General features: G+C 41.6%; 3 protein-coding genes and 1 pseudogene across 6 annotated transcripts; 3 read left to right on the top strand and 1 right to left on the bottom strand.

The window, feature by feature from the left end:
• Nucleotides 1–15,143: 15,143 nt before the first annotated feature.
• LOC104590682 (uncharacterized) lies at nt 15,144–19,807 on the top strand. The gene is made up of 9 exons (XM_010249409.2): nt 15,144–15,662; nt 16,338–16,524; nt 16,643–16,776; nt 16,869–16,981; nt 17,063–17,309; nt 17,842–17,997; nt 18,172–18,251; nt 18,347–18,396; nt 19,545–19,807. Exons 1-9 carry the CDS (start codon nt 15,246–15,248, stop codon nt 19,676–19,678), a joined length of 1,518 nt encoding a protein of 505 aa, XP_010247711.1. The 5' UTR covers nt 15,144–15,245; the 3' UTR covers nt 19,679–19,807.
• Nucleotides 19,808–21,843: 2,036 nt separating this feature from the next.
• LOC148802251 (adenylate isopentenyltransferase 5, chloroplastic pseudogene) lies at nt 21,844–23,222 on the top strand (annotated as a pseudogene).
• Nucleotides 23,223–29,982: 6,760 nt separating this feature from the next.
• LOC104590692 (uncharacterized) lies at nt 29,983–32,490 on the top strand. The gene is made up of 9 exons (XM_010249422.2): nt 29,983–30,409; nt 30,565–30,751; nt 30,843–30,976; nt 31,062–31,174; nt 31,291–31,537; nt 31,649–31,807; nt 31,908–31,987; nt 32,096–32,145; nt 32,247–32,490. Exons 1-9 carry the CDS (start codon nt 29,993–29,995, stop codon nt 32,378–32,380), a joined length of 1,521 nt encoding a protein of 506 aa, XP_010247724.2. The 5' UTR covers nt 29,983–29,992; the 3' UTR covers nt 32,381–32,490.
• A 5,935-nt stretch (nt 32,491–38,425) lies between these two features.
• Nucleotides 38,426–41,759, bottom strand: LOC104590683 (pentatricopeptide repeat-containing protein At5g66520-like). Of its 4 annotated transcripts, XR_016082792.1 has the most exons (3): nt 39,278–41,759; nt 38,796–39,112; nt 38,426–38,709 (listed from the first exon to the last, which is right to left on the bottom strand). XR_016082792.1 is itself a non-coding variant. In XM_088898804.1 (2 exons), the coding sequence occupies exons 1-2, from the start codon at nt 41,356–41,358 to the stop codon at nt 38,631–38,633; spliced, it is 2,160 nt and encodes a 719-aa protein (XP_088754930.1). In that variant the 5' UTR covers nt 41,359–41,759; the 3' UTR covers nt 38,426–38,630. The 4 variants fall into 4 exon arrangements, 3 of the variants coding, with proteins under 3 accessions (XP_088754930.1, XP_088754931.1, XP_088754932.1); XM_088898804.1 differs by lacking the exon at nt 38,796–39,112; XM_088898805.1 differs by having other exon boundaries at nt 38,426–39,112.
• Between the last annotated feature and the right edge of the window lie 29,885 nt (nt 41,760–71,644).

The following is a 71,644-nucleotide window of genomic DNA, read 5'->3' on the forward strand; positions in this document are numbered from 1 at the left end:
AACATGGCGTACATGATGCTCCCCACAGCTGAGGCATAGGGAACGTCTCTCATGCTCTCAATTTCCTCAGAAGTGTTGGGAGACATCTTCTTGGAGAGAGTGACTCCGTGCCTGAAAGGAACGTTTCCTTTCTTGGAGTTTTCCATGCTGTATCTTTTGACAATTTTGTCAATGTAAGCAGCCTGGGATAATCCAATTATCCGCTTCGATCTATCTCTATAGAGTCGAAGACCCAGTATGTATGAAGCTTCTCCAAGATCTTTCATGGAGAACTGCTGTGATAGCCATACCTTGACCGAAGTCAACATTCCTACATCATTCCCAATGAGTAGGATATCGTCCACATACAAGACTAAAAAGGTGATCTTATCCCCACTGGATTTCCTGTAAACACAGGGCTCATTCGGATTCTGCTCAAAGTCAAACGTTTTGACTGCAGAATCAAAACGGATGTTCCAACTCCTAGAAGCCTGCTTAAGTCCATATATGGATCTATTAAGTTTACATACCATGTGTTCCTGACCAGCAGCAATGAAGCCTTGCGGCTGCTGCATGTAGATATCTTCACTAAGATCTCCATTCAGGAACGCTGTTTTGACATCTATTTGCCAAATCTCGTAATCATGGTACGCTGCTACAGCTAGCAGGATCCTAATGGATTTAAGCATGGCCACCGGTGAAAAGGTTTCCTCATAGTCGATGCCTTCTTTCTGAGTATACCCTTTCGCCACCAAACGAGCTTTAAAGGTCTCAATCCTACCATCGGGGCCCTTCTTCCTCTTGTAGATCCATTTGCAACCAATTGCTTTTACCCCGGAGGGCGGATCCACTAGAGTCCAGACTCCATTGGTCTCCATTGAGTCCATCTCGGCTCTCATGGCCTCCACCCACTTCTGGGAGTCTATGTCTAATATAGCTTCCGCGTAAGTCACGGGATCCTCTTCACTAGTCAAGGCTTCCACCAGGTAACTATCCTGGTCATAACCATATCGGACTGGTGGTCTGGATACCCGGGTGGACCTTCTAGGTTGGTCATTACCTGGAACTTGTGGGACATCTCCCACTGCTCCTGAGCTCTCCTCATCAAGAACTATTTCCTGACGATGGGTGTCCAGGATGTAATCGGATTCTAAGAATCGGGCGTTTCGACTGCAGAACACTTTCTGCTCACTTGGGTCATAGAATAGATAACCCACCGAATCCTTTGGGTAGCCTATAAACAGGCAACGACTGGTTTTAGATTCCAACTTGTCCGCACTTGTTCTTTTAACGTGTGCAGGACAACCCCAAATCTTCAAGTGTCTCACACTTGGCTTCCTTCCGGTCCAAAGCTCATATGGAGTTTTCGGAACTGATTTGGTTGGAACCCTATTCAACACGTAGATAGCAGTCTCTAATGCGTATCCCCAAAAGGATGTGGGTAATTCTGAGCGTACGAGAAGTGACCGGACCATGTCCAACAAGGTCCTATTTCTCCTCTCTGAAACACCGTTGAGTTGAGGTGTAGCAGGAGGAGCTAGTTGTGACACTATCCCATTGGCCTTTAAGTAGTCCCTGAATTCGTCAGAGAGATACTCGCCACCTCGATCTGATCGAAGGGCCTTAATTTCTCTCCCTAACTGTTTCTCGACTTCCTGTCTGAACTCTTTGAACTTTTCAAATGATTCAGACTTATGTCTCATTAGGTACACGTAACCATATCGTGAAAAATCATCTGTAAAGGTGATGAAGTACACGTGTTGATTCCGTGTCCTAACACTCAGGGGACCACATACATCAGTATGTATTAGGTCAAGTGTGCCTGCACATCTTTCAGGCTTACCGTCAAATGGCCGCTTAGTCATCTTACCTTGGAGGCAAGGTTCACAAGTGGGAAGATTTTCTACGGTTAGAAAATCCAAAGGACCATCCTTTACCAGTCTTGTGATTCGGTCGACACCGATGTGGCCAAGTCGGTAATGCCAGAGGCACGTGGGATTTACTGTATCACGAGTCCTTTTCTTGGGATTTTCGACCGACGTAGTTTCGGTTAAGTTAGTTTCCAAAGAAGGATGCAGAACATAGAGACCGTTCTCTAGTTCCCCGCATGCGATGAATTTATTATTCCGTTTAACAGTAATCATATTACTAAAGTAAACAGTATATCCATCAGCACACAATTTTGAAACAGAAATTAAATTCCTTCTCAAGTTCTGTACATAAAGACAATCTTTAAGTACAAGGACTCCTTCTTTAAAAACTAATTCTACGGTTCCTATTGCCGCAGCTGCAACACTTGCAGTTGTTCCCAAGAACAGTGTCACTTCACCTTCACTCAGCCTTCTGCTAACTTTGAACCCCTGCAGTGAGTTACACGCATGAGTTGAAGCCCCGGAGTCAACACACCAGGACACAGAAGTAACTAACATATTAGTTTCCATGACACAAGTTTCGACATTACCTTTCTTAGATTCCAGGTAGGTAGGACAGTTCCTCTTCCAGTGGCCGGTCTGCTTGCAGAAGTGACAGACATCAGATGCCTTGTTCTTCTTCTGCTTCTTGGGTTTGGTAGTCTTCTTCTGGGGCTTCTTTGCCTTTCTCTTTCTCTTGCCCGATTTGTTAGCTTCAGCAAGCATAACCACAGGCTCATCCTTCTTGAGTAAATCCTCGGCCCTCTGCAACATATTGCTGAGTTCCTGGACGCTGACATTCAGCTTATTCATATTGTAGTTCATAGTGAACGCATTGAAGGAAGAGGGCAAAGAATTTAGGATGGCATCCACTTGCGTGCCAAGATCTAGCCCGGATCCAAGAGCTTCAAGTTCGTTGATGTATCCCATCATCCGAAGACAATGGTCATGAACTTTCTGCCCTTTGGTCATCTGCGCGGTCATGAACAATTTCAGGACCTTCTGTCGAGTAGAACGGTTCTGCTCCTCATACATTGTCCTTAGACTGTCCAATATGTCCTTGGCAAGTTCGATCTGATCGAACTGCCTCTGTATTGAGTTGTCTAATGAGGCAATGACAAAGCAGCGGGCTAGGGAGTTCTTATCCTCCCAATCTTGGTAGTCCCTCCTACGGGCCTCAGAAGCCCTATCACCCGGACGTTCCGGGGCAGGATTTTTCACTACCTTGTCTAACTTTTCAGAAGTTAGGACCAGCATAAGATTTCTGTACCAGTCGGCATAGTTTGGGCCCTTAAGCTTGTTATCGTCTAGAAGCTTTGCAAATTGACCGTTTGCCATTTTCTGATAAAACAGCAAAATCATTAGTCCACAACCTTAGTTTGATTCATGTTTACCTACATAGATATGGCTTTTAATCTATGTTCCATTCCCATTTGTTCATCTCTGAGATTTCCCTCCTCTCTCAGTGACGGAGACGACGAAATGTCTCTGGAAATGTGGGAAATCACATGGGGTGCGTGAAGCCAACTGTTTCAGCTGCATAACCCCACCACCTTTCTGTGACGGATCATATCCACTCATCAAATGAGTTTCCCTTTGGCCTCTGTCAGACAAGGTTCAGAGCCGTTTTCAGGTAAACCCTTCTGTCAGTGAGTGCACACCCATCATATTCAGGTTACGCCAAGGTACCATGAGAGAGTTCCCATTTTCTGGTGAAGCCCCTCCCACATCGGTCTATGACGCCCCTATCATCTTATGAAACACTCTAACAGATCCAACAGCAAATGGATAGCCCAATTTTATGGTGCGTTTCCTCATTACTGATGGACCCATCATTGTGCTAATGACAGAAGGCCTTTAGAGAGTCCATCATATGGATCTCCCTATCACTTGCATTCATATTCCCTGTTTTATGAGTACTGTCTTCCCCCAATATGTTTGGATATCTGTACCACGTCTATTCCCGGGATGGTAACCAGGATGACGCCCCCTCAAGCTCAAGGAGAGCTTGGGGGTAGACTCCAGAGGCTTGAGAGGCCTCCGGCGAGACGGCTTCCACTTCTCGGGGCAGGGAGCCCGACAGCTTCGGTCCCTCCTCTATGTCAATGGAGAGACTTAGATCTTTAGTTCTTCACTTTAACCTTCCCGGAGACCTCATCTACAGTCTCCCTTCTGGTAATTTTCCCTGGGAGCATGGTCCCAACGAGATAGTGATATTTCAAGAATAGCTCGAGGCTGGCCTGCAACTTCCTCTGCATCCTCTGATAGTGGAGGTTTTGAACCATTTCAACGTCACCATTGACCAGCTTCACCCCAACTCCATTTGAAATGTAGTTGGGACTATTTCCCTGTTTTATGAGTACTGTCTTCCCCCAATCTTGATATTCTTTCCACCATCCTCTGCAACAAGAATGCTTCTCCCGGGCGCCTCCAGAAAGGCGTTCCTACTATTTTTCTCCCCGTCGCAGCTTTAAGCTCTTATACAAGCTGCTGAACAGGATCCCGGCCTGGAAGCGGGACTATTTTGTTGTTCGCAACCCCGAGGGGTGGCCCTTCCCAACTCACTAGAGGGCTGCCATCTAGGATTCAGGGGTTGAGTTGGACCCCGAAGTTCGGAAAATGCTACAGTCCTGGGAAGAAGTTGGCTTCCTTTGGTCGGACTACTTGACCGAGGAAAAGCTCGTGTAGGCCGGTCTGAGCCTGGGTAGGTTGTCTTTTAGGTTGCTTAGTGCCTTGTAAATTTTACTGGACTGATACCTGGTGATTTTGTGGCAGCCATCATGTCTAGTGTTGACGCATGCCGCCTTCTGTCTAGCAACCAGAAGCGCAAAGCCAAGAGGTCGCATCTTGACCAAGCCTCCACTTCTGGGGGTGCTGAGTTCGAGTCTGCTGACCCGGCCTTCACTTCTCCACAACCTGAGGTTCCACCTGTCCCATTCGCGGGAGTCACCACGGAAGGTGGCGCAATAGGGCCCGAGCTCCCGGCACAAGTGCAATTTCCTTCGTTTGGGCCATCCCGCCCCATCCCCTTCCCGCAGTTCCCTATTGGGAATTGGGAGGGTGTTAATGACTACATCGTGGCTGCACAAAAGAGCCGAAGGGCGATCTGCCATGAGGAGGTCGCTAGCTGCGGAGAGATGGACCCCAAGGAGCTCGCCAGGTTTGCCTCCGCCCACTGCATGGTGGTAAGTGTCATTTCTCTTCCTCCTTTCTTTTTTGCTCCTTTCTCTTTTCTGACCTTAGTCTCCTGTTAGTAGGTGAACTCCGCCATCCATGCCATGGCTCTCCAGACCAACATCCACTCCAGCAATGCTCGTAATCAGAGGTTAACCGTGTAGAAACTCCAGGGCGAGCTCGACTGGGCCCGAGGTGAAGTTCTTTAGGCTCAAAAGGGGAGCGAGGCCTAAGAGCTGCTCGTCCGGGACCAGGAGGCACAGATCGCTAGGCTTTCTGAGGAGAACACTCGCTACCAGGAGGAGTCGTTGAGGGTGGCGGCAGTGAGGGAGCTTCTTCGCCAGCAGGTTCGAAACTTGGAGTCCACTCTTCAGGACCGAACTCGAAACTTCGACGCCATGGTGGAGGCCGAGTGGGCTAAAGCAGTCTGGGACTTCAAGGACTACCAGGAGTATCACGACCTCCAAGTGGAGTATGGCTCGAGCTCGTACCGCTCCAGATTCAATCTTTGCCGCTGGTTGGTCCGAAAGAAGTTCTCTGGGCTCAACCTCGATGGCGTAACGATGAAGGGCCTAAATCCTAAGACGGCGGACTAGGCGGAGGAGGAGGATCCTGACTCCTCGGAGGACGACGAGGTGGAGGAGGTGGACCCTTGAGGCTGGCGGCTCTTTTGTTATTTTCTTCTGATTGAATTCTGGTGGTTCCTGGGTGCCAAAACCCGGTTTTTTAAATCTCTTTCTCGGGCAGTTGTGCCCTTTTTACTTCTTGTTGAACTCTTCCCAGGCTGTTTAAGCTCGGTTTTTATTTATGAATTAGTAATGGAATTTTTCTTTTTTTGCTAAGTATGGTATTTTCTTTATTTTCTGATGAAGCAACTTTGTCACTCGAGCTGTTAGAGCTACATACCCAAAGTGAGATTTTTCGGTAGCTGTTACCCCGAGCTATCCCTTAATGCTTGAGGTATTTTTATGGTGTACCCCGAAGCAATTACCATGTATGCCCGAACTGTATGTTCGTAGGCTGTTCCTTGTCAGGTTCAACCGATATACTGAGACGAGCTATGCTTCATAGGGTTCAGACCCGAGCTGCCTACGCCTCTGATACTTAATACTTCGGTGAAGCGGCTAAGTCTTCCATCGCGCCGAGGTCTTAGTTAGCTCGGTGTTTTAGCCCTTAGGCTGAGGGAGTGACATATAGTCCACTCTTGAAGTTCGCCCTTGCCATGGAAGCGACTGGGTCTCATTGCACTGAGGGAGTGTTAGCTCGGCATTTTGGCCCTTAGGCTCTGAGAGTGACTCATGGTCTACTCAGTAGTTCGCCCATGCCATAGAGGCGACTGGGTCTTATCGCGCCAAGGTCTTTGTTAGCTCGGCATTTTTGGCCCTTAGGCTCTGAGAGTGACTCGTGGTCTACTCAGTAGTTACAGGTAATACTGCCTTAAGTTGACAATATTCCATGCCCGAGGTACTTGTTTCCCTTCAAGGGTTTTGAGCTCGTATGTTCCTTCCCCGAGCACCCATTCCACTTGGTAGGGTCCTTCCCAATTCGGTCTGAGCTTGCCAACGCCGGGCTCAGGTACCATAACTTTACGAAGGACCAAGTCGCCGATGCGGAGGTTCCGCTTCTTGACCCTAGCGTTATAGTACCGGGCTACTCTTTGCTGGTAAGCTGCGGTCCTGATATATGTGAGGTCCCTTACTTCGTCGAGTAGGTCGAGGTTGGTACGTAGCTCATTTTCATTTGCCTATAAATCATATGCTTCTAGTCGTAGTGAGGGAACCTCGATCTCAGCCGGGATGACTACTTCGGTGCCGTAGGTGAGGTTGAAAGGGGTCTCTCTTGTGGCGGTCTTCTCTGTGGTTCGGTAAGCCCATAGAACACTGGGTAGCTCGTCTGCCCATAGTCCTTTAGCTCGGTCTAACCGTGCCTTTAGTCCACGGAGGATAGCTCTGTTCGTGACTTCTGCTTGACCGTTTGCTTGAGGGTGTGCAACTGAAGTGAAGTTCTGTCGGATCCTCAGGTGGCACTAGTTCTAGAATTTAATGTCCTCAAACTACTTGCCGTTATCAGAAATTAGTACCCGAGGTAATCCGAAGCGGCACACTATGTTCTTCCAAAAGAAGTTCTGGACGTTTCAAGCTGTGATCGTCACGAGAGGTTCAACTTCTACCCACTTGGTGAAATAATCCACTGCTACCACTAGGAACTTCCTCTGGTCTGTTGCTGGTGGAAACGGTCCGAATATATCGATGCCCCATTGCACGAAAGGCCACGGGCTGGTGAGATACTTGAGGTCAGCAGCGGGCTGATGGTGGATATTGGCATGCTTCTGGCACTTATCACACTTTCTGACAAGCTCAATAGCATATGCTTTCATTGTTGGCCAGCAGTACCCCTGTCGTAGCGCTTTTTGGGCGAGGGCCCTGCCCCCCAAGTATCCACCGCATAGGCCTTCATGAGTGTCGCAGAGCACAAGCTCGGCTTCAGAAGGTCGCAAGCAACGCAGGTAGGGAAGTGTATAGGATCTTCGATATAGCCGTTCGTCTATCACGACGTATTTGGCCGCCTGACGCTCTACCCTTCTGGCGACATTGCGATCAGCAGGGAGCGTCCAGTGTAGTAGGAAGCTCGCGAGCGGGTCAATCCAACTCGGCTCTGCTTGACCGGCAGGAGTGACCTCCTCTGCCCCCCCGAGAATGCTAGGCTGAGGCAGGTTCTCTGTGTACAAGGTTCTCATGGTGTTATCACTGGTGCTGGCTAACCGGGACAGGGCGTCGGCCTCAGCGTTCTCCGACCTCGGGACTTGTCTGATGAAGTGTGACTGGAAGTTGAGCAAAGCCTCTCTTACTTTGGCTAAGTAGGCTATCATAGTCGGTTCGCGAGCTTCGTATTCGCCTATGATTTGATTGACCACGAGCTGCGAATTGCTGCAGATGGCGATATGCTTGGCTTTCACTTCTTTGGCTAGAGCCTGCCCGGCTATCAATGCTTCATACTCCGCTTCATTGTTGGATGCTGCAAACTCGAAGCGTAGTGCGTACTCCAACTTTGTGCCACTTAGGCCGTGCAAAACTATTCCGGCTCTGCTGCCCTGCTGGTTCGAGGAGCCATGTATGTGAAGGATCCAGGGCTCCTCATCTCAGTTCACGCTGGGCCTAACTAGGAGAGGTGCCGCACTGGTTACTACCTCATGGTGCTCGAACTCAACCGGCCTGGGAGCTCCGAGCTCACCCAAACTGGGGGCCTCGTGCTCAACCGGCCTGGGGACTTTGGAGCTGAAAGTGCACTCCACGACGAAGTCTGCTAAGGTTTGGGCCTTCATAGCAGTTCGGGGCTTGTATTGGAGGTTGTACTTGCTGAGCTCAATGGCCCACTTCATCAGTCGACCAGAGACCTCAGGCTTGAGTAGGACTTGCCTCAGAGGTTTGTTGGTGAGGACGATAACAGTATGAGCTTGGAAGTACAGGCGAAGCTTTCGGGCTGCAATAACCACTGCGTAGGCCAGCTTTTCTATCTCTGATTATCTTGTCTCCGCTCCCTGCAACACCTTACTAACATAATAGATAGGTCATTGGACCCGATCTACTTCTTTTATTAGTACCGAGCTGACCACTTCGTCACTTGCTGAGAGGTACAACTCTAAAACATCGCCCTCTTCGGGCCGGGTTAAGACCAATATGTTAGCGAGGTACTTTTTGAGCTCGACGAACGTGAGCTGGAAATCTTGGGTCCATTCAAACCCTTTGCTTTTAATTGCCTTAAAGAAAGGTAGGTAGTGGTCTGCCGATTTGGACATGAAGCGGCTCAGAGCAGCTATTCGGCCATTCAGCCTCTGAACCTTCTTCACTTTTCTGGGTGGTCTCATGTCTAGGATGGCCTTTACTTTGTCTGGGTTGGCTTCAATGCCGCGCCGGTTAACAATGTATCCAAGGAATTTACCCGAGGTGACACCGAAGACACACTTATTCGGGTTCAACTTCATATTAAATCTACGCAGAATTTCAAAAACTAAATGCAAGTCTTATATTAAGTCGCATGAAAACTGGGTTTTGACGACCATGTCGTCTACATAGCACTCTATTTTTCGGCCAATCAATGGCTCGAACAACTTATTTACAAGTCTTTGAAAGGTTGCCCCGGCATTTTTTAGCCCAAAGGGCATGACCTTGTAGCAGTACAGACCAAGCTCGGTTATGAAGGCAGTCTTTTCTTCATCAGCCGGGTCCATCCTGATCTGGTTGTAACCTGAATAGGCGTCTAGAAAGCTCAGCAACTCGTGCCCCGAGGTCGCGTCCACCAGACAGTCGATCATAGGAAGTGGGAAGCAGTCCTTTGGGCAAGCTCAGTTCAGGTCGGTGTAGTCGACGCACATGCGCCATTTACCATTAACCTTTTTCACCAGAACGGGGTTGGCCACCCAGCTCGAGTAATGGACTTCCCTGATAAAATCAGCTGCAAGGAGCTTCCCGACCTCCTCATCGGCTGCCCTCCATCACTCTGGGCTAGGTTGCGTTTCTTCTGTCTAACGGGCCTGACTACAGGATCAGTATTTATCTTATGAGTTATAATGCTAGGGTCTATGCCGGGCATTTCCGCCAAGGACCATGCAAAAACATCTAAATTTCTGAGTAAAAAGCGTACCAATTTAGATCGCAGAGGCTCCTCAATGGAAGCACCAATCTGGAGTGTTCGGGCTGGGTCCTCCGTCGAGGCTGGGATGGAGACAGTCTCTTCTGTCGGCGCAACTCGCTCCTCGCTCTACTCCGTAGGTCGCTCCAGCTCGAGGTCATCGGCCACCTTGGCTTTCCCTTTGAGGGCGGCAACGTAGAAATTACGAGACTCAAGCTGGTCACCTCGCGCTATCCCGATTCCGTAGTCCGTGGGGAACTTCATGGCTAGGTAGTAAGTGGACACCACAACCCGTAAGGCGTGGGTAATCGGCCGACCTACTATGGCGTTATACGGGGAGGGGGTTGCGACCACTAAGAAATCGTGGCTGAGCCTCACTATGCTAGGCCAAGTGCCGACTTCCACAGGTACTGTGATCCTTCCCAGGGGCCTGACTTCCTCTCCGCTGAAGCCTACCAGGGGAGTGTTCGCGGGCTTCAAGTCACTCTCTTGGAGCTGAAGTTGGTCGAAGGCTACTTTGAAGAGGATGTTTGCTGAGCTACCTGAGTCGACAAGGACGCGCCTGACTTCAAAGTCATTGATTTTCATCTTTATGATGAGAGCGTCATCATGGGGGTAGTGGACCCCACGTGCGTCATCTTCTGTGAAGAAGATTGGGTTTTCCATCCTTGGCCGCTTCGGGGGGTTCTATTCTTCCCTGACGGCCTCGCGAGCTGCAGCTGAGGTGCAGCCTGCCACGATTGAACCACCAGCTATCATGTGGACAGTCCCCTGAACTGGTCTCTCTTCGGGGGACTGCTTCTGCGTCTATTCTGCCTACCTGCTGGACTCGGGAGCGTCCCTACTCTGCTCCCCCTGCGGACCTGCTTTATTATTACTATTATTATTTTGTACATTTTTTTCTCAGATACCCGTGACGAATGAGCTCCTCTATCTCGTCACGGAGGTTTTTACAGTTCTCGGTGCTGTGACCGTGATGTTTATGAAAACTACAATACAATTTTTTATTTCTAACATTAGGGTCTGCCTTCAGCCGGGGTGGCCACTTCACATACGGGGCATCCTTGATCGCCATGAGGATCTTGGCCCGCTTCGCGTTGAGGGGCGTGTAGTCCCTTTCTACTGCTGGAGCTCGGAAGGGCTGGCTTGGCTTTGCCCCTTGAGCTTGGTCCTTCTTCTTCTTGCTATCGCCCTAAGTTGAGGGCTCTGGTTCCCTTTTCCTTTTCTCGAGGGCCTGTTTGCCCTTCTGGTAGATCTCTTCCTCCGTCCCGATAAACCAATCTGCGATCTTAAGGAACTCAGTCACGATCTTGGGCTGATTGACGACCACATGCCACTTGAACTCTTTGTGGGTAATACCTCGCTTGGCTGCGGTGAGGCGAACTGCAGGGTCAAGATCGGATATCTGTAGACAAGTGTCATTAAACCGCTTGATGTAACTCCGAATGGACTCCCCTTCCTTTTGAACTATGCCGAGGAGGCTTTCTTGAGTTCTCGGGCACCTCTTGCTGGTGACAAAGTGGGAGGTGAAAACTTGCACGAACTGTGCCCAGCTTCTTACCGACCCGGGTGCGAGGTTTCGGTACCATGTGCGGGCTACCCCTTTGAAGGTGGTTGAGAAGGCCACGCACATGCAGGATTCACTGGCCCTTGCCTGGTGCATCTGGGACTGAAAGGCGTCCACATGATCATTCAGATTGAAGGATCCATCATACTTGTCCAGTGGAGGGAGGTTGAAGTCTCTTGGCATGGGGACATCAAGAAGTTCTAGAGACAATGGGGAAGGAACTGAGAGGAGAGGAGTAGCTTTTACTTCACCTGAGCTCACCTCCTCTTTACCTTTGAACTCAGGCGAGACATGGGTAGCAGTTCGGCGAGCTCGCCGCGTCTTTGTTGCTGCTTTGCTGGCTCAGCGTTGGTGCTGTTTGCTTCAGTGTTACCGAGCTCGATGGGCTCGAACTGCTGGTGGTAGCTCTGAACCGAAGGGCCCTGCCTGGTGTCTGCGGCTAGGACCTCAAACGGAATTTCTACGAGCGGGAGCTTGAACTGCGAGTGCTGGGGCGATATGGGCTTGGCTGGCTAGGAGGCCTCCAACCTGCCCACAAGCTGCGAGGCGGGGGTGGCCGGCCTCTCCTTTCTGCCATGTGAAGAGGCTTGGCTCTTGGAGAGATCCTGGGCGTGAGAGGCTTCTCCCCGGCGAGGTCGTTCGCTTCGGCGGGAGGGCTTGGTCTGCTTCGAGGCCGGGTGCCTAGGAGGGAGTGGCTGCTGGGCCTGAGGCAAGGAAGGGAACTGCTGCTAATACTGGTTCTGAGAGACCTGATGCAACACTTGTTGCTAGTAGAGTTGGAACTGCTGCATTTGAGCTTGCATGGCTCGCATGCACTGCACTAAGTCTTCCAACTGATTCTGGTTGGTCGTTGGGGGCACAACCGAAGGTTCAACAAAGGTCGCTCCAACTGTGGAAGGGAGTGGAGCGTTCACGGGTGCCACTGTGAGAGGCACATTCAAACTGGGAATTCTGTCCACAGAGAGGGGGACGGTGAACTATCCGATACAGATAGTGGGAAGCTGGGGTTGCTCTCTAGAAGCATTCTGGTTGGCACCACACCCGGCGTTGCTGGAGGAGGCCATGAATGCTAAGTTCTCGAAAGGAAAATGTAGAAACTTAGAGGAAGGCTTTTTTGAAGCGTTTCCCACAGACAACGCCAATGATACTGTGCAATCTAGGCACTCCTAGCGGGCAGCTGACTGGCTCCTCGTTGGCGATGGACGATACCTAAGAAGATGACGATGAAGGATTCCCGGGGGACATGCCCGGTGGGAATACTCTGATGCTTAAGTTAGAACGCTGGAGAGAATAGTAAAGAGTGCAAAGGAGGCTAAGAGTGTAGGTCGCGCTAAATCACTGAGTTAGCTCGAGAGAAAGTTCGAGTAAGTTCAAGATAAGATATCAAATATTTGAGAGAGAGCCCTTTCCTTCAACTAGGGGGTTCTTATATATGAGTGTTCTTGTCAAATCGGGCGTAACCACCACTGGACCTCTGTCGCAGTTGTTATCTGCCAGGGCTGCACAGGTAACCATTGCAGTGTACTACCCAATCGAATGAGTGACATGTCCTGGAAGGACAGACACGCCACCACCTGTCAAGAGACGTGGGCGCAGATTTGTCGGGCTGGCAGGAACTGCTCCATCGGTCAGGAGATGTGGCGCAGCCTGACGTGTACGGTCTTGTCAGATAGAAGCTTCCTGAAAATATCGCGTCGCTTAGTAGCGAGCTGCCCTGTAGCGAGCTACCCTGTCGCGAGCTACCTTATCGCGAGCTACCTTGTAGCGAGCTCCTGAGGATATTGCGAGGTGATTCCTCCTAAAGTGGCCCCTTAGGCAGTTTTTCTACCTAAGTATTGGAGCGAGCTGGTTACCCTAACTCATGAGCTGGGATAGACTTGTCTCAGAGTATTCCCTTTCAGTACATCAGGGGTCCTATAGCTCGCGCTGTAGTGGGCTCCCCCTGTAGCGAGCTATGACATAGCGATATGACGTAGCGAGTTGTCCTGTTGACTCGTTACTTAGTCGCGATCAGGCTGTGATGCTGAGCTGTTACTTGTGCTGAGTCATGTCCACGTGTCATTGTCTCAAGGGGTCGGGTCAAATCACCCTCCATCAATTCTGTTTTGATCTATAGGACAGGGCTAGTAGGCTAGTCACCTATTAGCTGAAGCCGTTTCCTCCAAGGGTGTGAATATAGGTTGCACATTGAATTGAGTGTGGAATTTTTTTTTTTTTCGAAATGAGTCTGGAGGAAATGTTTTCCGGATGTGCAGCTATTGCAGGGCTGCAAATGGAAAAACTTTGGCTGTTGAGGGCCAACAACCTTTCTTGTTGAGAGAATTTCTAGGTTGGGCACAATACCATAAGAGTGGGTAAATTAATAATTCCCTTCTGATTTCTTTCGAATAAAAATAAAAGTATGACCGTAAATTGGTGAACTGCCATGAACATGCCTTGGCCCCAATAACCCAGAAACTCTTTCAACAGAAAAGGCTGTTGCCCCAATAACCCACTGCAAACGGATTGGATTGGATATAAAATTGATTCATTCATATTTGAATAGAATTCAGATCGCAATTGGATATTAAACAGTATAAATAAACTAGACTAAAAAATGATCAAAATTTTATACATTATTAATAAAATGAAATAAAAATGAATTTAATATTATATTTTATGAACAGAATAAATTCAAAAAATACTTGTATAAAACTTAAAACTATGACAATTTAGTGAAAATACACATACACCATGTTCAATTATAGATATAATATAAATTTTAAGTATATATGGACATATATATTTAAATCGAATATTGAACCATATTATATCAGATCGGATAGGGGCGTATCCATATTTGATGCAATTATATGAATCATATTCGGATCACCCTTAGTTTGAATTCAGATTCGGGTAATCTATATCATTTTCAGCGGGTGGGTAAGTTGCTTGCCCACTGTTCAAACTTCTCTGAAAAATTCGCTTTCCTGGAACCATTACAGCACAATGTGAGAACACGAGGATATTGGCCAATTATCCGGTTGACTAACAACAAAATATAGGCAAACTAATGATTAATACAGCTGCACATCAGCAACATCTCAATTATCATGGGTATCCGGGAACCGCTATGGGTAATTAACAATGTTTCCCAAATCGGACTGGATGGTCAGATCAGAAAAATCGGGCATCCGTCACTTGATTGGTTTCGTTTGTAAATCATTGATTTAATCAGTAAACCATTGACCTAGGTGGTCAGGCCACCGAACCGTCCCACTCAGAAACAGTTTTTGGCCATTTTTTAGGTTTTTTAAATTTTTTTATTTTTCCATCAGAGCGGACTGTCCGTTCAGACAGGACGGTCGGATAGTTCAAACCTGGCAACCGAACTCAAAACGGCTCCCTGTCGATCCGATTTTAAAAACCTAGGTAATTAACCAGCATATCCGGAGTCTCCTCTTTGACTGAGTAAAGCAAGCATGCGCGTATGCGTGAATGCAGTAGGTCCAGTGTCTACAGTCCTTTCAAAGCAAGCAGCTCAGCCTGCCGCGAAATACAAGGAAATTTCAGCCCGACGACCCTTCAAAAGGAGACAACCAATCCATAAAGTCTATTCCCGTCGGTTTTCTTCCATTCCTAAATTTCCAGGTCAATTTTGCTAATACGTCGAAGAAAGCTCAAGAAAATGAAGTGGTAACAGTGATTTTCCCACCATCACGCTAGGCTACTCGATCTGATTAAAGAAAAATTGATTCGATCATTTTATTATAAACTAATCTTGAACCCAGAAATTGAACGGTTTGGATTGACAAAGGGTATGTTGGCATTACAGTTATCTCTTTGTCTCTAATTCATCTTTTAATATTTCTGCGGAGAGAGAGAGAGAGATTGTATATAAATATGGATTTAGTCATCTCTTGTACACCACGGCTCTGAGTGCTATACAAATTTTGAAGAGTCGTTGGGATTTGTGCAGTTGAGAATTCTTGTGTTGTTTGGAAGATATGGTCATTAGCATGCAGAGAATTTCAGCAATTCAATGGCGTTCATGGCTGTTTCTTCTTCTCATGACATGGGCGTCTGCAACTGCAACAGAGCTGAAGGCGCCCAGCCTTGGCGTGAAAGAACGAACCAGAAGGGTGCTGAGTCTTGAGGCCTCTGAACCATATTCCTTCAGCTCGGAGGATTTCAAGGACTATTTCTATGAACAGACTCTCGACCACTTCAACTACCGGCCTGAAAGCTATGCCACCTTCAAACAAAGATACGTTATCAACTATAAGTTCTGGGGTGGTGCAAATTCTAGTGCTCCCATCTTCGTCTACCTGGGTGAGGAGTCACCTTTGGATAACTATATTGATGCTATTGGCTTTCTGACTGATCATGCCCCTAAATTCAACGCTCTTGTTGTATTTATAGAGGTAAAGGAAGGAAAATTACTTTCCAATTTGATCAATCCTGCATATGGGATTTCACCTTTCTATCTTCTTAATCTGTTTTTGGTTTCCATGATTCCGATTTTTTGTTTTTGTTTTCAACCTAAGATCACTGTTTGTTAAAATTCTGAACTCCCCTTATCATCTACATTAGGGCTGTCAATGGATCAGGAAAACGGGTTCAAAGATGCCAAAATGGGTACCCTCCTTAGACTACTAATTGGGAGTTGGGACCAATATTGGGTAATGGCCTTTTTTTAATGTATAAATAAAATATAGCGATTCAAACCAGACCCAGACCCGCTATGGGTATTAGACCCGGAACTGAGACCGCAATTACTGGGGTGGGTTCTGATCAAGGAATTTTTAAAATTTGTGGGCTCATTTCGAAAGCCTAAACCCAATATAGTGTAAATAACTGGACTCGAAAATCTTATCCACCGACTCTTCCCACATCCCTACCCACACAACACGACAGGCGCATTGGAAATAACTCTCTTATCTTTCATGGGAGATGTTCCCAATAAACGGTGATAGTGTGTTGTGGGTAGGAACGTGGGTAAAGTTTATGGGTAGGAGATCTGGCATCTAACTTGCATAGTTTACTAACTCTATTAAGTCTCTTAGAACCATTATTGAGAGATTTGAATTCCTTCACAGCATCGCTATTATGGTCAATCAGTCCCCTTTGGCTCAATGGAAGAAGCCTTCCAAAACGCCAGCACACTGGGATACTTCAGTTCATCCCAAGCACTAGCAGACTATGCAGAGGTGATCCTTTACATTAAGAAAAGCCTATCTGCAGAGAGTTGCCCTGTGGTTGTCATTGGAGGATCCTATGGTGGAAGTAAGTAATTACCTATCCATTAAGGCTGTGTTTGGTTTGATAAAAAATAAGAGAAAATTCGACATGATTACATACAACTGAGCTTGTTGATCTTGTTTCCTTGATCTTCAATTTTCAGTGCTTGCGGCATGGTTTCGCCTAAAGTACCCCCACATCGCCCTCGGGGCATTAGCATCGTCGGCACCGATTCTTTATTTCGAAGATATCACACCACAAAATGGATACTATTCCATTGTCACCAAGGATTTTAGAGTAAGCAACTGAACTCAGACTGTTCAATTTAATCTTACTTCAAATTCGCACTAGGGTTTTTAGCTTTAATTCTGTTAATTCCCTTGGTGCAGGAAACCAGTGAGAATTGCTATAATACCATTCGCCAATCATGGTCTGAGATTGACAAAACTGCATCACAACCTAATGGTCTTTCAGTTCTTACCAAGAAATTCAAGACTTGCTTGTAATTGGACTAAACCTTTACAAAGTTGTTTTCATCATGTAGCTGCACGTTTAAATGCTAACACTGTCTATTCTTCCTTAGTCCACTAAATTTGTCATCTGAGCTCAAGGACTATTTGGAAACAATATACAATTCAGCTGCCCAATATGATCGGCCTCCAACATTTCCAGTCTCTGCGATTTGTAGTGCCATCGACAACACATCTAAAGGAGCTGATCTTCTGAGTAAAGTCTTTGCAGGTTTAGTTGCTTATAAAGGAAACCAGTCGTGCTATGATACAAAGGAATTCAAATACTCGACCGAAACAAAGAGAGGATGGAATTGGCAGGTATTTGAGGTTTATGCTTTTTTGAACACTAGGGTTGTGTTTAGCCGTTTCTACCTGAAACTTTTTGGGTTGATCGATACAAAATGGTGAGAGATTATCACATCACATATAAGAGTCACATCAGCTAGAATGATCAGACTTCGCCCCCGAGAAACCTTGGAGGGAGATGTTTGAGGTTTATGCTTTTTTGAACGCTATGGTTATGTTTAGTACTAATCGTTGTTTCTACCTGAGACCTTTTGGGTTGATCAATATAAAATGGTGAGAGATATGTGTTATCACATCACATATAAGAGTCAATTCTAGCATTAGACTTCGCCCCCGAAAAACCTTGGAGGGAGATGCTCATCAAGTTGACATTTCTAAGAATGGTGTGTATGATACATCAGTTTAATGCCAATTTGTATTGATAAATCAAAGAGTTTTAGGTATGGTACCAAACACAACTTAAAGATGTGTATGTGTCTCTCTTTGAATACTCAGTGGTTCAATATTTGTTTTATTTAACTATATATGGTGGTATATCCATTAGAGATGTAGTGAAATGGTAATGCCCATTGGCCGTGGTAGCAACGATACTATGTTCCAAGCAGCACCCTTTAATCTAACGAACTTCAAACAAAGATGCAAGCGTCTCTATGGTATCAGCCCCAGGTCTAATTGGATCACCACTCAATTTGGTGGTCATGTAAGTCTCTCTCTCTCTCTCTAAAATGCTGTATTCATACTCATCTTCTAAGTCTTAAGCCTTATATATGGGATTGGTTACATGAATCTCCTTTCACCATATATTCCTTTCTGTTCAGTGCCATATATGGAATCTACCCAATCCAAAATCCTCATTGTTTATATAAAATTTCAGGATATTGAACTTGTTTTGAAGAGATTTGGTGGCAACATCATATTCTCAAATGGACTTAGAGATCCTTACAGTAGTGGAAGGTAACTTGTCACAAAACTTTGTAATGTATTATTGTTTTTCTATTTGTGTTCTTCTTAACCAAATAATGAGATTGGTTTATTTGTCTCCTGATCAGTGTCCTCAAAAATATATCAGACAGTCTTGTAGCCATATATACTACTCAAGGTATGTCTTTGACACCTTTTATTTTATGCACTACTTTTAATTAAAAATTATTACATTGTTTTTGAGATGAGAAGAAATCTACAGCCTAAAAGTTCTTGGCAAATTAAGTACAATTTTGGTCCATTTATTTGCAAATACATGGAAGGAAAAAATGTAAAGTTCTGGTTTATTTTTTCTTCATATTTTACATGACTTTGCTTTTAAGTTTTATTTTAGTTCGTTTCAATGTTTTTGAACTGCGGTTGATCTGGACGGTTGGACTGTTCAGCCCGAGAACCATCCAGGCAACCGGTTCCATTTTACTCCAAACTCGGTCCCTAGCAAAAAATGTTGAATTGGTCAATAACCCATTGATCTGGACGGTCGAACCATCAATCCATTTGACCCATTCAACGATTTTTGGCCATTTTTATTTTAACTTTTTGTCAGAAAGGTCCATCCATCGTTCGAACCAGACGATCGAACTGTCAACCCGAAAACCAATGGCCATAATGGTTCCAGTTCCGAATCAGTTTTTAAAACATTGACTCTTTTGCTTCAGACATTTGACTCATTTGCACACTCATTCTTTTGCATCAATGCAAATGAAATTGCATTCAAACAAACTAAGCCTTTACAAAATTTCCATTATCAATAGGTTTATTACTGTTAGAATAAAAAAAACACAGTTGAACCATCTGGTCAGACCAGTAGGCCCATCACCAACCAAGTTTCTGGGTCGGTAGCCCCGAAACTGTTTACTTGCAAAGAAAAGAAAAACTTGGTCAACAATTCGTTGATTTAATCACTAAATTGCTGAATTGTTTGACCAAGTTAGTAAGTCATAAGTTAGACATCAATTATTTTTTCTCTTTATTTTGTATATTTTATCCATTTCTATCATTAATAACACAAATTCTCATTTATCAATTGTCACACCTATTTTTATTTAATATGATAAATATATAATATTAGAGACGTCTAATTTTTTAAACAATTTATAATGTTTCTATATTTTATTTTTATTTTTTCATTTATAATATTATTAATTAACCCGTTTAAGCCAAACAGTCAATTGACCGACCCACTAATTAGAAGAAAAAGTGATTCAATTTCCAAATTATTTTATCAAAATATTGAGTAATAAGTCTAGCTTGTTTAATTTGCAGGATCCCATTGCATGGATATACTCCCAGAATTACCAGATGACCCTAAATGGTTAGTCATGCAACGAAATCAAGAGATCAAAATCATTGGCCAATGGATCAAACAGTATTATATGGATCGTCTGGCAAATCATTGATATAATTGTATCAGATGATTGTATTCTTTCAAAAAATAATTGTATCAGAATGGCTTATATTGTTACGATTCATCATATAGCCTTTTGGAAAAGCCAAATTGAAGTATTGAATTGGTTTTTAATATACAATTTCTTCTGATTTTTTCATGCATAAAATACAAAAATTGGTATTCATTCTGATTCCGCCATTGAACACCCGGTTGAGCAAGGCTTAGAAGATGATAATGAACAGTTTGGATCAAGTAGGCACAACATTGTAAGTACGTTCAATGAGCATTTGAAATTTCTTTTGACACTTGTCTCTTAAAATACCCTCGCCCACTCTTGAAAAAGATTAAAACCTACTTTTGACAGTTGTCAAAATACTTATCAAGTGCTCATTTAACGTGTTTACTTATGTTGTACTTACTAGATCCAGTCTCGATAATGAATGAGGTATTTTAGAGAGAGAGGGAGAGATGGTCACTCAAATTGTGAACAAAGTTAAAAATATCATAATATATCGATGCATATTATACTATATGTTTGGTTTTTGACTCCACTGATAGGATGAAATACTTAAAACCGGGAAAATCTATGATTCCGGGAAGACATGGTACTTTGAGCCTTGCATATGAAGATGCACGATCTAACCTCTCAGAGTGTTGATTTAGCTTTTTCTTGAGTTATGATGAATTGGTAGCACTCAAGATGAAGAAAGAAGAAGAAGAAGAATGGTGGTTGGATTATGTTGAGCATTTATCAATTTTTGAATGGGCCCAAGCCTGAACCGAACCAGAGTATGTAGTTGAAATCCTTCAATTTGGACAGCCTATTTTTGCACTTGGACAACAAAGACTGCAATGAGGCGTTTTATTTGTATCTTCTATAGATTGGAATGCCAGAAATGACCTTGTTTTGTGTAGTTCCCAAAGAACACTATAGCAGATGTTTTGACCAAATTGGTCCAAGTTATCCCATCACTGGATCAGAGGGAGAATGGCAGATCAGCAGAAACAATGAGTTGTATTGCAGTCAGAATCCATTTGAGGAGCTTAGGCTATGTTTGGTTTGAAGGAAAAGGTAGAAAAACCTTTACAAAATTTATATAGGTTTTCCTACCTTTTCCTTCCTTTCTCTACTTTTTCCTTCAAACCAAACACAGCCTAAAATAGGGGTCAAATCATCAGAAGGTTTTTAGATCTTTCAAATTTTTTATTACAGAGATCTATTTGGAAATTGCTTAAATTGGGAGCCCAATGTGATGATTGCAAGCAACACTGCCAAAATCAGGAAGATGCTCTTCTTTACATGAAATAAGTCACCTTCAGAGATGCTAGGGTTTTATTTGCTTTTATTCTTTCTTTCTTTATTTGTTTCTTTCTTTCTTTGTTTCTTTGTTTCTTTGTTTCTCTTTTAAGGGATGGTAATTCATCCAAAATTAATGGGCCTACAATGGTAGGGGTGTAACTTGGGTAGGTTCGGATTGAAAAATTGTCAAAATTTGAATGAGGATGAACCCGATGTACTTGAAAATTCTCTTGGTTTACACCCCTACTTCTAGCCGGAAATTCTCATTTGAAAAAAGAGGTGAAAATTGAACTGCTACCAGCCCATTGAGCTGAAACATTTGCTAAAAGACCTATTTTGATACTCAGGTTAATTAGGCCAGTGGGCCTTAAGCTTCTCCGCCCAACTTGCACATTCGTTTATTTGTAAAGCAGCTAGTGCAAATTTATGGAAGTGCAAATCAATTTACTTTTGCTTTGGGTTTACTTTGTTCCAGGTTTTACATCACCTCATTTTCACTGCAAACAGTTAACACAAAGTTAAAACAATTATAAACCAAAATTTGCATTAAATTCATTCTCACTCCCATACTTTTTGCACAAGTGCAAATGAAATTGCATTGCAAACAAACTAAACCTAACCATGAATTCTTTTTTGGTAGAACACCTAAACATAGATTGGTTCCTACATACATTTACCTTGATTTTGGATGCCAAATGAGAGCTTGGACCTGCTACCCACACGTATCCCCATTGGCCTTATGTTCTTATAGATTTAATACATTTTTAGATTAAATATATGTTTCCATGATTATCACTTAAGGCTGCGTTTGGTAGAGGTGTAAATCTAAACTTACACCGAGGATTATTACACCGATGGGTTCATGAGAGTGTAAAATGGGAATCGGATGTTTGTCCCATTTTACACTCTTTTCATTGAGGTAAAAGTCCACTGCAACCGAGAGATTGCAGTCCTTGCCGGTCGACCAAGAAACAGAGCACCGCGAGCGGCGTATTAGACCCAGAAATTGGTGACCGGGTGTGGCGTATCAGACCCAGTTTTTGCACTTGGCTGCTTCTGTTGAAGCTCCATCCAAGAATATAATGAGAGCTTGCAATCGCACCAGTGGACGATCTTGAGTTCCGATCGAGGTACAACTGTTGCTTCCTTTGGGTGGATGTGTGCTTGCCTGTGCTCCACTCATCTGTGTCCAAGTGAGTGGGCTGCATGGTTGAGGCCAGGTTGGTGGACCAGTTGCGGAGGTTCTTTGAACCGAAAGCCGACTATTCTCGGGGAATTAGGCGGGCCATTGGGGTGTCGGAGATGGACTGGTTCCTCTGAGTAGAAGCCGCAGCACCGGCGGACGAAGAAACCCTGTCGATACTCCTCAAGGAGGTGATCGAGGAGATCAAGGTGAACACCTGCACGTTAACCCATTGCTAGTTGCAGAAAATTTATATGCACTTCCTCGATGCCACCGAAGTGCTCTTGAAGCACGACAAGGAAGCAGAAGAAGCTTGGGAGAAGCTGGTGGCAGGGCCATGCACCAACATTGTTAGACATTTCTTCTACAAAGCCGAAGACCACACTCCCACCGCCTCCACCGCTGTGGCAACCATCAAAGCAATGGTCATAGGGAAGGCAACCACTGCTGTTCTCATCGCCGCCTCTCTGTTCTCTTAAGAGGAAGATGATGAACAGATAACCATTGTTGTCGCCGCCTCTCTATTCTCTGTTCTCGTCGACGGCCAACCTTGCCTCAGTAGATTGATCGGTTCTTGCCCTAGCAACACTGCTGTCGCCGCCTCCCTGTTCTTGTCAAATTGCATATTTACCAAATGCCTGCAAAATCGAACCGGGGTGCAAAGTTTACTCCGATTCGATTTTACACCTCTACCAAACGCAGCCTAAAAAAATAAATTAAACTAAATAAATAATAACATATTAATAGCTTTATACATGTAACTTGTAAAAGGTTATATATATTGTATTCAACTCTTGTTGATGCCGGAAAGACTTATAACTAATAACCGGTATCAAAAAATGGTTACCAATCAACTCGATCTTCTTAATCAGAATTCACGAGGGTTTTGATGGTCAAAGCCTTTCCGGTATCATATCCTTCTGGCATCGTAGATTTTGCCATGTATTTACATTAATGTTATTTCAACTTTAAATTTAGCGTTGTCAATGTATGTGTAAGATTTACGAGAGTTTCTATATGTTTCAATGCATGTCTAAATCTCGCAACCATATCTATGTGTAATTGTCTCACAGTTGGCTTGGCTGTGCTTAGCGACATAAAACAGTAAATTTTGCTGCCTGAGTGGCTTCCCAAAAATATGTCAAGCTTTGCATCCCCCCAGTTATGAGCGTGCAAGGAGAAAGATGTATTGCCTGGGCCTTGGGCCTTCATTAATGCTTGCTCAGATTGATTTGATAATCACCAAGTCTGAGTCTACTTGAAGAAAAATGCATTCAAAACCTCTATTCCTTGCCTTACTCATCTGGTCAACATTGGCCCAGCCAAGTTGATGGAAAGTGAAGCACTTTTAATAGCTTTGATGAACTGAGTCGAGTAATCACAATCGAAGCCTCTACCACTATCCAAATGGGCATCTTTTCAGAATGCCCTTCTCTTTCAATCAATAATGTTGTTATTGATTCAAAAGCAAAAGTCCTTTTGTTCTTTCTTGGAGGGGACCTATCACCTATGATTTCCCTTCGGTGGGGGAAAAATTTTAGGTCTGTATCAAATCCAAACCCTCCCAAGGCCCCAGATAGCCTGGAGAAACATTGGGTAATGGTGGCCATTTTCTTTTCTTTTATTGGGTAAATTTCACATACGGACATACCCCACCCCCCAATCAGTTTGGGGGGGTCTATCACTTTACTCCCTGAACTATTATTTTTTTTTATTTATTTTTTTTTGTGTCAGATTTCTCCCATACTTTGCATTTTCCTAATAGTGTGAACTATGAGTTGGCAATTACAAAATTGCCCATAACAGAAAATTGCCCGTAGCAGGAGACCTTACCAACCAACCAGTGGACACCTTGCAATGCAGTCATGTAAAATTAATTAAGTGCGTACCAAATAACATCTAAATCTAGGTCATCAAAATAGCACCCTAAGATCTGTCAATATTTCAAGTAATCTCATCCATACAAGTAATACATGAAAATATCTATAATTAATAAATCTAGGCCATATAAAATAATGTATCAAGTAAAAACTATAAATGTGGACCATCAAAAAAACCTATTGAAATCAGTTAATAAATCTGAATTATCCAAATGGTGCATCAAAATTTCACCAGATCTAGCCTATGTAAATGATGCATCAGGGCTTTTCGCTTTAAGATCATGATTGGAAATGTGGGTTATTTATTAATAAAGCACTCCCTATAGTTTTATGGATTTACCAAAACTTATTCTATAGTTTGCATTTTACTAAAACACTTCCTATACTTTGCATTCGATCTGCGGTGGAAAATGACAGTTAATAAAAACAAACATATTTTAGTGAAAGGTGAATTAAATAAACAGATTACAAACCGTAGAATGTGTTTTAACAAAACAAAAACTATATGATATATTTAATTAAATCCATAAAATTATACGGGGTGATCTAGTAAATGACCATTTTTAATAATATTAGTAGAAAATGGTAAAATCATCTTCCAAATCAAGAAAAGGGCATTTTGGGATTTTTAAAATAATTGACAAGGCATATAGGTCCATTTCTTTAATGGAATGATAATGAGGCCTTTGTGATAACCAGGTGAAAGCTTTTAGGGGGAAGGGGGTCAGTCAAATGATTGATAAAGGCGCACACATAGAGAGAGATCAGGCGAGAAGGAATATATATATATATATATATATATAGTGGAATACAGGTTGATGAAGCTGTCTAGATGGATTTGATTAAAGGGCACACACAGAGAGAGACCAATGAAGGCAGAAATAGTGTAATACAGGTTGATAAATTTTGTAAAGGAATGATAAGGAATGATTCTTTTCACATGAAAGAACCACATATCCTACATACATGTGTGAAAAAATATTAAACTTCTTATGATAACATAGACAATATAGGTGTTTGGAACCTTTGTTGAAAAATGGCACCACATCTGTCATGCTTGAAATCTGTTTTCTGAGGAAGCATTCACTGTTTAATTGATTGTTTTAGGAAAAATGTTTTTTTGGACTAGGTCTTGGAAATTGGGAAAGGCACTGTCAGAGAAAATGTCTTTTTTGATGTTTTCTCATTTTTATGGCACTAAAGAAACAATGCGGGTTCCAAAGACTGCCTAAATGATCAGCTCATGTTATATGTTCTAAGAAGTGTTTTAAAATCTGATTCGGAGGCTGAACCGTTTTTGCTAAGGGTTCATTTGAGCTGAGTCGAGCTGAATATTTGGCTATTTGAGCTCAGCTTGTAGGAATGGTATATCAGGCTCGAGCTCGGCTAAATTCATAGCTTGCAAGTTCAAGCTCGGCTCTGCTCGAGCTTGACTATAAACCAAGTGTTTTTTTGAAAAAATAGAAATTATATGTATAAAATTATTTTTTTTTTATTTTTTAGACAAAAAAATAAGGATTAAAAACTATTTAATATTATTTATACAAAAAATAATTATAAAATGATTTTTATTTTACATACAAGAAAATAAGAATTATAAAAATGATTTACTATTATACTAATATATAATAAAAATGATTTATTTAATACTACGCTCGCGATCCTCACGAGTCGAGCTTCACTGGGTCGAGCTCAGCTTGATTAACAAACGAACCTATATAATGGGCTCAAAAGCTTGGTTTAAACCGAGCTGAGCCAAGATCGAATAGCTCGTGAAAGGCTAGGCTTGTGGCCACTCCTAGTTTTTTCCTCTGAGTCATGGGTCACCGGTTCGATTGGCCGAGTCAAACAGTTCAGATCATACCACATCGACATATATGTATATATGTGTGTGTGTGTGTGTGTACAAATACATATTTTATCAATAAACAATGCATAATTATGTTTTAGATATTATATATGTATTATTTTATATTTAATTTATGTTTTTTAGTTCAGTTTTTAATTTTTTATCTATAAAAATATTAAAAATTGCAATTTGAGGCCAAAAAAATGTTTTTTTTTGCAAAAATAGCGGGGCAAGGCGCCTATGACACATTAGGACACATAGATATCTCGATAAGTTATCCAAAATAAAAAATTACCTCAATTGAACATTGGAGTGCAGAATTATGGCCTCCCGAAGTTTGCATACATAGTTAGATTGGACGGTTTATGACAAAGTCAATGGTTTTTGGAATTTCTTTGGGTTTTACTCGAAGCAGACCCAAAATCTTAACCTATGACGGTTTAAACGGTTCAACCAGTCAAGAACCAGTCGAATCAACGACAGGTTGAAAACACTGATTCTAAGGGACCATGGATTAGGATCTGGGGTAGACCTTGTCCCCAACAAATTAAGTAAATGTGCAGAAACAGTTATGAACCTAGACCCTTTTTATTTTATATACTTAAAATGTAGTTGTCCATGTCAGATTATTCTCTCTCTTTCTCATATTGCCTTCCAACCCCTTTGCGATTTTGCGTCTTTTTTGAATTTAGGAAATAAAAAATTAAACATGAGGCTATTTACACAACCATACAGTTTCCTTTTTAGGAAACTAATGTAATTAGGGGTCAGTTTGGGTTTACCCGAGTTACCATTTTACACTGCTTCAGGCTTAGGCCTTAGGGCTGGGCTTTTGATTAAAACCCAACCCAATCCCATCCAAATTGCACCCCTAAATGTAATCACTCTATCGGATAAAATCCAATATGACCTGATTTTAATTGATAGCCATACTTCTAACTTATTATTTGACAACAAGCTTACTTAGTTGTTAAATTTCCTAATATGATAATATTACAAGTATATTTATGCTACTATAAAAAGTGGTAACACCCCTATAGGCTTCTAGACTTTTTCTTGACTAAAATGAGAATTTAATCTATCTCTATTGTGAGGGCAGAAAATATAATTTAGATGCCGCATTTCAATTCATTTTCTTATTAAGTCCCATATTTAGAGGTGATCATTTTTGGCTTAGCTCAGAAATTCTAGGCTTGGGCCTAGGTTTTGTGTTCAAGCTTGGCTAAGGCTTGGGCTGACCCACAGTTTATTAATATAATACATGCATTTAATAATTTAATATAAAATTTGAGTCCAGCCCCAAAATTCCTTCTCATTGAGAGATGCATAGGGGTACACTTTGGATACACATTGATACAATTTGGAAATAGTCAAATTAATAATTGCCTAAAGCTAGGTCTTAGATGAGTTTAAACACAAACTCTAATAGTTCACGTGAAGTATTAACTATTGAGAAATGTTGGAAAAAGGTAGAATAACTAAGATATGCACATATATCTTAGTTTTCATTTGACAAGTATTTATATCTTAATTCTTAGGAAACCAAAATAAAAAGTTATTGAGAGGAGAGGAGAGAACTAGTGGTATACGTTTTTGAGGAGAAATAATGGGTATTAATTATAGAAAAAAAATGTTGAATTTGAATTAATAATTTACTTGTAGGAGATGATGATAGAATATGAGAAGCCAAATTTGAGCAAAGAACAAAAAAAACATCAATTTAAACCAATCAAGTGAAGATATAATAAATTAATCGAATTATTGATCAAAGCAACCCAATTTGCAATTAAGACTTTATTTGGTACCATTGCCATTTCTACTTGCAACATTTTTTGTTCATTAATACAAATTTTTGAAAATGTGTCTTGTTACATAACATAAGATAACCACTTCCACTAAAAAAAATATAGGCATTGAAAATGTGTCTCTCCTCTTCTCTTCTCTTGCTCGAACGAATGGCCAGAAAATCGTACAACCCTAAATCGCTAAGAAAATTGCAAACCCTAGATTTTCTTCCCAACTTTCTTGCTCGTGAAGAATAACTTGTCTTATTCTTTAAAATTTCTCTACTGGAAACCAGAGAACTTGCTCGTGAAGAATAACTTGCTCGTGAAGTCTATCTTGTAAATTTCTCAACAAGGTTCTCTATGGACAGAGAACCTTCTATCTTTTCATTTGTCAAACAGGGAAGGGAATTCAATTTTTGGTCGAACAAGAAGAGGAATTCGTACGCGGGAAAAATAAATTTTTCCCTCCCTGCGTTTCTTCACACCGGTTCATTATAAGGTTAAACCAGTTTATTTCCGGTTTATAAAATAATTCACCGAATGTACATTAAAAACCGTCGTGCCAGTTTTTAAAATGAAACTGGTAGCTCTAAACCACCGAATGTACCTTAGATATACCTATAGCGGCGGTCACAAAGACCGCCAGCTCTAAACCACCATCTTTGACCCTTTTCTTGTAGTGGTAGAAACACCAAATTTGATCTTTCAGTACCAAATGTTGTATTGATAACTCATAGCATTTGTGGTATCAAAAAATATATTATCATAAAATTTGTATCGACCAACCTTAAATATTAGAAGTTGAAATGGCAATAGTACCAAACACAACCTAAGAGATTAATGAAAATAATTTGTGAAATACCCCAACAATGATTGATTTCCACTCTTGTACTATTTTCAAAGAGAGTAAAAACTTTTTTATTCTTTTTTTTTAAATAAATAAAGAAGAATGTTTCTCAATGAGGAGAAACCAGCTGAATGGAATAAAAAAGACCATCTTCATATGCCATCAAATAAACTTGAATAAGACAAAATAAGTCAACTTATTGGCTTCCCTCTGGACCAGTTAGGAAGAATCTTCTACTAGCTGACAATTGACATTATGCCATTTCAGTCAATAAGTTTTAGATTTTGAGCGGGTTAAGGAATTGAAGAATGTTAAATAGAACCATAAAACATAAGATAAGAAGATAGAGTATGAAGAGGTTCTCTCTCCAGTCCAGTCCCCACCCACTTTCTCTCCCTCTGGACCATTTAGGAAAAGAATCTTCTAGTGCCTGACAATTGACATTATGCCATTTCAGTCAATAAGTTTTAATTTTTTAGAGGGTTAAGGAATTGAAGAATGTTGAAATTAAAATCATAGAAGATAAAACATAAGATAAAAAGGAGTATGAAGAGATACTCTCTCTCTCTCTCCAGTCCCGTCCCCACCCACTTTCTCTCCCCTCACACAATTACAGACCTAATTCCCACAAAATGTTCTCTTCCTCCAATCCCACCTCTCTCTATCCCTGCAACCCAAAATGCTCTTTTCCTTTAAAGTGGGAAACATATTCAATTGTCTCTTTGTTCTTTGAATTAATTTAACATTTTTAAGTATATATTTGGCATCGATGCTCAGATGCAATGTTGATGTGTGGGTTGGAAGTACTATTTTCTGAGAAAATGGTGCATTTTTTTGTTTAGAATCATTGCTGCCAGGTGCAGCTCCAAGAAATTTTTTGGAGCAACAACTTTTTCTATTTGGTACTAATGCTCTAGGAATTATTTTCAGCATTGGTACCCATTATCTTTTGTCACATCACTGCCACCTCACATCCATGTTGGCAGCAACGAGGTGCAGCTCCAAGAAATGTCAAATTTGGCGTTGCTCCAAACCATGCCTTTCAGATTTCTGAAGCATGGCTTAGAGCACTGTTTTTTTATGGAAAAATGATTCCAAATACATGCCCGTTTCCCTGAAAACCATTTTTTCCGACGTGGCGCTGATGTGGTATTGTTTTCTAGAGCAACGACAACGATGCCAAACAGAAGCTAAATATTTCAATTAGAAATTAATGACGTTGGCCATGAGGTCGCACCAAAGATTCAAAACTGAAATGACTGTGAGGCCGGAAGGATTTGAAGCCCTGTCCATTCTTCTTTATTGCTCAGCAAGAAAAAGTGGATCCCACCCTTGAGGATGGATACCCAACAGATTCCTTGCTCATGGAGACATGTAGCCCCAAACCACATTTGTGCAGACAAGATAAAGAATTGAAAAAGACAACCAAATGCTCACTAACTGGTCTATAAATATAGTGGGATATAGTCTCTGAACTCATGTTGAGTTCAATCATGGCCTCTTACCCTCTTAAAATCCCAGTCTTATGGCTTCCACCATTGCTTCTGCTCTTCCTAACATGTGTTCCTGCAACAGGAATAAAAGTCCCAAGACTCGGTGTAGTTGGAAGAACCACCAGAGTGAGGAATCTGGGTACAACCAAAACTTCCTCTACTTGGGACTTCAAGAAGTTTTACTACACCCAGACTCTTGACCACTTCAACTACAGGCCAGAAAGCTACAGAACCTTTCAACAAAAATACGTGGTGAGCTTCAAGTACTGGGGTGGAGCCAATGCTAGCGCCCCAATCTTTGCTTACCTTGGATATGAGGCTCCTTTGTATGATCAATCTCCTGCTACTGGGCTTATCCTCGATAACGCTCCCAGATTCCATGCTCTTGTCATACACATAGAGGTACAGAGAGAGAGATAGAAAAAGAGAGTGAAAAAAAAAAGAGATCAATCTCCTGATTGCCAGTTCATTAATTCTTCTGTTTCTTCTTTTAAAGCACTCATTCCAGAAAAATGGAGTTTAATTCTTACCATGAGAGGATATTGCTTTCTAACCAGCACCGTTTCTATGGAGAATCCATTCCATTTGAGTCGAGGGATGAAGCATTGCGAAATTCTAGCACCCTTGGTTACTTCAACTCAGCTCAAGCTCTAGCAGATTATGCAGAGATAATTCTAGATTTAAAGAAAAACTTATCTGCAGAGACCAGCCCTGTGATTGCTGTGGGAGGATCATATGGTGGAAGTAAGAAACTCAGAATCGACCCATCACACAAAACTAATTGCCCAATTAAAAGTATTTGGTTGATAACCATCTATTAGCTCTTAATTTTCAGTGCTCGCAGCATGGTTTCGCCTGAAATACCCACACGTCACTGTTGGAGCACTAGCTTCATCAGCACCGATTCTGTACTTTGATGATATTACACCAGAAAACGGATACTATTCGATTGTCAGCAAAGGTTTCAGAGTAAGTATTCAAATTCAACCAGTCATCAAATTCTTCATAAGATCTCAACAAATTGATTCTGTTGGCTTTGTCTTGAGTTGCTCAGGAATCCAGTGAGAGTTGCTACAAAACCATAAAGCAATCATGGTCTGAAATTGATGAACTTGCCTCACAATCCAATGGTCTTTCGCTTCTTAGCCAGAAGTTCCAGACTTGCTCGTAAATATATGAACTAGTTTTGTTCAGAATTTTCAATCAATCATCTCAGAATTAATTCCTCTCTAGTCTCCAATAATTAACTTGTATTAATCTGTGTTGGTATTTTTCTTGTTAAGGGCTCTGAACAAGTCTTCCGAGCTGAAAGGTTACCTAGAATATGTATATACAGATGCAGCCCAATACAATGCACCACCGGAATATCCTGTTGATAGAATTTGCAGTGCCATTGATGGGGCGTCTGAGGGTACAGACATACTTAGCAGAATATTTGCAGGTGTTGTTGCTTCTAGGGTAAATAGTTCTTGTTATGACACTAATGAATACAATTATCCGACTGAAACATTTGTGGGCTGGGATTGGCAGGTAATTAGTGAACCTTTTCTCATCAACATATCTTCCATTCACCACCACCACCACCACCACCATCGTTAACATGCAAAGATATACTTACTATAGGATTTCCTTCTGACTCAGACATGTAGTGAGATGGTATTTCCCATTGATCATGGTAGAGATCCCACCAGCATGTTCCCAGCATCAACTTTTGTTTTGAGGGACTACATCGAGGACTGCAATCGTTCATATGGCGTCCCACCGAGGCCCCATTGGATCACGACTGAATTTGGTGGCCATGTATGCTTCTTATGGAACTTGGGCACTTTTCCTCTTCTGTTGATTTGTTGCAGAAAGTTTCTGGGTCTGAAACTTAGGCCACCTTTTCTGTGCATCGCAGGATATCAAATTAGTTCTCAAAAGATTTGCCAGCAACATCATATTCTCCAATGGACTGAGAGACCCTTATAGCATTGGCGGGTAGAAATTAAAAACTCAACCCAGGAAATAAGAAATTCAATATTCTAGTTTTCTCAATTTACCTGAGCAAATCTCTTGATTCTCATCAGTTTCTGTCACTCATCACAGGGTGCTGCAAAACATATCAGACAGTGTCGTAGCGTTGGCTACTGTTAACGGTGTGTCCTCACTCCTTTGGTTCATCAATTTTGAAAGCTGTAAGGGTATTTGGAATTTTTGTTTGCACTCTGGATACTTAAAGGAATTATTCAATTTGCAGGGTCACATTGCTTGGATATACTATCTGAATCGCCGAATGATCCAAAATGGTTATCCATGCAAAGACAATCAGAAATTGAAATCATCGAGGGATGGATTGAGAAGTACTATGCCGACCTTGCTGCACACCACTGATAGGAGTTTGTTCATTAATCCCCAATGGAAGGAGTTATATCATCTTTCTGAGAAAACAATATTGGCACAAACTGCAACAAAATAAATGAAATAAAATCTAGTCAACGCAAGTCCAATTAATTTCCTCTCCCCCCCCCCCCCCCCTCTGACATAGAAAAACAAGTTTCTTTAAATTCTTGCTTATATGAATGTCCATCTTCATTTTAAAATAAAAAAAAAAAATCCACTCCTTTCTCCTATAAATCAAGAAAAACCAAGTGAATCCTTAAATTTATATTTTTTAGAAAAAAACCTTTCTCGTTTCATCCAAATATTGAATCCACATAGAAAATTTGCAAGGATCTATTAGAGCAATATTATATTTAGAAAACTAATAGTTTTTTTGTAAGTTAACTGATGGAACTCTAATGGAGAGAGTATTTGTCACAAAGTGAAAGTTCATGGGGTAATTGTCAAGAATCTTTGTAATCTACCTTCTTTTTTAAGTATTAGCAACTAAACCCGTGCAACGCGTGCGCCTAATAAAAGTTAGGTTTTTGTTGGCAAGGTTTTTGGTGACAATTTAGGTTCAGGATAGGGTTCATATTTAGAGATGAGCAAAAGTTAGGCTTTGGTCGCCAAATTTTGATTTTTGGCATCAAATTGATTTACACTAAGGTCCATATTTAGAGTTAGCCAGAAGTTAGGTTTCGATTGGTAAATTTAGGTTTTTGGCATCAACTTGAGTTTAGGCTAAGGCCTCATATTTTAGAGTTAGGCATAAATTAGGTTTTTATTGGCAAAATTAGGTTTTTGTCATTAATTTGAGTTTAGGATGAGGTCTATATTTAGAGTTGGTCATGGATTGGCCCTTAACATGACTCAATCCATTTAATTTATTGAGAATAAAAGGGGTTGGAAGTGTGTGTGTGTGTACTAGTGTGTGAGAGAGAGATTTAAGAGTGTTCATATTTAAGAAATTAATGATCAACTTTACTAGAGACAATTGAGACCTAAGAGGGTTTTATATTGACTTTTTATATTTTTTATTTAATTTAAAAATAAAACCAAATGTGTGAGAAATGAGAGGAGGAGGTTTATGTGAGCTCCTGTTAAAAATATATTTTTTAAGAGAAAAATAAAGTAACAATGATTCACCAAGTTTAATTTTATATCTTTCTAGATCTTTACATATAAAAAAGTAGAAATTAAAATAATTTTCTTTTCATTTTAGTTATTGAACTTCAAATTTATTGCTTTTTATATAGCTTATATGTTATAATAAATACATAAACCAACTTATGGTGGCTCAAGGCTTAGTATGAGATCAATAACAAACTTAAAAAAAAAACAATTTCAAAAATGAATTGATAAAAAGCTCATTTTAAGTGCTTTCTTACTGCATTTTATTTTTGAATTAGAATAATTCATGAAACAAATCTACATTTAATTAATAAAAAAAAGAGAGAGAAATTTTGTGATAACCTATGGAAACTGATAACCCATGTACTAGCTAGTTGGGCAAATTTGGGTTTGACATTATTTTGTGTCAAAGCTAGGGTTCATATTTTGAGTTGGCTCTTAACCTAACACAATCCATCAAATTTTACACGCACCCTACTTTGTTAGAGAGCCAAAAGGGATCAAGAGAGATTTAAGAGGAAAAGAGGGATTTAGTGGGGGGGAAGAGAGAGATTTAAGAATGATCTTATTAGAGAATAAATATGAATTTGATGAGAGACAATGAAGACCTGTGAGGGTTTTAATTTTGATTTGTAATATTTTTAATGATTTAATTTAAAAATAAATAAGCACATATGTGAGAAAGGAGAAGAGGATGAGGTACATGCATGTGAGCTCTTTGGTTTGGCCCTTAACCCCATTATACTCTTGTTTTATTAGAGAGGATCAATAGTTTCAAAATTATTTAATAGGAAATAAGGGATTTAATGGGGAGAGGGGTGACGATACAAACATTGTCTAATGAAAGAGGGGGATTAATAATGCATGGGGTTGAATAGAAATTTGGATGGGTTTGGATTGGCAAATTTAGATTTTGACATCAGATTGGTTATAGGCCAAGCTTCTTGTTCAAGGTTGATCCTTAACCCCACCCAACGTCATCTAATTTATAGGTACCCATGTTTTATTAGATAGGATCAAATGAGTTTCAAAAAATATATCTAATAGAAAATAAGGGATTTAATGGAGGAAAGATGTTACAACATTGACCATTGAAGGGAGGGGGAAGGGGAGCTTAAGAACGATTTTATAAGAGAAATGTAATTACATGTTCTCATAGAGAAAATTAAGACATAAGAGGGTTTTTAATATTTCACATGTCGAGAAGAGGGGAGACCCCGTGTGATGCTTGTGGTGACAGACCCTTGCCTCTGCATACTCTTTCTATTATATATAGATTGATTGCCCGACTTGAAGAATTTCCAATCGGGATCTACTGCTCTCAATGTGTGTGCAAAACATTGGTGTGCTCATTTGTGATTGGTTATGTATAGTTGCCCTATACATAGGGCGCGGTGCAAGTAGTACATCCAAGCTCAAGAATTTCAATTACTTTAAGCTCAGGTTAGTGTTCAAGTCCATTAAAAATTTAACAAATTTCCAATCCAATCTGATCTAGATGCACCCCTAGGCTCAACCATCTGGGCCGATAGGTTAACACATGATAACCTATTTTTCAATCATGGAACCTTGATATCCTGTTTGTAATCTGGGTTAATTCCATGGTTCTTTTTGTTTTTCACTATTTCCATTATATGATGATATATTAAATCTAAGTTAATTTGTTATATAAACCATAAGGCATTGAATAAAATAGAGCCCATACATGCTATCTTTGATACAAATGTTGGTGAGACATTGCTTGGTAATCCAATTATCTCACTTCATAGCCATTTTACATGGATTCAGCCATTCAATATGCAATTAAAACTCGCATTCTATTAAGTCTAAGGAGATTTTTGGTTGAACAATAGTGCATGTACTCAAGCCTTCACCTCTAAGTGTAATATTTATTTTAATTTTATTATTAATTAATGATTAATATTGGGTGTGTTTCAACCAAGTGAAAATGTATCCAATCTATCAAAACTTGGCATTCAAAAAGTAGTAACCAGTTTGACTGATCCAACTACAAAGAGCTAAAGAAAAGTAGAATAAAGAATATGACTATTAACTTTGGGGCTCAATAGAAGAAAGAGTTTGAGACTCTAGAATGCCAAAGTGGGACTACTATAGTGGAGCACCAGTATAATTTGTGCATATATTTTCATGTGTTTGGTGAGTGGGTTCAATCATGCTTCTCAAATAGAGGCCCTCCTTACTAAAGTTGATGGTGATGGAGAATATACGTTATTAGGGGTCACCAATGGTCACTAATGGAGTCCAAGATAACCAGAATCTCTCTCCTTCGAGTGGTCATCTGAAAAGAAAGAGAAAAACAACTCTCCTTTACATTTGTCTTTTAAAAAGAATCTCAGAAGTCAGAAGTTACAAGCAAAACAACTTTTTTTGCTTTAATTGTGATGTTGAAAATTGAATTTATAACTCCCAAATATAACCACTCCAACTCCCTATTGATGCTGAACCATGGCTGGTTCAATGGTTTCCAAACCCAAGGTGAAGCTTGGAAACTTTTGATATAATCAAGCAAATACTACTTAATTGATGCTGAAATCCATGGTTAGATATGATCTGTGTTCACTTATACTGAGTTGGGAAGCACAGTGCCCTTATTGAGGATACTACTTAATGTGGCATCTTATATTATCTTGCTTCATAAACGCATAACAAGGGATGAATTGAGGACTTCAACCATAAAATAAAGCAGGATCGGAAAAGAGAAATGTTGGGCAATCAAGAAGCAACAAGTCGTTAAGATGAGTTTAGAAGAAATGTGAATGTCAAGAGGGATTATTGGAATAACCAGGAAAGAAAGGATCAGAAATGAAGTCATTAGAAAGAATCTAGAAGTATCTCAAATGGGTTATAAAATGAGAGAAATTAAATAGATTAAGATGCTTTGGTAACATGTAGAGGAGACCATTTACAACACCTATAAGAAAGAAATGATCTATTACAAGTTGAAAGGGCTAGAAGAGTTAGGTGCAGACTTTAAAAGACATTGGTTGAAAGCATAGATATGGCACTGAATAGAACAGAATGGTGAAACAGAATTCATGTAGCCGACCCCATATAATTCGGAATGACATGCCTATCGGTTCCAAGTCAGGTGGTAGCACATCGCCCACATGGTGTGAATGGCCCCAGTCTGTGCAACCCAGAGAGACTGGATGAGCATCCCTGCCAGTGGAAGAGACACACCCCGAAGATAACGGGCCAATAGGGTCCGACATCCCTGGATATCTCGGACACAGAATTCAGACCCCAACACCTATAAAAGGGACTCATCCCTTCTTTACAAGGTACATGCAATTTAGTGCAAATACACCTCTCGTTTTCTTGGTATGCTCTACTAGCTCGGTCGACTTAAGCATCAACGTGCTTACCCCGGGTCTAAATACCTGGACAATTTGATTCTCTCTCACTTTTGCAAATTGGTATGCTGACCTCAACACACATCATCCGAGTTGTCCTCCAGGGAATCAGGCGATTTTGCACAACACCAACCCACCTTGAGTTGGCTAAACTCAAGCCTATCTGACTTGATCTAAATTAGACCTTGTAACATCCGGTGGTGGTGGGGCCATTGTGTACCAAGTCTAAGGTGGCAGGTAATACAGATGGTAAGATTTGGGGTTATTGTTTGCATACATGGAATTGAATCCTGCTTATTTCAATTCATCAATCATACATAGGGGTGTCAATCGACCGATTTTGGGTTGGATCCAGTCCAATCCAAACTTTATCAAATTGGATTTGGATGGTCCATTATAATTATTGGATTGGGTCAATCCAAAATAAATTGATCCATATTCTTATTGGTCTGAATTGGACTTAAACCAAATTTCTAATAATCTAATCATGAGGCCAAACCCTTGTCCAATTTGAAACCGATCAAAACTGAAGCTGACATAAAATCACTTTTATGAAAGTACTTTTACGAAACACTTTTATAAAAAGCACTTTTATAAAAGTAATTTTATGAAAAGTACATTTACGAAAGCACTTTTACAAAAATACTTTTACGAAAACACTTTTTTGATCATTTTTACAGAAGTACTTTTATAAAAACACTTTTATGGAAGCACTTTATGGAAGTACTTTAATAAAAACACTTTTATGAAATGGAAGTACTTCTATAAAAGCACTTTTGCGAAAAGCACTTTTATAAAAGAACTTTTATGAAAGCACTTTTCTGAAAGAACTTTTATGAAAGCATTTTTACAAAAGCACTTTTACGAAAGTACTTTTATAAAAGCACTTCTACGAAAGTACTTTTATAAAAGTACTTTTATGAAAGCATTTTTATAAAAGCACTTTTACGAAACACTTTTATAAAAGCACTTCTACTAAAGTACTTTTGTCAAAGTACTTTTATGAAATCACTTTTACAAAGTGCTTTTTTAATGCCAAAAGGGTATATATTTTGTAATTTTTCAGTTTTTCTTCATTTTAATATATTTTTATAATTTTTTATATGTTCTGTTTTTTATATAATTTTTTATATTCCATTCAGTTTGGATTGAATCCAATCCAATTCATTTACATTTTAATGGATTGGATTGGATTTGGACTGGATTGGGTCCAGTCCATTTGTAACAGGACTCGTATTGGACTGGATCGGGTTGGACCAATCCAGTCCAATTGACAGCTCTAATCATACAGTGCCTTGGCCTGTCTAAGGCTGGACCAATCTGGTTCTTCCAATTGATCCCATCTAAATTAAAGCAGAAGCTGTGCGAGAAGAAACTTATCCCATCTGTTGTAGAGGAGAACCCAGCTCTCTCTCCATTTGGTTGACTCCATTTTGTATTTCAAGTCAACATATCACAAGCAGCAGATTCCCACCTCTGACGTTGTTGCAATTATAACAAAAATGCCCAAAAAAACAAGAACAAACAAACTAAAAAGGGGAAAAGAATGTGGTAATGAGAATGAGAGGCAAATATAGATTTAGTTAGCATGCTACATTTGTTGAACACGCCCATGCTTTGAGTACAAAGGGAAAAAGAACCTTCACGAACTGAAAGAAGCATAGTTAATTTCACATCAAAATTCCCAAAAATTTCCAAATGAAGAACTTCTAACTTTCAAGATATGGAAGAAGAATGATACATAAGTTGTGGTGTCATGGAAACAACTTCTCAAGAAGCTGGAGAACAGAGGTCATCCAAATACAACACCTCCAACAAGCCAAGTTTAAGAAGCTGCCAAACAGAAAGCACAAAGAGTGAAAACTTCATCTCCATCGTCCTGCATTTAACTAGAAATCTGAGTCAAAAAGGACAGATACCTCAAAAAGAACTTTCTATAACTGTGATGACCATTTCGAACTTTTTGTCATGGTATGCTTTTATCTGAATCAACGGAATCTCATATAAATGAAATTAAGAGACCCGTATTATGATGTATACCAAATCTCTTGTATAAATTTTGCATGAAAGTCATTGATTTGTCCAATTCATCATGTTGAATCCCAAGCTAATTACTCATAATCAAGTTGGTGAATCTGAGTCCAAATTTATCCAACTAGACTCTGGTTGTTAGTCCTGCTGGCATTATTATGACCCTTGAATGTCGTTTCTTCCTCTAATTGATTATCTCCAATTCCTTACCAGAAGCATACAAATGATCAACAAATGGTATCCTAGTTGTAAATAACATTCTATAATGGGTTGTTTGATCACCCCACTGAATAGCAACTGCATTCAGAATATCTTCTCTTACTTAGACTCAACATTATGATAAAGTGCAGAATATAATCTAAGAACTCACCAATAGTCCCTACATGAGCATTTCCCTTCCTTAAAATGATGGAAACGGTTCCTATCTCTCACAACAATTTCTCTGCCTTCAATCTGGGCAATAAGCTTGATTGCAGAATGGCAATCCCTGCATATGCGTAAATTCTTCACTATCCTGATTGGGATTCCTGGAGGAGAGTTGATAAGCCCAAGTGCAACAGCCAGTTTCTCACTATGGAGATAAAGAGCGCTCTCCTTCTCTTCATCCCTGATTTCTCGCAAAACCATATCCATGTCTGGCACATAACCAGCCATTTTGATCTTCTTTTTTAACTCCTCCAACTTCTGAAAAATCTGTTTATACTGTGGGTGAGAAGAATCACCTGCTAGAAACTCATTTATCAAACCCCCTATCTCAATTAGACTACATCCCGGTTCCTTTTCAATATCATTACATTTCATGATCATCCTTACTTTGCTAGCATCTTCCCATTTGTTGTTACTGGCATAAATGTTTGAAAGAAGAACATAATTTAAAGAGCTTTCTGGATCTAATTCCATTATCTTCTTTGCCACAAACTCTGCAAGGTGCACATTACCATGGATCCTACAAGCATTAAGCAATACACTCCATACAACAGCATCTGGAGCAATATTCATTCCTTTTATAACTTGAAGTGCCTCACCTAACCTCCCTGCCCGGCCAAGAAGATCCACGACACAAGTAAAATGTTCTAGATTGGGATCAACCCCAAACTTAACCCACATTTTTTGAAAATGCATCAAACCTTCCTCTACTAAACCTGCGTGACTACAAGCGTTCAGCACTCCAATGAGTGTAATTTCATCTGGTTTCACCCCTTCCCTTATCATGTTCCTGAAAAGCTTTAATGCATCTTCACCTCGTCCATGCAATGCAAATCCTTCAATCATAACATCCCACGAAACAATATCTCTTGTAACCATACTCTCAAAAACTTGATGGGCAGTTTCAATATCCCCACATTTCGCATACATGTTAACCAGAGCGGCACTAACAATTTCATTAGAACCAATTAATCCTTTTCTCTTACAATAGGAATGAATCCACTTCCCCAAACTCAATGCTCCAACATCAGAACAAGCTGAGAGTGCACTGACCACGGTGATGGAATTTGGGTTCACTCCCTCAAGCTGCATTTTCCGAAACAACACAAGTGCTTCATTGCACTGGCCATTTTGCACATAACCCGAGATCATTGTGTTCCATGATACCACATTTTTAACATCCATTTGATTAAACAGAACCTCAGCAGAAACAAGATCACCAGATCTAATTAAGCCAGTAATCATGGAATTCCAAGAAACCAGGTCCTTCTTAGTCATTCTATTGAAGAGTAGAAGTGCAGCCTCTACCAAACCGAATTTGACATACATATCCATCAGACTATTCTGAATTAGTACATTGGATTCAAACCTGAGCTTAATAATATGTGAGTGGACCTGTATGGCTTCTTCAACTGCGAGAGCCGAAACACAAGCTCTAAGTAAAACAGTGAAACAAAATTCATCCGGAACAAATCCCTGTTTAAGCATAAGGACGAAAAGCAAAATGGCTTGGAACCCATAACCTCCAAACCTTGAATACCCGGATATCAATGAATTCCAAGAAACCAGCGTCCTTTGCGTCATTTTCTCGAACGCCAGCCTGGCAATCTCTAGACACCCACAGCTAGCATACATGTGCAAGATAGAATTTTGGACAAAAACATTCTCGGAGAACAAAAATCCATTTTTAACAACATGAGCATGAAGTTGTTTCCCTTCTCTGATCTTCTCCAGAGCAGAACAGGCCTTGAGAACCAAAGGGAAGGTAAACTCATCAGGAGGAACGCCTCCAGTAACCATGGAAAGATAAAGAAGCAAAACTTCTTCATGTTGGTTCTTGTCGATATAAGCTCTAAACCTGGTATTCCAATCGAAAGGGTTCCGTGAGATGTCCGTGCGTTTTGCACCCCTTTTAGAGGAGGAGAGTAAAGGGCGCTTCTGTAGCGTTTCAGTTAGAGGTTTCCTGGCATCAGCAAGGCTTGGATGGGAGACGGATGGTAATTTGGGAGAAAGAAGTCCGAGCATTTCTACAGTTTGGTGGAAGTTTCAAGTTTGGGTGGAAACGAGAAGAAACTGGAAGAAAACTACACTATTCTATTGAGTGCAAACCACTTCTGAGCTTTATTTTATGGGGAGATATTCCAATACAAGACTATAATGGCTGTTCGAACGGGCTTTGCAATCGTGAAAATCCGTTCGAACACCAACAGTCTTTGCAGCCTTACATTGGGAATATCTCTGTACTTGAGATATTCCTAATGCTCTAACGAGCCTTGCATTGATTGAAATCGGTTTCGGTTGGGAATTCTGTGATAACTAATGTTTCCTTGGTTGATCATGGTCTTGTTTCTTCTACGTTCATCTTCCGTCAGTGCTCAACCCTTAGAACAATCTCTTTTCCCAAAATTAAATTTGGGTTTTCTCCAATAGAGTATTCCTCACATCGACCTCATAGCCATATAGTGGTGTGAGGTATAAAAAGGCAGAAGCCACAAATAATAACATTATTTAGTGGTTTCACGCAAAAAAAAAAGATGTAAATTTTTATGTAATTATTATAGTTCAAAATATATAGAAAAAAACATAAAAAGAATAAATGATTGCACCAAATTAAGTTAAATGATTCTTTTATTCTCTATCATTTTGGATGCATGCTTAGGTTTGTCATGTCCGAACTGGATCACATGGTACTCAAAGGTACTCTTTTTAAGATGTTAAGAGTTTTATCTAACTAATAATCATTCATGATATTTAGATAAGAATTTTTATGTCAAGGGGATTCCAAATGCACAGGAATATGTTGATTCGAATTCGAATCTGTTAAGGATGTCGGATATTCAAATCGAATCCAATCTGATTTAAATTCTGAAAATTTTAATAAATTATTAAAAAATAACAATTTATATAAAAACAAAAAATATAAGTATTTTTTTCAACTATTTTCATCATATACATTAATATATACATGCCTTTTTATAAAAAAAAAAAAATTTACAAAGTATACCAAGGCTTGGTACTTTGTAAAAAAAAATTTATAAAGAATGTTAGTTTTTAGAGTTTGATCATGCATCACAGGTAGTTGCCTCCATGGATTGGCTAGAGGTAACAAAGTACCAAGCCTTGGTATCGGCTCAAGGCCATAGGGAAGAGTTGATTAAGGATCTATATAAAGTTGATGATACTCAAGGGGGTATGGTTCATGGTGGAATGATTCCGTAAGAAAACTTTGGTAGGCTAAGTACATCAAGTGTGTGGAGTTTGTTCATTATATTCATGTATACTAAGTACCCTTTTTGCTATTGGCACTTCCAGTGAACTTTTGATTTCTTTTATAATATTAACTAGACTTGGACCTACCAAGATTTTTTTGTTTTTAGAAGGAAAGTACAATGGGAAACTTCATGAATTTGGGCAACATCTAAGACCTTTTGCCAAGTCTTTAGAAGGATGTGATATTGTTGTACAGTATACCATGCCTGAGATTCCCGGGCAAAATGGCCCATCACAAGAAAACTACCGCTAAAGGTCTTGAAAACTTCCAATAAAGCATTTACCAGCAATCAATAAACTACCGCTAAAACAGGTGTCGCTAAAGGTTATAGCGGCAGTTTTAGCGACTGTCAATAAAACATAAAAAACTGCCACTAGAAATTAAAATTTTAGTGGCAGTTTAAAATTGCCGCTAAAGGCTAAATCATCAATGGTAGTTTTATTTTTAGTGGAAATTGCGACTGTTGCTAAAGGAGAAGACCGGTTGTCACTATAAGTTTACAGTGATAGACACGTTTTTTTTTCTAGTGACAATTGAAACTGCCACTAATTACTACCTTGTACTTTGTGTCTAATGCCATTTTGGTCCCAGAACTTTAAAATGCGACAATTTAATATCCGAATCTTCAAAACATGACAATCCAAACTTTTAGTACCTATCATTAATTAGTAGTTAACCTACCGTTAAGTGACATTTGAAAATGACACAAATGCCTTTCAAATGTCATTTAATTTTCTTTATCAATCATCTAAACATTGACAAAAAAATTAATAGTCCCAAATCCTTGCCTCTTCTATTCAAGTAAGTTGGGGTCACTAGAATGCCCATTCAGATGTAACCCCAACTTTCTTGAATGGAAGAAGCAAGGATTTGGGACTATTAATTTTTTGTCAATGTTTAGATGATTGATAAAGAAAATTAAATGACACTAGAAAAACAGTTGTGTCATTTTCAAATGTCACTTAACAATATGTTAACTACTAATTAATGACAGGTACTAGAAGTTTGAATTGTCACAAGTACTAAATTATCGCATTTTAAAATTCTGGGACTAAAGTGACACTAGACACAAAGTACAAGATACTAATCGAGAATTTTCCCTAACATCAACATGTACATTCCAATAATTAACACCAAACACTTCATTACTCTAAGGGATAATGATTCTTGGACTCAGGTGCAAGCCACTCATAACCAACACCAAACTCTTCATTACTATTATTTTGATTTGATGTAAGAAAATGTGTTTTCCACCCTTAGCTTCGACCCACCACTTGCTACATGATAAAACATTTATACGAGTGGAGTAAGCTTTGCTTATGTTTAATTTCAAAGTTGAACACATAGTCACATACACAGTTATTATTCGGTTGTTGTTGTTGCTAATTTTTTCGATTTCATCGTTTTTCTCCATCTGTTCTTCGTGAGGTCTTGTCACGGTGGTGACCGACGACATAGCGATCATTCTCGAGAACAACCTTTGTTGGTGACATCGATGCCACCATTGCATAGAGGTGGATGTGGAGGCGGACTCCATGGTAGAGGGAAGGGGAACCAACGACTCTGCTCCTCCTCCTACCCCTCCTCTTTAAATTCTGAAATTTTTAATAATTTATTAAAAAAATTACAAAAAATGTAATATAAAAAATTTTTATAAATAATATACTAATATGCATGTTTACAAATATATGCATACATACATGCATGTCAGATTTGATAGGGGGTGATCCGAATCTGATCCGATTTAAAAATCTGAGAAAGGATGATTCTAATCCGACAGAAATTGGATTGAATCATGATCTGATCCGCTTGTACCCATATTCATGAATATGCAACATGGTTAATGGGATTGTTTCTTGGTTCTTAATGAATGTTCTTTTTCTTAGATTGCATAATGCTGGTTTCAATTACCCCAAGGTAAAATCTACAAGAATCAATTGAGTAGTTATGACCAAACTCGCAACTTTGTATGGTCAATCACAGTTGGTTCTAATCATGTGTTCAGTCCATTAGGCTATCTACAAAACTCCCCCATTGAGCTAGAGAGAGAAGCGGGATTGAATAAAAGAATGGCGTTCTCGGGTCCCTCCGGTTCAAGTAAGTTTAAGCTTGTTTTTCTTCATATCAGTGGTATGTTTTCTATATCTCTATAATTCTATTTCTAAAGAATCTCAGTTTTTATAGTTTGATCATACATCACAGGTAGTTGGCCAGAGGAAACAAAGTACCAAGCCTCGGTATCGGCTTAATTCCATAGGGAAGAGTTGATTAAGGATCTATATAAAGTTGATGATACTCGAGGCGGCATGGTTCGTGGTGGAATGTTTCGGTAAGTAACCTTTGGTAGGCAAGTACTTCAAGTGTGTGTAGTTTTTTCATTCCATTCATGTATACTATGTGCCCTTTTTATCTATTGGCACTTCCAGGGAACTTATAACTGTAACTGTAAATTTGTGTGGTGAAGTTTCAGCTTTGGACTGAACCTATAACTGTAAATTTGTGTGGTCATCTTAATTCAGGTTGGGCGCAGATCAAGATCTCAGTTAACCCGACCAACCATTTATGCATATGACCAAACCATATTATCCTACAAGTAGAAGGGGCAAAAAGAGCTAGGGGTAGACCAAAATGGATATGGGTAGTAGTAAGAAATGATTTAAGCATTAATAATTTAACAGTGGGATATAGTTTTAAAAAGAACAAAATGGTGAAACAGAATTCATGTACCTGACCCATATAGTTGGGATAGGATACACCATCTATTGTACTACGCAAAAAATCATTTCACACAAACACATATCACATAAAAACTATGTTTACATTATGCAATTTTGTTTCTAAACTAGATTTTACAACTCAAAATATATACAAAGCAACAAAAGAATGGCTAAAAATCCCTTAAACCCAACCAACCTGCCCTAGCCCGAGTCCTGACCAAGTTCATCCAAGTTGTGTTAAGACTTCATTCAGTGTGGCCTTTGGCTGGTCAAGTTGGGCTTTACCTAAGGTAGATAATTTACACTGAGTGACCAACTTTTATTGTTGGGTTTGGGTTGGCTATAAACCAAGCTTCACACTTGTAAGTTGCAACCTTGATTATAAACTAATTTTAAAAATTGAAGAATTTATGATCATCTTGATTATAGACTAATACATATCATTTATCCAAGTAGTGAATTTTAGATTTTCCCTTTTCTTCTATTTTTTGGAGGGGATCAAATAATAATGATAGAAATATGTTTGATTAATGAAGTGATGAAAGACGACTGCTGAAGGTCTATTTGCAAGAAAGAAGGCAAATTACACAGGCTATTTTAACAATGAAGCTTTTAAGACCAAGGGAATTAATCAACATGTTGAACGGGCTAAGAAATTAAGAAAAGCAACCATACCTCCATAGAACCATTCATCAAATTGGCCAATATGGCCGTTTCTTCTCAGTATTTACACCACAATTCTTTCTTCCCACTCCCATGTAAAACTCAAACCATAGCATGACCCTTCCTTCATCACTACAATCAAAGGTAATAATTAGGAACAGTGAGATAATAAATAGTTAATTCCTAACAAAAACATTCTAAACAAAACAAAATTGAGTTATATGGTCACCTATAGCTATGTGATCTCATGGAAATAAAAAATATTTGGATTTAAGGTCTCGTTCGCTTTTCGGTAAGTTATTTACCTGGGTAAATACAATTACTTGGATAAGTTTTTTTTTGGAAACACTTATCTGAGTAAGTGCATTTATCCATTTTCTTTTATTTCTTAGGTAAATAAGGTAATGATCATTTTAGTCATAAAAATTCATTATTAAAAGGGGTATTTTTGTCCCATTCAAGTGTTGGCAACTTTCCTCCTAGGTGAGAAAGTTATTTACCCACGTAGGAGATGGGTATCACTAACCCGGGTAAATGATACCCAGGAAAATAAACTTTCCCTGGTCCCCACATTAATCTGAAAAATGAACATGGGATTCTTGGTTAATGAGAACTAAAATTTCATTGACCAACTTTCCCCCCTCTCAAAATCCAAAAAAAGAACGCCCCCTAAAGATTTACTGATGAGAGGGTATATGTTATGTACCACTCAAATATCAACTGACGTTAGTCATCCTTTAAGAAATAGGTTCAGTTCGTGCTTGTGTGTTCCATGAAATCAAATTAGTTAGTGAAATGCCCAACCCAAACCACCAGGGTCCATGTCATCCTACAAAAATAAAGAACATTGAGAATAAACTCAAAAGAAACAAAGAAAAAATATATATATAGAGAGAGAGAGAGAGAGAGCAACCGAAATCGAATGAGAACAAAAATAAGCTCTTCATGTTGAAACTTTGCACCGAAACAAAATGAAGAAACTCTAAACCCTTTAGTAGAGTAAATAAAATCTACCGCCAATTTGAAAACCCTTACACATGGTATCGATTTCTTGGTTAATCAATATCTTCTTGCATTCTTAGTTAAACAACAATGGTTTGAGTAGAGTTCTCCATTTGTCTTGTGTTCTCCCTTCTTCTTGTCATGGATTTCTCTGGTCATCAGTGAAGTTCTCCGTTTGTCTTGTAAAACGTGGGGAATAGCAAAATGCGGGAGTTCATAACTTTTTGCTCTCTCTTCCCCCTCTCTCAATTGATTATTTGGTTTTAGACCGATTCAAATCTGGTTTAAGATTAAAAACCATCATGTCAATTGTCGAAAATCGCCGCTCAAGTTTTAATTTTTTGTTGTTTTTGGTTTGTAGGCAGCGGCTCAGAGGAGAACGCCACCTTAGTTCTCACTATAGCGGCGGTACGGCCGGCTCTACACCATTGACTTAGACCGTTTTCTTGTTATAGGTAGGGTAAAAGCTAGGTTGGGGAGGTGGTCTCTTCGAAAGGCAGAGAAAGACCGAGGGTTAAAGGGGACTGGATCTCAAGCTAGGGTGTCAAGTTCGGGTGGTCGAGCTGGGAATCAATGATGAGGGTATTTGATTACTGAATGAATTTCATTACGAGGAGAATTTCTATTTATAGGGGAGATCCCGAGATCCTAAAAAGAATGAGCCAAAGGTGCTCAATTCCTATTAGAAAATGAAATATTGGATTTGTTGTCAATTATTAAGGGCATCACTGGGGTTTCACCACGTGTCCCTATGGGGATCTTTCCGAGGATTGGCTTTCCTTTCACTCGGGGATCATCATAATTCACGTGTGCTACTACCTCTTGCATGCCTTACTTAATTGACGTGGCACTAGTGACGTCACCGTCTGATGGATGCCGTCTTGTTAGCCTTACGTGGCACTTCACCGCATTCATCCCCATCGACATTACGCGCGCAGGTGGCGTCTAGATGCGGTTCCTTAGCGGACCGTGGCGCCGCAACAGTTGAAGGTTTATCGCAGGTCCGAGTGTATGCAAACCTCATCACGGGTTCAGCCCAGGTTTGCCTTGGCTCAAACTATGAATAGGCTCATCGAGAGTGTGCGATGAACCACCGGTTTATCGCAGTTCTTCAATGCATGCTATGAGTTCATCACAGAGGAAAAATTAACTGCAGACTGATCACAAGTGTCCATGTAATATCAATACGATGTTTACTATGCTCTAAGGGACTGAATGAGCACTATATACCTACACTTGTATTGCTTATCTCTTAATTCTTTTTTTTTTTCTTTTCTCTTGATTTCTATGATCTATTTACAGGTCGTAGGCTAGATTCATTGGGCTATTACTTCATCATTTAAATTCGGATGAATCTAATACAAACAATGGTAGCCTCGGTAGAAATGCAAGATCTTATAAGTTTGATTCAGCCTATTCATAGAGAAGGGAAGGAACCAAAAGAGGAGGTCTATCAACAAAATGGGCCACCCTTCGATCCAACTAGCTTCATCACCAAGATCAAATCATTGGAAGAAGTAAACATGGTCTACCCAATTGCTATTGAACCACTCTTCTTTATCCATCGATCGGTTACATTAGAGGAATTGGTTGATTATGGTCAAGAACTATTTCCCCATGCAGAAGAAGATATCTTTGTACTGCCAGCAGTGCCACTAAACAACAGAAGCATCACCACCAATAGCAGAACAAATCATGTCTAGACTGGTAGCCGAATTACAAAACATAAGGATGAAGATCCAATATCCAAGTATGCCTTACTCCCTGAATCTAATTAAATGATTATTTTGTCAAGGCCGAGGACAAAAGGTTCATCTACAAAAATCAGAAAAGATCCCAGATTTTTACCCATTGGATGGCAAGTGAAATACCCTCCAACAAAGGATGATACCCAAACAAGCAATGAACTAAAGCCAGTCCGGATGAGCTGGAGACAAGATCATACACACCCGATTGAACTACCTATCACAGTTGAACACACTAGTGCTCACTATATATGGATTCCATCTGGGACCCAGCTGTATTGAACACTGGCGTATTCAACCATAATAGATAGTTCAGCTGGGTGTGTATGTTTTTTGTCTCCGGTTAATCCGCTCCCAACTAAAGCACGCTAAAATATTGGAAGTTGGAACAAGAGTTGTTTATTCCCTTCCTAAAGACTGAAGAAATGATCCAAGAAAAAGAGCTGGAGTCTTAAAGCCCAATCCTAAAGGTTGTTACAACCAGATGATTGTATCCTATATTCTTTTTAAGAGAGGATAATGAATTATTATGGATTCTTTTGCTATCTAATTCACACTCCAATTAGAAGTTCTTCCCATGTTCTACTTCTAGTTCACTTGAATAATTAGCAAATCCTTTCCAACTACAAAATCCTCTCTAGTTTTATTTAAGCCAATTATGACAATGGGCTTAAATAACGGAAGCTGTTTGAAAATATGAAGGCATTGCCTAACTTAAGAAAACAACTATGACAATGGATTTGGTCCAACCCAATCCAATCCAATGTGAGTCCATTACAAATGGATCAGGTCCAATCCAATCTAATGAATAATTTTGACCATTTTAGACCAGTCCAATTCAATGTTCAGATCATCTAATTTGTTTAAATTCATTTTAATTTAGATTGGTTTCAACCCAAACCTGATCCATTAACACCTAGCTATATTCTTATCTTATATCAATGAACCGGATATTGGCTTAAGCCAACCAAATTCAATATAATTTTTTATGGATGGACCAGGTCCAATCCAATCTAATAAATATTTTGGACCAGATTGGTCCAATCCATTATGTCTTTTTGGTCCATTCAATCCGTCCAAATTTACTTTGGATTCAACGGGATCCAATCCAAAACCGGTCCATTGACTCCCTTAGGCATGAGCAAGTTGGTAGGAGTATTCTTTCATTGCCTCAATCACAAGAAAACCTAGCATGAAACATACTTTAGTTTCATGTAATATCCAATTTCCACCAAGTGCAAATTAAGGTTTTGTCTAAGTCCATCTAAGAGTATTACTTTTCAACTCCCTCTATAATATACAAAGTAAAATTTGTTTCAACCAGGAAACATTGTAAGACATGCCTCAAACTATCAGTAAAAATATATATAAAACTAATTAGGAAGATGATGTTACATTTCCAAACTTCCAAATAGATAAAATCCCCTTTCAATTTCCTAGTTCTTTTAGTTGATGTTTAGTTTATTAGGTTTGATTGAGAAAATGTAATCAATTAGTTGTCTGTTTACCATCAAACTGGAATCAAACCATGGACTACTGGATGGCCTTATCAATTCTTGCTCTTGATCACTGACCCAAATTATAATTTTAACCGCAAATTGTTTTAAAATTTCTTTCTCAATTTTTATATAAACTTGAGTTGGGCAAGACATTCCTCCACCTACCACTGTTCTCAACTTTACAAACTCATAAAAATTTATGAGGTGGACTGACCAATAAAAGCCCTAAAAATTAAATACATAAATAGAGAATTCTGACACTAGGGGTAAGCAAATGGTTTTAAAATTTCTTTTCAAGTTTTACATGTTTGTCATGCATAATCAAGTTTCAATAGGGCCTTATTGGTGGTCTCTTGATATGTCCCTACAGTGGGTGTTTTGAGGTTTGACCTGTTTCGGAGGTTAAACTGACCCCTCTGAACCAGATTAAAAAAACCAAAAAAAAAAAAAAGAAGCGAGCCTTGATACGGGTATGGATGTCAAAAAAAAAAACAATCATCTTTCTAGCTAACACATGGGAGTCTCATTACATTGCAGAATGGGAAGATATTAGTGGCAATATATTTTTAAATGCTCACTTTGTTCCTTCAAGCATGAAAATGGCAAAGAGTGTCAAGAACATCAGATTCACAGCCACAAATTTCGCCATGGCCATTGATTGCTTTCTCAATTTTGAGCTGTTGGTTTCAGATGCTCTCTTTATGACCCCAAGACCTCCCTCCATCTCTTCGAAAACCACACATCAGTAAATCACAATCTTGTTCTCTCTCTCTCTATTACCCTCTAAATATTTATCTTTCCGGCTTACTGAAGCAGGTGAAATTGGAGAAAAAAAAATTAAAACTGATTCCCGGAACTCCATATTGAATCAATTCAGTTAGGAAATATGGTGTCCTAATTTCAATTCAGCAGTCTTGCCCTTTCACCTGCTTCGGACCTCAAACACTATGTTGCGGGAACCCAATTTCTGTCGTTAATTGATGATGCACAATCTGGCCAGTCATAGCTGTTGATGATCTTACCTCCGAAATGAGTAACAGGGACCTGAAACGGGAGGAGAAGAGAAGCTCCGGGGAGAACCCGGCGTAAGGGCTCCGAAGCTCAAGTTAGAATCCTTCAAAGGCAAGAATAACCAGATAGCGCGAAAGTTAGCATACCTCATCCCTGGGGGGGTAGAAGCCTTTTATAACCACCTCGCGCACTCACTTCCAGGCCTCCGTCAGGTCGGACATGATTACTTCTGAACTCCTGCCAGTTCGGGTGTCATTTCCTCTGGTCGGACAGAACCGCCACTGTTCCTTTTGTCGGAGCAGTCTCTGCGGCTAGTGACGACGGTTGCAGGTGGCGGTGGCAGGAAGCCGTTTGAAATGCGGCTGTCAGGCGTCAGATCCCAAATTAGTCAGGTACGCCGCCCTTGGATAAAGACGTCTTTGGTATCGGGTACGTCTGGCTAGCCTGGTGCTTTGGAAGTGAAGTGTTGGAGTGGCGAGCGAGGTGCCTTGAGTTCGATTTGGAGTGTTCCGAGCTGCCACGGGTCAGCTCGGGTCAGCTTTGTGAGGCTTGGGGCCCAGTACAGTTCGTGCTCCTCGCAGGGAGCTCGGGTTCTCAGGAGGGAGCTCGCTCTTATCAGGGAGCTCGGGCTCCTAGTAGGGAGCTCGGATTTAGGAAGCTCAGGTTTTAGGGAGCTTGGACCTTTGATAGGGAGCTCGCTCTTATTAGGGAGCTCGGGCTCCTAGTAGGGAGCTCGGACTTAGGAAGCTCAGGTTCTTTAGAGAGCTCGGGTTCTTTAGGGAGCTCGGGCTCCTAGTACCGAGCTAGGACTTAGGGAGCTCGGGTTTTAGGGAGCTCGGGTTCTTTAGGGAGCTCGGGCTCCTAGTACCGAGCTAGGACTTAGGGAGCTCGGGTTTTAGGGAGCTCGGACCTTTAACAGGGAGTTCGCTCTTAACAAGGAGCTCGGACTAAGTACAGCGTTCTGGAGTTCGGGCTCGGTAGTGAGTTTGGACTTGCTTCTGATGTTCGCTTTGGGTGCTCTACTGTCCCGAGCTGCTTGCCTTTGCCACGTGTCGGGCGATCGCGAGGTCGGGGGGGGGGGGGGGGGGGGCCGTCCTTGCTATCGTTGTATATCTTGAGCTCGCGTCCAGGCTTTTCAGCTCGCGTCCCAGGTCTTGCTTGTTCGAGTTCTCGCGGTCTGCTTCAGTCTTCTTCCCGGGTGAGTGTTTTTTGGAATCCCGTTCCGTTTCACGATGTCTGGTTTGGAGGGTTCAGACTGTTCAAGCGGGTCTGATGTGGGTTCTACGAACCAGTTTGCGTCCCACGGTAGTTCAAGTAAGCCCGATGTAGGTCCTGAGGGAGGGGTCGGACCTTCCACCCGAGGTGCTTCGGGTAGGTCGGCATCCACCTCCCGCCGTGGTCGGGTTGTAGATCAGTTCGGCCCTTTGACCATGACGCTTGAGGAACTTCAAACCCTCGTAGACTACTATAATTTGCCCAGTGAATACGGTTATTTTATCCCTACGGGGAGCTTTCCTTGGGAGCATGGTCCTAATGATATGGTGATTTTCTAGGAACAGCTCGCCGCGGGGCTGCGACTGCCCTTCCACCCTCTTCTTGTTGAGGTCCTAAACCACTTCGGTGTGACGGTTGGCCAGCTTCACCCGAACTCTATTAGGAACTTAGTGGGAACGATCTCTTTATTTTGCGACGAGAACTTCCCTTTGGATCTGGAGATTTTTTCTTCTATCTTAATGTTGAAAAAGCAAGTGGGTCCCCTTCCTGGGCGTAGGCGGGCATACTACCTGTCCCCTCGCCCGGGCTTCAAGCTCTTACACGGACTCCCCAATAAGGTCCCGGCGTGGAAGCGGGACTATTTCGGGGTGCGAAGTGCGATGGGGTGGCCGTTTCAGACCGGCTGGGGAGTGGCCGCTCCTGATTCCGGCATCACACTTGATGAGGAGACGGCGAAGGGCCTCCGGCAATGGGCGTGGCTTGGGCTGGATTGCCAATGGTATCTGACTGAGGCCAAGCTTATTGCTGCGGGCCTGAGTTCGGGTAGGTTCTTTCCCTAGTGATCTTGTCTTGTTCTTCGCTTACGTCTTACTGATGCCGAACTCCTTTTCGCAGGTACAATGGATTCTCGAGGGTCACGAGGTGCGCACTTGTTCGAGGGGATGAAGAGGAGAAAGCGGGTGGCCAAGCGAGCTCGCACCGATCCATCCCGAGCTGCGGAGCCCGATGTGCCGGACTGTCCGGCAGAGAAGCCCGAGATGGTTCCTCCTATGCAGGGGCTGGCGGGGGCTCCTTATGCTGAAACCACACACACGGGGGCTCCCGTGTATTCCGAGTCCGCTCATATGCGAGCTGGGCCGTCGGGCTCGGAGGCCCCGAGGGACTTTAGGAGCGTGCTATCGCCTGTGCATGCTCTTCAACGGAGTAAGGAGGCGATGTTTCCTGAGGAAGTTGCGGCGTGGACCGAGCTCCCTCTGCACCAAGTGGCCTGCCGTGCCGTTACTCATGCCATGGTGGTAAGTGATCCCTTCTTTAGAGCTCGGCTTCTATTTTTTCATTCGTTTCTCTAACCTCGTTTTCCTTTGATAGGTGAACTCCTCCATTCACGCCTTGGCGAACCAGGTGGAGAAATGCTCGCGGCAGGGGCGAGCTGCCGAGGAGGCTGCTCGGACTGCCGAGGAGAATGCTCGTGCTGCTGGTGCTGCTGCTCGCCGTGCGCGGTCTAGGCAGGCGAGGTCTCAGAGGGATGCCGAGGCCATGGGGGTGGTGGTGCAGCGCATGGCGGAGATGAAGCTGGACCTGGAGCACCAGGTCGAGTATCTTCAGGAGGATATCAGGGAGAGGACTCAGATCTTCTCTCAAGGCATCGAAGACGCGAGGAAGAAGGCTGTCAGCGATTACATTGCTTCGCCGGATTTCGATGACCAGATGGTAGACTCCTACAGGAGGGGTTTCAAGCTAAGTCGGTGGATGATCCGGAATACGTACCCCGACCTCGATACCAGCGCCATATCCACTTCGCGCATCACTCCGGAGATGGCTAATGTCGCGGATGCCGAACCAGACTCCGAGGGGGAGGCAGGTCCTTCGGGCGTTGTCGGAGAGGCTTCTGATAACGATGAAGTAGCCCTGGGCTTGTGAAATGAAATGAAATGAAATGTACACATCTGTTTTGAAATGAAATGTCTTTTTGTTCATGTACTGGTGTCTTCGAGCTATATATATATATATATATATATATTTTTTTTTTCCGAACTAACCATTTCGGTCCGTCAGTTCATTTTATGAAATGACTTCGGCGCACTTGCTTTGGTGGCCTATAGATAGTACCTTCTCAAGTTGACAACGTTCCATGCTCAGGGTACTTGTTTCCCTTCTAGGGTTCCGAGCTCGTACGCTCCCCCACCGAGTGTTTTCATTACTCTGTAGGGTCCTTCCCAGTTCGGTCCAAGTTTCCCTACGCCGGGTTCGGGTACCATGACCTTACGGAGAACCAGGTCGTCGACGCGGAAGTTCCTCTTTTTTACTCGCGCGTTGTAGTACCGAGCTACCTTTTGTTCGTAAGCCGCAGTTCGGATGTGCGCGAGGTCTCTCACTTCGTCCAGTAGGTCGAGGTTGGTGCGCAACTCGCCCTCGTTTGTCCGTTCGTCGTACGCTTCTAGTCGTAACGTAGGCACTTCGATTTCCGCCGGGATCACTGATTCGGTGCCATAGGTGAGGTTAAAGGGGGTCTCACCCGTGGCAGTCTTTTCCGTGGTTCGGTGTGCCCATAAAACACTTGGTAGTTCGTCTGCCCACAAACCTTTGGCTCGGTCCAATCGCGCTTTTAGTCCGCGGAGGATGGCTCTGTTCATTACTTCTGTTTGGCCATTTGCCTGCGGGTGTGCGACCGATGTGAAGTTTTGACTAATTCCCATACTTCGGCACCATTCTTGGAACTTGATGTCTTCGAATTGTTTGCCATTGTCAGAGATCAGTACCCGAGGTAGCCCGAAGCGACATACGATGTTTTTCCAAAAGAAGTTTTGTATGTTTCGGGCCGTAACTATTGCCAGGGGTTCGGCTTCTATCCACTTTGTGAAATAATCTACTGCCACCACTAGGAATTTTCTCCCGCCTGTCGCTAGTGGGAATGGCCCCAGGAGGTCGATGCCCCATTGGGCGAAGGGCCATGGACTGGTGAGGTATTTGAGGTCGGCAGCGGGCTGATGGTGGATGCTGGCATGCTTCTGACACTTGCCGCATTTTCTGACGAGCTCGATTGCCTCTGTCTTCATCGTTGGCCAGTAGTATCCTTGTCAAAGTGCCTTTTGGGCGAGGGCTCTGCCCCCCAGGTGTCCGCCACACAAGCCTTCGTGGATGTCGCAGAGTACCAGCTCGGCTTCGGTTGGGCGCAAGCATCGCAAATAGGGGAGCGTGTAGGATCATCAGTACAACCGTTCGTCTATCATGATGTATTTGGCTGCCTGGCGCTGCACCCTCTTGGCTGTGTTGCGGTCCGCGGGGAGGGTTCCGTCTAACAGGAAGCTCGCGAGTGGGTCGATCCAGCTTGGCTCCGCTTCGGTGACGGGAGCGACCTCTCTTGCCCCACCGAGAATGCTGGGCCGAGGCAAGTCTTCTACGTACACAGTTCTCCTGGCGTTGTGGCTCGTGCTAGCCAGTCGGGACAGGGCGTCGGCCTCAGCGTTCTCTGACCTCGGGATTTGCTTGATGAAGTGTGATTGGAAGTTGAGTAGAGCTTCCTTTACTTTTGCCAAGTACGCAATCATAGTGAGTTCGCGTGCTTCGTACTCGCCTGTAACTTGGTTGACCACGAGCTGGGAATCACTGCAGATAACCACGTGCTTTGCCCTAACCTTGCGCGCTAGGTTTAGCCCGACTATCAGTGCCCCGTACTCTGCCTCGTTGTTGAATGCCGCGAACTCAAAGCGTAGTGCGTATTCCAGTTTTGTTCCGCCCGGGCCGCGTAGCACTATTCCAGCCCCACTGCCTTGTTGGTTCGAGGAGCCATCTACGTGAAGGATCCAGGGCTCCTCATCCCAGTTCGCGCTTGGTCTAACCAGGAGGGAAGCCACGCTGGCTGCTACTTCACGGGGCTCGGACTCGTTTGGCTTGAGAGCTCCGAGTTCACCCGAACTGGGGACCTCGGGCTCGACCAGTTCAGGGGCTCCGGGGTTGAATGTGCACTCTGCGATAAAATCTGCCAAGGCTTGGGCCTTGATGGTAGTTCTTGGCTTGTACTGGAGATCGTACTCGCTGAGCTCGATGGACCACTTCATCAGCCGGCTGGAAACCTCGGGTTTGAGTAAGACTTGCCTCAGAGGTTTGTCGGTTAGGACGATGACGGTGTGGGCCTGGAAGTACGGGTGGAGTTTCCGTGCTGCTATCACCAGGGCATACGCTAGCTTTTCTATCTGCGGGTACCTTGTCTCTGCTCCCTGCAAGATTTTACTAACATAATATATGGGTCGTTGGACCCGGTCTGCCTCCTTTACTAGTACCGAACTGACCACCTCGTCGCTGGCCGAGAGGTATAGCTCTAAGACTTCGCCTTCCTCGGGCCGAGCGAAGATTGGCACTTTGGCGAGGTAGCCTTTTAGCTCGTCAAACGCGAGCTGACAGGCTTGGGTCCATTCGAACCCTTTGCCTTTGATCGCTTTGAAGAAGGGTAGGCAGCGGTCTGCCGATTTGGACATGAAGCGGCTTAGGGCGGCTATGCGGCCGTTTAGCCTTTGGACTTCTTTTATTTTCCGAGGTGGTCTCATATCTAGGATGGCTTGTATTTTGTCTGGGTTGGCCTCGATGCCATGTCGATTGACAACGTAGCCCAGGAACTTGCCCGAGGTGACGCCAAAGACACATTTGTTGGGGTTTAATTTCATGTTATACTAACGCAGGATTTGGAAGACAGAATCTAAGTCTTGTATTAATTCTTGCGAAAACTGTGTTTTGACGACCATGTCGTCTACATAGCACTCTATCTTTGTGCCGATCAGGGGCCGAAACAGCCTATTTACAAGTCTTTGGAAGGTCGCCCCGGCGTTTTTTAACCCGAAGGGCATGACCTTGTAACAGTATATACCGAATTCGGTTATGAAGCTGGTTTTTTCCTCGTCGGACTGGTCCATCCGGATTTGGTTGTAGCCTGAGTAGGCATCCAGGAAACTTAGCAATTCGTGTCCCGAGGTCGCGTCCACTAGACGGTCGATCCTAGGAAGGGGGAAGCAGTCTTTCGGGCAAGCTCGGTTCAGGTCGGTGTAGTCGACGCACATGCGCCACTTGTCGTTCGCCTTTTTCACCAGCACAGGGTTGGCCACCCAGCTCAGGTAATGGACTTCCCTTATGAAGTCTGCCGCGAGGAGCTTTTCGACTTCCTCGTCGACCGCTTTCCAGCGCTCCGGGGCTAAGTTCCGTTTCTTCTGTCTAACGGGTCTGACTAAAGGGTCAGTGTTAAGTTTGTGAGTTATAAGACTAGGGTCGATACCGGGCATTTCGGCCGCGGACCATGCAAAAATATCTAAATTTTGGAGTAAAAAAGTTACCAGTTCGGCCCGTAGGGGTTCCTTGACAGAAGCACCAATCTGGAGTGCGCGAGATGGGTCCGTAGGTAAGGTCGGGATCGCGACTGTCTCTTCTGTTGGCGAGGCTCGTTCTTCGCCTTGCTCCGTAGGCCGCTCCAGGTCGAGGTCGCCGGCCGGCTTGGACTTGCCCTTTAGGGCGGCGACGTAGCACTTGCGGGACTCGAGCTGGTCGCCCCGCACTACCCCCACACCGAAGTCCGTAGGGAACTTCATTGCCAAATAATAGGTAGAGACCACCGCCCACAGGATATGCGTGATTGGCCGTCCTATTATGGCGTTGTATGGGGAGGGGGTCGCGACCACTAGAAAATCGTGGTTGAGTCTGACCGCACAAGACCACGTGCCGACTTCCACGGGCACCGTTATCTTTCCAAGGGGCCTGACTTCCTCCCCGCTGAAGCCCACCAGGGGAGTGCTTGCAGGTTTTAGTTCGCTCCTTGGCAGCTGTAGCCGATCAAATGCCGACTTGAATAGGATGTCCGCCGAGCTGCCTGAATCTATGAGTACGCGCCTAACTTCGAAGTCGCTGATCCTGAGTTTAATGACGAGTGCGTCGTCGTGAGGGTAGCGAACTCCCCGCGCGTCGTCTTCTGTGAAGAGGATCGGCTCCTCGGTCTTCGGCCTCTTCGGGGGGTTCCGCTCCTCGAGGACCGCTTCGCGAACTGAGGTCCGAGCTGCCGCTGATGTGCACCCCGCCACCACTGAACCTCCCACAATTACATGGATGGTTCCCCGAACTGGCCTTTCTGCCGGAGGCTGTCGCTGCATCGGTTCGGCAGGCCTGCTGCTAGTCTCCGGGGCGTCTTTTAAGTGTTCACCCGGCTGATCCGCTTTATTGCTATTATTGTTGTGTTGTACAAAGTTTCTTAAGTATCCGCGACGGATGAGCCCCTCTATCTCGTCTCGGAGGTTATTACATAGCTCAGTGCTGTGACCGTGGTCCCTATGGAAACTACAATACAAATTCTTGTTTCTTTCGTTCGGATTTCCCTTTAGGCGAGGTGGCCATTTCACGAAGGGGGCGTCCTTGATCGTCATTAGGATCTCGGTCCGCCTTGTGTTCAGTGGCATGTAATCCGTCCGAGCTGGCAGGGGAGCTCGGAATGACTGGTTCGGTTTCGGGTCCCGGGCCGGGTTTTTCCGGTCGGCCGAGCTAGAGGGCTCGCCGTCCCTCTTTCTTTTCTCGTTTCCGCCCTCGGTTCTTTGGTTGATTTCCTCCTCCGTCCTCATGAACTTGTCCGCGAGCTTGAGGAACTCGGCCACGGTCGCGGGCTGGTTAGCTACCATGTGCCATTTGAATTCCTTGTGCGTCACCCCTCTTTTTGCTGCGGCAAGCTGTACCGCGGGGTCTAACCAAGGTATCTGTAAGCATGCCTCGTTGAATCGTTTGATGTAGCCCCGTATGGGTTCTCCTTCCCTTTGGACTACTCCGAAGATGCTTTCCTCTGCTCTGGGGCATCGTTTGCTGGTAACAAAGTGTGCAGTGAAGACCTGCACGAACTGAGCCCAACACTTTATCGATCCGGGGGCCAGGTTCCTGTACCAAGTGCGGGCTACCCCCTTGAGGGTGGTGGTGAAGGCCACGCACATGCATGATTCGCTGGCCCTGGCGAGGTGCATTTGGGACTGGAAAGCGTCCACGTGATCGTTGGGGTCGAAGGATCCGTCGTACTTGTCTAGGGGCGGGAGCTTGAAATCTCTAGGCAAGGGGACTGCCAGGAGTTCTGGGGCGAGGGGGGAAGGAACTGAGAGAATCGGGGCGATTCCTACCTCGTCCGAGCTCGTCTCGCCTTTGTCTCTGAGCTCGGATAAGACGCGAGTGGCGGTTCGTCGACTTCGACGGCGTCTTCGCTGCTGAGTGGGCCTTGTGCTGGCGCTGCTGGCCTCCGTGTTGCCGAGCTTGATGGGTTCGGAGTTCTGGTAGTTCGCTGCTGCCAGTGCGCCGAATCGGTTTCCCACCAGTGGGGACTCCGATTTTGAGACCCGAGGTGCTGACCTCGCGGGCGAGGTTCCTGATCCGCCTGCAAGCCGCGAGGCGGGGATGACCTTTCTTTCTCTCCGGCCTGGGGACGAGGCCTGGCTGTTTGGGGGATTCTGGGGCCTGGAGGCCTTTCCTTGGTGAAGGCGCCCATCCTGCGGAGAGGCCTTTACTGGCTTCGGGGCAGGGTGGCGAGGTGGAAGCAGTGGTTGGTTCGGTGTCAGTTGGGGAAACTGCTGCTAATAGTGGTATTGGGATAGGTTGTGCAACACTTGGTGTTGGTGAAGCTGGTGTTGCTGGAACTGCTGCATCTGGGCTTGCATTGCCCGCATGCATTGCATTAAGTCGTCCAACCGATTTTGGCTAGCTGCCAGGGGGACGGCGGTCGGTTCAGTGAAGGTAGTCTCGATGGGAAGAGGGAAGGAGATGTTTGCGGAGGGCAGGCTTACAGGTGCCACTGCTTGTGGTGTAGTCAGATTGGGGATTCCATCCACCGTGAGGGGGATGGTGAACTGCCCAACACACACCACGGGAACTTGGAGCTGTTCCCCGGTGGTGTTTGTCTCTGTGCCGCGTCCGGCGTTGCTGGATGAGGCCATAAGTAATGAGTTTTTCAGAGAAGAAGGAAAGGGTATGAAAGTTTTGGAGGGAGGCTTTTTGAAGCGTTCCCACAGACGGCGCCAATTGATGATGCACAATCTGGCCGGTCTTAGCTGTTGATGATCTTGCCTCCGAAATGAGTAACAGGGACCTGAAACGGGAGGAGAAGAGAAGCTCCGGGGAGAACCCGGCGTAAGGGCTCCGAAGCTCAAGTTAGAATCCTTCAAAGGCAAGAATAACCAGATAGCGCGAAAGTTAGCATACCTCATCCCTGGGGGGGTAGAAGCCTTTTATAACCACCTCGCGCACTCACTTCCAGGCCTCCGTCAGGTCGGACATGATTACTTCTGAACTCCTGCCAGTTCGGGTGTCATTTCCTCTGGTCGGACAGAACCGCCACTGTTCCTTTTGTCGGAGCTGTCTCTGCGGCTAGTGACGACGGTTGCAGGTGGCGGTGGCAGGAAGCCGTTTGAAATGCGGCTGTCAGGCGTCACAATTGATGATGCAAAATCTGGCCGGTCTTAGCTGTTGATGATCTTGCCTCCGAAATGAGTAACAGGGACCTGAAACGGGAGGAGAAGAGAAGCTCCGGGGAGAACCCGGCGTAAGGGCTCCGAAGCTCAAGTTAGAATCCTTCAAAGGCAAGAATAACCAGATAGCGCGAAAGTTAGCATACCTCATCCCTGGGGGGGTAGAAGCCTTTTATAACCACCTCGCGCACTCACTTCCAGGCCTCCGTTAGGTCGGACATGATTACTTCTGAACTCCTGCCGGTTCGGGTGTCATTTCCTCTGGTCGGACAGAACCGCCACTGTTCCTTTTGTCGGAGCCGTCTCTGCGGCTAGTGACGACGGTTGCAGGTGGCGGTGGCAGGAAGCCGTTTGAAATGCGGCTGTCAGGCATCAGATCCCAAATCAGTCAGGTACGCCGCCCTTGGATAAAGACGTCTTTGGTATCGGGTACGTCTGGCTGGCCTGGTGCTTTGGAAGTGAAGTGTTGGAGTGGCGAGCGAGGTGCCTTGAGTTCGGTTTAGAGTGTTCCGAGCTGCCACGGGTCAGCTCGGGTCAGCTTTGTGAGGCTTGGGGCCCAGTACAGTTCGTGCTCCTCGCAGGGAGCTCGGGTTCTCAGGAGGGAGCTCGCTCTTATCAGGGAGCTCGGGCTCCTAGTAGGGAGCTCGGATTTAGGAAGCTCAGGTTTTAGGGAGCTTGGACCTTTGATAGGGAGCTCGGGCTCCTAGTAGGGAGCTCGGACTTAGGAAGCTCAGGTTCTTTAGAGAGCTCGGGTTCTTTAGGGAGCTCGGGCTCCTAGTACCGAGCTAGGACTTAGGGAGCTCGGGTTTGAGGGAGCTCGGGTTCTTTAGGGAGCTCGGGCTCCTAGTACCGAGCTAGGACTTAGGGAGCTCTGGTTTTAGGGAGATTGGACCTTTAATAGGGAGTTCGCTCTTAACAAGGAGCTCGGACTAAGTACAACGTTCTGGAGTTCGGGCTCGGTAGTGAGTTTGGACTTGCTTCCGATGTTCGCTTTGGGTGCTCTACTGTCCCGAGCTGCTTGCCTTTGCCACGTGTTGGACTTGCTGAAAATTCCCAAAAAATAAAAATTTTATTCATTAATTATAGCATCAAATCAAATAAACGGTTTTTTCTTCTTCATCCCCTCAACTTTGCACCATCTCGTCCAGGGAAAAATTTTATGGAAAAGTACAGACAGACCCGGTGCAGAATTCTGATTTTCAGTGCATACCCCCACCCTATGCATCAATGCCCTGCATAAATTGGCATCAATTCTGAGCTGACATCTACCCCAACTGTACTTTGAGCCTATCAATTCTAATGCTGGGCTGAACTGTCATTCTCCCAAAATTTTGCTCCATTTCTTCCCCTTTCATCTATTCACCAACCTGGTGGGCATCCTTAAAAAAGAAAAAAAGAAAGTGGCCCAAAATTAGATCAAAATTCTGCCACAAAATGAGGTCTAACATGTCTGTTTTCAATTCGCCTTGCATTTACTTTTCTTTTTGGGCCTCCACATGATCAGTGATTTTGGAATGTTTCCAGGTGATTATTGAAGGTGATGCCAAAAGTTGTTGTAGATCTTTTGCTGGTGGCCTCTAAAGAGCCACCTTGGTTGATTTGCTCAATCATTGCAGACTGCAGAAGATTTCTTGTTGCTCATTCTCACTTCTTTGTTTGATTTATTCCACGTTCTTGTAATGGTGTGGCTCATTGTTTGGTTAAACATGCATTAGACCTTTCCAAGCTTTAGCCTTTATTGGCTTTTTTCCAAAGAAAAAAAGAAGAATGGATGGGATGGCTTTGAAACTAGTGGTTCTTTTCTTTTTCTTGATCAACAACCAAACAAATTTTGGATTTAGATTTAGTCGATTAAAAAAAATGATCATGTTTATGTCAAAAATTGCTTCTACATTCATGTCACTTTATTGCTTTCAAGAGTTGAGGCTCTCAAAGCAATTTATTTTGATTGATAAAGCAAGATGGACGGAACAAGCCACCATCTCATTGCTTTACTTAGAAACAAACAACTTTACCCTCACATTTAGTTCAATTGCTTTTCTTCAAATTACTGAATGAAGTGCCTAAAAATGTTGCTTAGCTTGAACAAGTGGAAAGAAGTGAAACATATGCTGTCCTATCAAGCCCACAAAAGGCAAAATGGTCCCTTAGGGCTAGGTCTTTTGAATTTAAGCATGTTGAACCCTATAAAGTTCCTAACTTAATACCACATGGAACTGAGTACATATATGGAAAGGGATGGATAAAGTTGCCTTTCTTCAAAAGTAATTAATGTGACACTACTTCTACATTCTATCTTGGTTTGAATCTCAAAATTAACGGGGTACAACACGGGTTGGTTCGAGTTGGCGCCTGACTGAGCCCATTCAAAACTTGACAATATAATTAATTTTAATTATTGATTTTTATCTTATTCAATTCTCTTTAATTAAGTTTTATATAAAAAGTACTATTCTCATTCTCTTATATTGAATCCAATATTTAACAACGTTTTAAAAAATGACCTGGAAACGGAACTATTTTGACCACTGGTTTCTGGGTTGATGGTCCAACCGTCTGGTTCGAATGGATGGCCCATTTTAATAAATAAATTAAAAAATAAAAATATAATAATTAAAAATTAAAAATGGTCAAAATTTGTTGAATGGGTTGATGGGTCGACGGTTCGACCGCCTAAGTCAATGGGTTATTGATTTTTTCAATAGTTGTTGGCCAAAAACCGGGTTTGGTGTAAAACAGAACCGGTTGCCTGGACGATTCCTGGTCCGACCATCTAGGTCAATAGTGGTTCAAAAGCCTTGATATTTAAGTTATTTTTCTCACCAATAAATTATATCAATTATATTTATGTCCAATACTTTTAACAATATAAAACCCATGTTTTAAAAAAAAATGACTAAAAACCAAAATTGTTCTTCATTCCTGATGGTAGGTAAGCAATTCAATATTTGGGTCAAATGGAGCAACCCATGATGTCATAGTTAAATAATAATATTTTAAAATAGAAATAATATAAAAATTACATAAAATATAAAACTATAAAAATTTGACACATCTCTAATATTTTATATTAGTAAATAAAAATAAGAATAATAAAAAATAATTTTTTATTGATGTTGAAAATGAAATACAAAATTTAAAATTGACCCAAAAATGAAACTATTTTCCTATTTGGTGACAGCTCAACAATTCAACCTTTTGGGTCAAATGTGTTAACCTTGATGTCAAAATTAATCAATAAAAATTAAAGAAGATAAAAATATAAAAAATGCAAAAAATTACTAATATTCTATATTAATCATATTAAAGAAAAATAAATATGATAAAGAAGAATTGTTTTTTATTGATGCTGGAAATAAGATACAGACTTTGAAACCAACCAAAAATAGTATTGTTTTCCTCTTTGGTGGGAGGTCAACAATTCAATCTTTTGCGTCAAATGCATCGGCCCTTAATGACATAATTAAATGATAAAATTAAAACAAAATAAAGAACAAAACATAAAAAATTTATAGAAAACACTTGGACAAATCTCTAACATCATATATTCATCATATCAAACAAATACAAAAGTGGTAAACTATAATAATTTTTATATACAAAAATATAAAAAAATGTAGGAAAATTTGCAAACATGTTATTACCATCATCATCATCTAAAATTGTCATATGCAAAACATGTAAACATTTACTAGTCATTTTAAAAGTCTTAACTTGGTACAAGAATGTTTGGCTAAGTTCTACAGCCTGGACTATAAATAGGGTTCCCCCCACTAGAGGTGTAAAATGGGCCATGTTGGGTCGGCACGGCACGGCCCGCGTGTGGTCTGCAGGCCGTCTTGGGCCAGGCCTCCCTCCCCTGAGATATTTTGGGGGTCGATCCGGCATGACCCATGGCCCAAGCCCACACAGGCCCATGCAGGGTCGAGTCGGGTTGGTCTGTGGGCCGAGCCTTGGGCCAAGCTAGGCCGTGGACTGGGCTAAAGTTATTTATTTAAAAAAACACTTTAATTTTTAATTTTATATAAATTTCGATGTATACAATTGATTATATATATATAATTAAATAAAATAGTATAATAAAATTAAAAAAAATTTTGTTTATTTTATTAATATATTATATATTATAGGAAAAAATTCTTAAACCACGCCTACTATTTAGCTAATTGACTAACTATATCCTTACTATTTACATATTATCTTAAAATACGCCCTAAGTTTTCTGATAATTGTCTACAACCTCTATTTCGTTGATTTTATATCACACAATTCACATCACATTACGTAACTGATGTATTTTTAAAATTCCTAAAATACCCTTTACTGTCACGTCTATTAAAGACAGTGAAAATCCACTTTTGTCCGTCACCGTCTTTGTCTCAGACTCTAACGCTAACTCCGGCCCCATCTCCATCTCATCATCGTCTCCGATTTCGTGTCCGACTCCTACTCCAATTTCAACTCCAACTCAAACCCCATCTTCGTCTCATCATTGTCTCCTCTCATTTGAAAGTTCCCAATGTGATTGTGTTCCGATCTGGAAATTCTTTGAACTGTAGCGGTTCATTTTTTTCAATGTATTAAGCAGAGACAAAACACAAAACCAAAAAGTTGTAATCATTCAAAACCGGACGAAGAAGCCAGTTTAATCCAAGCTCACGATATTAAGAACTTAAAATTAATAGAAAGAACTACTGGAAAAATAATCTCTTTGTAATAATTGATGAGGTTGAAAATTAAAGGAAAAAAATATAGAGAAAGATGAAGAGAGAAATCTCTCTTCTTCTTTAACTTCAAACTATTGTTTCAGAGAACACCTCTTAAGGTACTTGTTTCCAAGGCTCTGTTTAAGAGACATCTCTGGCTTCCTTAGAGATGAACGTGATCTCCACCCAAAGACCCTCTGCGTAACACGTTAGAAAAAAATGAGTGTCAGTTCAGAGAAATCAGGAATGCAATCACTCTTTTTTCATGTCTGCTTAATACATTAGAAAAAAAAAAAAAAAAAATTCAGAGAACTTCCAGATCAGGAACTCAATCGCTCCTTTTTCATGATTTAGCGTCTCCAAATTTCTGCTTACGGAGGAAAATTCAGAGCCCAGGTTGTGGTTGTGAAGTTGTGATATGGCGTCAGAGGAAAATTCACAACCCAGTAAAGCCATTTCTGAAAAGTCTCTCTCATTATTGTTTACGAAATAATAAAAAAAAAAGAAAAAAAAAATCCGTGATATGATAAAAAATTCTGATGCACAAGAGCAAACAAAACAGACTTCAGACGCCCATTTGAAAAGAGCATCTTCCTTGGTTCCTAACTCGTAAACCTCCTTAGTGGAGCAATCGTACCGAAATACCCTGTTAAATTTACAGGCAACAGGATACATGGATAGCTGGGCAAGATTGTTCCTAGAAATAATGGTGTTATGGTTAATGCATTCCCAATCTGAAACATAATGTTTTGTAATCTCCTTTACATTTAGTGGCCTTAGCCTCACAAAAACAAAAATCTTCTCCTCCTGAGCACCTTTCTCATGCATCTTCTCCCACCGGCACCGCATCAGCTCCTCCCGACCAAATCACCAATATCATCCCTATCAGCTTTTCCTCTTCTCCACTCAAATGTGAGATGGATCAAATGATAAAAGCGAGGCCATTGCCCATACACAACACTAGGGCCGTGCCTGTCCATGGCCACGGGCAGCACAGCAGACAGTGCGAGCCGTACCAGCCTGGCCCGACCTAAAACTCCAAGCCCGATATGGTTTATTAGCTCATACAATCATGTCAGGCCGGCTCAAAATTGTGCCCGATTTACACCTCTACCCCCACATGACACATTAATTTACACAAACTCCTTTTTTAACAGTATCGATGCATTGCCGGGTGAACAGTCGTGTCACACATAATGAGAGCTCTATCTACAGCCCAGGCTATCTCAAAAAGAAATAATGTGGCATTACTGTCATTAGATCGCATATGGTTGCAAGAAAACAAGAGAAAAGAAAGAGGAAGAGAGAGAGGAAATATTTTATTTTAGGAGAGAGCAGGGCCAATTTTGCTTCCCTCACTCTCCACCATTTTTCTTTGCTTCCTCGGAGAGCAATTAGGAAATGTCAAAGAAAATTTTACATTTTTATTTTAGTCTCAACTTTCTTTCCTCTTTGATCTCCTTTGTCAACCACCAAACTAAGGAAAGCTCTTCTAAATTTTTTTTCCTTCCATTTTATAATCAAATGTAGACTTGTCTATTGGCTTTAGACAAGGTTAGGTAGTGCTTGTTATAAAACCTTGGGCTATGATTTTGTGTAGGTCTTTGTTGTAGTTGGTTGTCCTTTTGCTTTTGCTTTTGCTTTTTTTAAGGGAGCTGGCCATAATGAAATTCTACTTATAGACAATGCCTTTCTGTTAAATAGCTAATCTACATCTGTGTTTGATAATGTTGAATATACAAAAGGTTAAGGGTTCAAGTTATCATCTTCATCCATGGGGTCGGCTCCATGAATCCTTTCCATTCTATTTAATACAGTTCGGTTAAGGGCAGGGGCGGAGCCAAGTATATTGGTGGGATACTTGGGCCCCCCCAAACCTTCTGTTATATCAATATTTATATATAGTTACTGAGTAAAGGTAAATCAAAAATGTAATAAAGTGGGTCTTTGACACCCCCCCCCCCCAAACTTAAACTAAAATGTTAAAGGATCATTCTTTAATAATTCTCTAATTTTAGACCATTCTAAGAGAAAACTCTTGGCTCCGCCACTGGTTAAGGGCTCAATTCTAAGATTTAATTGAGCATATAGTTGTTTTATTTTTTATGTTCTTTTATATTGGAACATATTAATTAATTATCTTTTTTGTGGGTACAGAAAGTTTAGCCAAACTATATAAGAAATTATAGTATATGTTTGGTTCCATTTTATGTTTATTGTATAAATGTTTATTGACGGTGCTACATATACACCCCATCAGCAAATGTCTCATTAATTGCATTTGTGTGTATTGAAGGATTGCAAGCGAGTGCTATGACCACTGTAGTAGCATATGTGAACCGATTATTTCGACCTCAATTGGGCATATGTCTATATGATTCATCTTTTTCATGCTTTCTTATAAGTACAACAAGTAGCTTTAATATGAAAAATATAAGCAACCAGCTGTACTCTTTAAAAGTGATGGATCATAATTTGCAAAATCCTTGTATCTAACTTTCAAATACTTTTTTGAAGGTGTCTTTTGAGGGTGTTGTTACATGGATGGTTGTGGAATTAATGCATGTTATGAGAAGCAATAGTGGTCCAAAGATATTATTGTAAATTTTAAACCATGGTTGAAAGTGTCGATACATCTCTATATAGGAGAAGGGGTATATCGGTACTTTGAAAAAAACATGCTTCGTGCACTAACATGATGTCTCCCCATACATAGCGTGCCCCACAGAACATTCTCAATACACAATTGGGATGTGATGTGGGGTGTATTACGTGGGGAGCCAATGTGAAATCATTAATAATTAGGTCAGTTTTAGGTCTATATTTACCAGCTGAGACCTTGAAGGAAAGAAGGAATTACTCCTTCATTTCCTTGATGTTTAACATGATGAATTGTTACAATATTGAAGTCTTGAGTCATATGCCATCTTTGAGCTCAATTCTCAAACATGTGATGCATATGGCTTTGTGGCCACCATGCAAAATCTCGGATCTGGCCAATTGATTTTGTCCCACTAACAGCTATAGCTGATAAAGAGATACCCCAAACAGCCCTAGCTTTTCATGTTAAAAGCAAGGTTGCATCAGGCTTTCAGTCGTGCCCATGCATGTACTTGCAAAGCAGAAAAGCTAAGAAAAAGCAAACAACTTATTTCAATAAAGAATTCTTCTTAGTTGTGACCTTTGGTTTGGCCAAATCGTCAGTAGAAAATATTCATCCTCTCCTCTGAGTTGTGAGCATGCCAACATCAATAAGCATAAGCAAAAACAGGAATCCCAAACGATTCAATAAAACCCTCCACACACATGGACATAAACGCACAAAAAGCCAACATATTGGCAGGTCAAAATAAACCAACCCAATATTGTTACTGTGTTGATAGAAAATTAGCTCATTCAGTCACAGTTTTACTCATAGTTTTAAAACTGTTGTTGACTCAGATGGTTGGACCATTCTGCTTAGAAATTGGTTAAGGTACTAGTTTCGTTTCATCCTCAAATCATTATATTCTCAAAAACCATTGAATTGGTCAACAACCAGCTGATTAGATCATTCTACCGAAAAGCCATCTAATAACTTGGAAAGACAAGTTCATCCTCTTCATGCATGCATGGAGAGGACTGATCATACAAAGAAATTGGAGTGATCATTGGATGGGAAGGATTGGGCTTAATTAACCTTGGCCGACCCTTCAAATTTATGTAGTTATATAATATAATATGTTTGATACTATAATATTAAAATATATTATGCATATCATGGACTCTATCAATGTGAGTTTGTCTTACGCCACCAGTACTCTCCAACCTGGATAAAGGAGGTAGTTGTGTCATGTTAGTCGGCAGACATTGAAACTTTTGCCAAACCCTCGTGCTAGTCCACCCATAATCGGAGTAAAGTTGAAATGACGATGATGATGATGGTGATGGTCATGATGATGATGTATTCACACAATATATACATATTCCAAGCGGACAGGAATAAAAATGAACACTCTGCCGCACTGCAACTTCTCTTTTGACTCATGACTGACATGTCTTCCATCTCACATATGATATCAGGGAGTAATATTGTAAGAGCATCAGCATTTGTATAAACATGTTAATTTCTAAAGTAGCTAATCGAGAATGATGTGGATAAAGCAGTGTAATAAGGCAAATCTGCAAAAGAATTGAATCGTAATGGATATAGGTAGATCCGAATTTGATTTATTTATACTCGAATTCGAATCCGATTTTATCTATCAAAACTCAGATTATAATCAGACATTAAATAGTATTAATAAATTAAACTAAGAATGATCAAGATATGTATATTATTAATAAAATGAACTAACATTAACTGGGCTTATAGCGGACCAATCGAGACTGCAACTTGAACAAAGGAACTAACATTACCCATATCCATTTAGCGAGAGACTTGGGCTTCATCAATTTAACCATCAAAGGAGATTTTGCAAACACTAAAGAATGGTTAGAGATATTCTAGATTCTTTGTGTTGGACTCCTAAATACTGTAGTTGATGATTTAGCTTAGTTTGGAGCTTACAAAGATTATTTATAGGTCTTGTTGATTTTTTGGGAAGTCATTTATCCATATTCTTTTATTTCTTAGGTAAATAAGACAATGACTGTTTTAATTATAAAAAACTATTATTAATAAAGGTAATTTTGTCCCATTCAAATATTAGTAACTTTCATCCAAGGTGGAAAAGTTATTTACCCACTTAGGAGATGGATACCATTCACCAGAGTAAATGATACCCAAGGAAAATAAATTTTCCATAGACCCCACATGAATATGAAAAAAGAAAATGGGTATCTTGGTCAATGGCAACCAAAATCCCATTGACCAACTTTCCCCCTTCTCAAAATCCCAAAAATGAATGGGTTAATATAGTGGCAGGTCTCTTCCTGAGTACTCTTTCTTTCATAAAACAATTAATAAAATGAACTACAATTGACTTTTATTTTGTATTTTTATGAATAAAATGAATTGAAAATGAGTTGTAGGAAATTTGAACTTACAAAAATTTAGTACAATAAAAATAATACAAAACCAATTCTACTAATAGTAAATCCCATATGTTTGGGATAAAACTTGGAATGGGGTCTGGAATCAGAATCAGAATGTTAACTGTTCGGTTGGATGGAATTGGAATCCACCATTCTTGATGAAATGGCAGTCTCCCATTAGAGAGAATGACCATTTCCTCTCCCTCTCTTAGGAATGAGAATTCCATTCCAACTTATTCCAATTCCAATTCCCATCTAAACCAAACAAACAAAGAGAATAGACGATTCCAATTCTGATTATAAGAGATTTTGATTTCAATTCTTATTCCCATTACATTCCAACCACAGACCAAATTGACCCTTGATTAAATTTTTTTATCAGATAGGGGTGGATGTGGATCCATAACTTCCACGTACAACAGTCCATTTGTTGAAACATGGTTACCAAAAACCTAAATTCCTCTCTAGGCTTGTTTGTTGCGACAATGTACACATAATTCCACAATACAAGGGGTGTCCTACAATCAACCCAAAATCGAATAGATTTGCTAACAAATCATTATTCATTTACTAGTTTCTTTCTCCTATCCCCCTCCTTCTGGTCATGGCTCTGCTGCTCACAGTGCCACAACAGTGAAGGACTGAAGGTTAATGGGTCTTATACAATTCACCAATAGGATTCGTGCACTAGATAGGAGTCCTATTTATTTAGTAAATTGGAAGCCAGGTTAGGAATGGTCCCCTCAAGTAGCCAAGAAACAGACATAATCAGTACAACTATGTATTAATATTAGCACCAAACAGAACCCACAACAGGACAACAAATACTGCTATACTTTTGCCGTACCAACGATAATACACATATGTACGTATTGATATTTATATCTATATTATATTATTTAATTTTTATTTTTATACATGAGTAGGTCTGTGAATTTTCTTTTTTTTTTTTTATTTTTTGTTAGGATCGTCTAAGAAGAATTCTATATGACCCACAT

The sequence above is a fragment of the Nelumbo nucifera genome, chromosome 2 (assembly GCF_055504915.1).
Source record: "Nelumbo nucifera cultivar China Antique chromosome 2, China Antique-T2T, whole genome shotgun sequence".
NCBI lineage: Eukaryota > Viridiplantae > Streptophyta > Magnoliopsida > Proteales > Nelumbonaceae > Nelumbo > Nelumbo nucifera.

Excerpts from the sequence above, each read along its gene's own strand:
- LOC104590682 (XM_010249409.2), top strand. The coding sequence starts at position 15,246 with ATGGTCATTAGCATGCAGAGAATTTCAGCAATTCAATGGCGTTCATGG. Across the intron at positions 16,982-17,062 it reads AAGAAATTCAAGACTTGCTT|TCCACTAAATTTGTCATCTG; the intron begins GTAATTGGACTA and ends ATTCTTCCTTAG. Across the intron at positions 18,252-18,346 it reads GATCCTTACAGTAGTGGAAG|TGTCCTCAAAAATATATCAG; the intron begins GTAACTTGTCAC and ends TCTCCTGATCAG.
- LOC104590692 (XM_010249422.2), top strand. The coding sequence starts at position 29,993 with ATGTTGAGTTCAATCATGGCCTCTTACCCTCTTAAAATCCCAGTCTTA. Across the intron at positions 31,538-31,648 it reads TTGTGGGCTGGGATTGGCAG|ACATGTAGTGAGATGGTATT; the intron begins GTAATTAGTGAA and ends CTTCTGACTCAG. Across the intron at positions 31,808-31,907 it reads CGACTGAATTTGGTGGCCAT|GATATCAAATTAGTTCTCAA; the intron begins GTATGCTTCTTA and ends TGTGCATCGCAG.
- LOC104590683 (XM_088898804.1), bottom strand. The coding sequence starts at position 41,358 with ATGCTCGGACTTCTTTCTCCCAAATTACCATCCGTCTCCCATCCAAGC. Across the intron at positions 38,710-39,277 it reads TGCTCATGTAGGGACTATTG|CTTCTTAAACTTGGCTTGTT; the intron begins GTGAGTTCTTAG and ends TCTGTTTGGCAG.